At 36.1% G+C, this 72,089-nt stretch overlaps 1 protein-coding gene across 1 annotated transcript; it reads left to right on the top strand.

Moving 5' to 3' along the window:
- The first annotated feature begins 33,872 nt into the window (after positions 1-33,872).
- Positions 33,873-70,330, top strand: SNX16 (sorting nexin 16). Its single transcript, XM_069100196.1, has 8 exons — positions 33,873-34,252; positions 35,754-36,223; positions 40,799-40,885; positions 43,875-44,023; positions 52,001-52,070; positions 60,033-60,169; positions 61,499-61,615; positions 68,852-70,330. The coding sequence occupies exons 2-8, from the start codon at positions 35,849-35,851 to the stop codon at positions 68,952-68,954; spliced, it is 1,038 nt and encodes a 345-aa protein (XP_068956297.1). The 5' UTR covers positions 33,873-34,252; positions 35,754-35,848; the 3' UTR covers positions 68,955-70,330.
- Positions 70,331-72,089: the final 1,759 nt, after the last annotated feature.

The following is a 72,089-nucleotide window of genomic DNA, read 5'->3' as shown; positions in this document are numbered from 1 at the left end:
ATGTCTCATCTAGATTATTGCAATTGATCTCCTTTGCCTCAAATCTCTCCTTTCAGAGACTAGAAAGAACTGAGTTTGAATCCAGATTGAGGCAAACTACCTGATCTTTTTCTTTTTCTTGTTTGGTTTCATTTCCTCTTTACCATTTTTCATTCCATCTGATACAATCCATCTTTATAACATGACTAATGTCTAATGTGAAAGTATTTGCAGATCCTATACTTGATTGTATGCTGCCATGGTGGGGGGGAGGGGAGGGAGAGGGACAAAATTTGAAACTCAAGGAATTGTGTAATTGAATCTTGTAAACTAAAAGTAAACAAACTAATTTAAAAAAAGAAAAAAGAAAAAATCTCTCCTCTCTCAGCTATCCAATCAACTGCCCAAGTAATTTTCTGAAGCAGGGGTCTACCATGTCACTCCCCCTGCTCAATGAACTCTAGTAGGTCCCTATATCCTCTGTCATCAAATATAAATTCACAATTTAGTATTTAAAGATCTTGGCCTATTTCTTGCTTCCTAGGTTTTTTTCACATTACCTCCCCCCTCCACACATTATGCAATACAGCCATATTCACCCATTCATGTTCCTCAAACATTCCATTCTATCTTCCATTTTCCTGATTTTGCCCTGGCTGTTTTCCATGCCCAGAATGCTTTCCCTCTTTTCAAACTCTTAGAAGCACTATATTCCTTCAAGATTCTGCTCAAGGTCCACCTTCTATATGAAACCTTTCCTAATCCACATTACTACTCACAAATACTAATGGCCTTCCCTCAAGTTGCCTTGTATTTATTTTGTATATAGTACAAATATATGTGTATGTGTATATATGGGCATATATGGACATATATGTGTGTGTTATACACATATGTTTATATACATACATTAAACCTAATTAATACCTAAAATTACCATGAGCTTTAGAGCACCCTGTATATTTGCTGAATGCATTTGTGTGTGTGTATACCATATGTATGTACTGTCTTCTCTGATAGGACATAAGTTCCTTTAGGGAAGGGACTGTTTACTTTTGTCTTTGTAACCTGAGTGTCTGGTGCATAGAAGACACTTAGTATTGATTGCTTGATGGATACCATGTGCTATAGCTTTTTTTAATTTATGAGAGGTTTGGACAAGATGATCCATCTCTAAGGATCCTTCCAACTCATAGTTGCTGAGAATAAAATGCCTCTTCCTCATTAAGCATCTTAATGTTCAATTTATTTCAATCAGTAATGAGAAATGATGGGTTCAAGATAAACTCACAAAAATTATCACTATATTTAAGTAACTTTTTAAAAAATCAAAACATTGATATTGAAATGCCACTTAAAATAATTTCAGATACTTTGATATGTCAAAAGATATGATTTTACCAAGGTAAGTATTGGCTTCCAACAATGCAGATTGCAATCTGAATCATATGCCCTCCCACGCTGGTGAAGCTGTGGATTAGAGGGGCATTTGGGGATAGAAAATGGCACTAAACAGTAAAAAGTATATAATGGGCAACTAACTGTCCAATGAGGAATCATTTCTGCTAGAATGTAACATCTCTACTACCTGGTGCCAGTCTATATGGACACTTAAGAATACTGCTTCTAGAAGTACATGATACCATGAAATGAATGGCCTGGCTTTCAACTCAGAGCATGAGCAAGTTTTATGTAATTCTTGTTCACCTATTATGTTATGGTGTGTGTGTGTGTGTGTGTGTGTGTGTGTGTGTGTACCCATGTATCAAAGGTACTTTTCCTGGTGGTGATTAAGGCAAAGACTATTAAGCCTCTGGGTAGGGGGGGAAATAGCCCTATCAACCTATGACAACATGAAGCACTGAATATATGTCACAGCTGTTTTTCTGTTCCTGTTGTCTTTCATTTTGTCCTACTCTTAGGTGACTGAATATTGAAGATGGAAAAATTTAGGCTCCAACCCTGAGAATTTTATTCCAGGAACTAGAGTCCATTCCACAGTTTTCCAGCAGCCAGGTCCAGTGGGAAATAAAACCCTGGGAAGTGATCTTCAACCTTTGAAATCCAGACTAGCAATGAATTACCTGGGAGCTAAGACTTTGTGTCCTACTAGGAAAGGAGGAACTTTTATCAATCATTGATGCCGCATTTGAAAGTGAAGGGGGGGGGGGGGAACTTTGCAGCAACAATTTTGAACTTAAGTGTACACTCCCCAGGGAAAAGTGTGCCCTGATTCTGCGGTATGCTTTTGTATTTTGGTTCTTGAGATTTCTTTTCAGTAATTATTTCTTTGTAAAAGCTGTTAATTTGTTATCAGTAAAGATGGGCAGTTATTAGCTGACACAAATAATATTGAGGTAATCACTGGTGAATGATATTGAGGCTCAGTAGAGGCTCAAGACAACAGCATTAGAAAACTCCTATGACCTCTTTAGGTTAGTCCTAGAACTCTGAGAGGAGACATGTAGCCAATCAAGTTCTAGGCACCCGACCTGTGGTCTGAGGTGGGGTTTTTTTGTTTTATTAAGTACATACTTGTTCAGTCATTTCAGTTGTCTGACTCTTGGCCTCGTTTGGGGTTTTCTTATACTGGAGTAGTTTGCCATTTCATTCTCCAGCTCATTTTACAGATAAGGAAACTGAGGCAAACGGGGTTAAGTGACTTGCCCTAGGTCACATAGCTAGTAAGTGCATGAGACCAGATGCAAACTCAAGTCTTCCAGACTCTAGGCCTAGGGCTCTATCCATTGTACCACCTACCTGCCGTTAAGTAGACAGCCTTATTACAACTACAAAATTCTTCATATTCTTTGACCCAGTGACATACTCCTAGGACTATACCCTAAGAATATTCATTGCATAGGAATGCGTAAAGAAGCTGTGATATATGGATATAAATATTTTGTTCTATAAAAAATGACAAATGTGAAGAACACACAAAAAAACTGGAAAACATTAAATGTTAAGCAAAGAAAATAGAATCAAAACAAAAATATAAAACATTACAAGTATTTAAATTATGATAATAATGGTAACAGCAACAACATCCAGAAAAAAATTAAGGGAGAAAAAATGTCCAGGCAGGAACATGAAAACAAAGTGATTTTTGTTACTTACTACCTTGTTTAATTTAATATACAATAAAACATTTCTAAAGAAACTATAATGAAAATGTATGGTTTCACTTAGTTGGGTTTTTTTTATTTCTTGCTTGTATATATGAATTGGGTTTTTTTTAGTTTCCAGGTTTATAATAAAAATATAAAATTTCAGGAAGTAGGTAGGATTTAAGAGGCGGAAAGGGAGATAAAAAAGATTATAGGCGTGAGAAATCACATGATAAAAAGTATGGAGATAAAAAATATTGTGTCTAGGGAAGAGAATGTAGTATAATTGAGATTATACATTATGTTCAGGAGAGTAGGGAAAGATAAGGCAACAGGGGCAATGGTAATAGTATTATAGACCTTAAAATTAGGGTTTGAAGAAATGATACCATAATCATTATACTGACTGAGTCTAATTGGAAAGTGTTCTTTTTGAATGAACTCAAATCCATTAATTTACCTATATAAATACTTGCTTACAGAATCTGAGCCAAGATGATGGATTAGAATACAACAGAACACCAAACTTCTCACCCAAATTTCTCAAAACAGATCTAGAAAATTCACCAGACCAAATCTTGATAGGGAAATCTGAAACAAAAATCATACTGAGTTATTTGTCCAGCCCTGATCAGTAAAGGAAGTCAGAGAGGTTTGCTGAACCTGCAGAGAAGGGTCAGGGTACAGTGGACAAAACATTCCAGCACCCAGGGAAAGACTATTTATTCACCAGAACATGCAAGTCTCAGACCTTTACCAGCTCATCCCAAGACACATACGGGGAACTCAACAGGGACAGGGTCAAACTTTAAGCTTTATGAATCACTATCCACTACCAGGTCACAAATTCAGAGTATATTAAGGAAGCAACCTGCACCAGCGGTGGTGTTCCTGGGTAGAGAAATCCTGAGCAAATATGCAAAGAAACAGGTTCAGGAGGAAGCAGAAGTAGAGGGGTTCTAAAGCCTGAAGAGAAACAAGCAGGGCAAGAATTCTAGACTAAATGCCAGTCTTCAGTTCTATCACTCTGAACTAGCGGAACTTACCAGATGAATGATAAGGGCTGCCCTCAGCAGCAATCTACTATTTTTTAAAAATATTTTTCCCAGATTGCATGTAAAAACAAATTTTAACATTTTGTGTGGTTTTTTTTAGTTGAGTTCTAAATTCTATCCCTCCCTCTCTCTCCTCTCCCCTCCCTGTGTCAGTAAGCAATCTGTCAGTTATATGTGTGCAATCATGTAAAACATTTTCATATTAGTGATTTTATGCAAGAAATTCAAACAAAAAAAGTGAAAATAGTATGCTTCAGTCTACATTCAGACAGTATCAGTTGTTCCTGTGGGGGTGGATAGCATTTTTCATCATTAATCCTTTGGGATTGTCAATCACTGTATTTCTGAGAATAGCCAAGTTATTCAGTTGATTATCATACAATATTGCTGAAAATGTGTACAATATTTTCCTAGTTCTGTTCACTTAACTTTGTATCAGTTCATGTAAGCCCAGGTTTTTCTGAAATCATCCTGTTTATCATTTCTTATAGCACAATAATATTCCACTACAATTATATTCCACAACGCGTTCAGTCATTCCCCAATTGGTAAGCAATTGGAATTTCTAATTCTTTGCAACCTCCAAAAGTGCTGCTATAGTTTTGTACAGATAGATTCTTTTCCCTTTTTTCTCTCTTTTGGATATAGACCAAGCAGTGGTATTGCTGGATTAAAGGTTATCACAGTTTTATAGACCTTTTGACATAGTTACAAATTGCTTTCTAGAAAGGTGGGATCGATCCATTCACAACTCCACCAACAATGCATTAGTGTCCCAGTTTTCCCACCATCTACAACATCCAACATTTCTCTTTTCTGTCATATTAGCCAATCTGATAGGTGTGAGATGGTACTCAGAGTCATTTCAATTTGCATTTCTCTAGTCATTATTGATTCAGAGCATTTTTATATGACTATAGATAGCTCTGATTTTTTTTTTGTCTGAATACTGCCTCTTCATATCTTTTGGTCATTTATCAATTGGAGAATGACTTGCATTCTTATAAATTTGACTCAGCTGTCTATGTATTTGAGAAATGAGGCCTTTATCAGAAATGTTTGCTATAACAAAATTTCCCCAGTTTTCTGCTTTCCTTCTAATTTTGGTTGCACTGGTTTTGTTTGTGCAAAAACTTTTAATTTTATATAATCCAAATTATCCATTTTATATTTCGTAATGCTCTCTGTATCTTGTTTGATCCTAAATTCTTCCCTTATTCATAGATCTGATAGATAACTATTCCATGCTCTCCTAATTTGCTGATGGTGTAACTGTGTGAAAATCATGTACCCATTTTAACCTTATTCTTGGTATATAGTATGAGATGTTGTTCTATACCTAGTTTCTGCCATGACAGTTACCAGTTTTCCCAGGCCCTTTGGTCAAATAATGAGTTTTTGTCTCAAAAACTTTGAGCTTCAAGTTTATACAAGATTACTGTGGTCATTTACTACAATATATTAATATACTTAATCTATTCCACTGACCCACCACTCTATTTCTTAGCCAGTACCTGATTGTTTTTATAATTACCACTTTATAACATAGTACCAGAAATCTATTATTGCTCAGACCCAAACCACATTAGAAACTTGCAGAACTCATGGGGGCGGGGAGGGAAGAAAGCAAACTTTACACTGGATCAGACCACTTTGGGAGCATTGAAAGGATGTAGGTTGGAGCAACAAGGTGGTGCAGTGGATTGAGCACCAGCTGGAGTCAGGAGGACCTGAGTTCAAATCTGGCCTCAAACACCTGACGCTATCTCTGTGACTTTGGGCAAATCACTTAATCCAACTACCTCACATTAAAAAAAAAAAGGTAGGTCTCTAGCCTGAGATGTCCCTGAGAGCCTGGAAAAACACAACTCTCAATATCTCCCCTAAGCATCAACACCCCCAAACATTCACTCAAAAAGTACACAGAGCCAAGCCCTAACATCAGATCCAAAATCAGAAAGCTGGAAGAATGAGCAAACAAACAAAAAATGATTGTGGTAAAAGGGAATGAATACTCAAGACATGGGCTAGTAGGTAGTATAGCAAATAGATTGCTGGACCTGGAGTCAGGAAGACCTGACTCCAAATCCAGCCTCACATAGTTACTAGCTATGTGACCCTGGGTAAGCCACTTAATCCTCTGTTTAACTGTTTGCCTCAGTTTCTGCATCTGTAAAATGACCTGAGGGAGGCTAGGTGGCACAGTGGATAGAGCACCAGCCCTGGAGTCAGGAGGACCTGAGTCCAAATACGGCCTCAGACACTTGACACTTACTAGCTGTGTGACCTTGGGCAAGTCACTTAACCCCATTGCCCTGCCTCCCCCCCCTCCAAAAAACAAAAAAAAATTTACAAATAAAATGACCTGGAGAAGGAAATAGAAAATTACTCCAGTATCTTTGCCAAGAAAACTCCAAATGGGGTCACAAAGAGTTGGACACAACTAAACCAACTGAATAACTCAAGACACAAGCCCAAAAGAAGAAAATTACTCCAAAACATCTACAAGTTTCAAAGAAGAACACAATGGGGGCACAAATTCTACTAGGAGTCTTGGAAAAGATGAAATGAAAATTTATTTAAAGAGCTAAATATTTCTGGCAATGAAATGAGAGGCATGGAGGGGAGAAAACTGGAAAAGAAATGAGCACTATGGAAGAAAGAATTGGAAATGGAATTAACAGCTTGACACAAGAAATTTAAAACTTTGCCCAAGCAATAAACTACATGAATATTAAAAGGAACCAAATAGAATCCAATGACCTGATGAGACAATTAGAAATATTAAAGGAAAGTAAAAAGACTGAAAAAAAAAAAAAGTTTAACCTAGCAATAATAAAAAAAAAAAAAAAAACTGACTTTGAAAACAAATCAAGATGAAAAAAACTCAAGTTTCATTAGGCTACCTGAAATGCCATGACCAAAACAAGAGCCAAGGCTTCATATTTCAAGAAATCTTACAAAATAACTGCCCAGAACTCTTAGGATCAAGGAGCAAAGTGGAAATAGAAAAAAATCCACTGGTCACTTTTTGAAAGAAACACTAAAATGAAAATGACTAGGAACAATAATAGACAAAATCCAGAGCTTCCAGGTTAAAAAAAAATACTGCAAATTGCTCAGAAAGAAGAATGAATTCAAGTACAAAGGAACCCTAGTCAGGACCATACATAATTTAGCATCCTCAATTATTATTAAGGAATGGAGAGTTTGGAATAAGATATTCCAGAAAACCAAAAGACAGCCAAGAAAATGTACCCATCAAAACTGAATAAAATCATAAAGGGGAGAAAATAGATTTTTAATGAAATGGAAGACTTCCAAGTATTCCTAATGAAAACACCAGAGCTCCATAAAAATTTGAAGTTCAAACATAGGAGCCAAGAGAAACATAAAAATATAGATAAAACACACAAAAAATATGGATAGAGTGTTGGGCCTAGAGTCAAATTCAGTCTCAGATATTTACTGTGTGACTGTGAGCAAGTCACTTTACCTCTGATTGCCTCAGTTTGCCCACCTGCAAAATGGGGACAATAGTACTTACCTCCCAGGGATGTTGTGCAGATCAAATGAGAAAATAATTGTAAACTAGTAGTCCTTTTTAGCACAACATCTGCATAGCATAGCATATGCTATATAAATATTCAGAAGCTGTAACATGCACAGTGGCTATACACCATTAAAACTATCGCAACAGATGGGCTAAACTAGGTTGAAGGTAACCAACAGGTCTCAAACCTGGAAGTGAGTTAGGGAGATATCTAGCCCAAGCATGTGAAGACTTCCCCTGTTGGAATGGGCAGATGAGAACAATTTGTTCCAACAGTCATGAAGGCACTTGAAATAGGTGCTGTGCAGCACTTAGAGCTTGGTCAGACATTGAAGACGCTAAGGTTATCCACTGCATCCTGGGCCATCGCTAGTTGGCTTGACTTTTGTCTTGTCACTAGACTTCAATGATTCTGGAAGAGAAAGTGAAGCTGACAATTTTGTGCAACTCTGCCTCACTTAAATCTAACTCATGTGCAAGTCAAGACTTTACCTTATGATGTCATGGGTCCTCTTGGAAAATTAAGGATGAATAACAATAACATATTAGCTGTTACTATTATTATAAAAAGGTAAAAATGAATGAACAATAATAAAAAAAACTAAACAAGGATAAATATGCTTTCTAATATGAGAAGATGACACCATGTGTCCCCACTGAACTTTATCATCAGGAGTAATAAAGGGTGTCTAATTAGAGAGAAGACTTGGGAGTGGTTCTATTATGTCTTGATCTTGAGAGAAAAATGGAAAGAGAAGGGAAAATCAATATACTGTGGGGGGAAGACAAAGGAAGGTTAAGGGAAATTATTGCACATACCTAGGACACACAAGTAAATATCTATACAAATAAAGATCAGAAGGTTATAAGGGGAATAACTGACATTTAAACCTCAATCTCATCTGAACTGTTCAAAAGAGGTTAGAATACACATATATACACACACACAGAGAATTGAGTACAAAACTATATCTCAATCAATGGGAAAGTAGGAGGGGGGGATTAGAAAAGAGATTAAGGGAGGGAATAGTCCTAAGCAAAATAAACTCTAAGGTTGTGCAAAAATTATTTCTAGCTCTTTTTGAGGGGGCAAAGAATAGTTATCTGAGGGTGTGCCCATAAATTTGGGAATTACTTAACAAATCATTCTGTGTGTGTGTGTATATATATAATATATACATATGTATATATATGCACATATGTATGTGTCTATGTATGTATTTGACATGAAATACTATTGTGTTATAAGAAAATGATGATTTCAGAGAAACTTGGAAAGATTTATGTGATCTGCTGGAGAATGAAAAGAATCAGGAAAACAGTGATTTCCTTACTTTTAAAGTTGTTTGTCTTTGACATAATTGAACTCTGATCAGTATAATCAGTAATCATGATTCAAAAGGACTCATGATACAACATGCTACCAGTCTCCAGATAGTTGACTCAGAATACAGAATGAGATACATTTTTTGACATGGCCACGTGGGTAAGACTTTTGCTGATTTTTTAAAAATAAAACATAGGTTTAAAAAATAAATGCTTATGGTACAAATGGACCTATTATGCCCTTCAAGGCCAACATACCCCATCACTGTACCATAACATTCTATATCTCTATTGTGATTTCAGCTCCTGACCCTACCTGCTTTTTATTATAAATTCAAATAGTTGAAGTTGATATAAGGCAAAAATAGTATTTATGTTCACAAGACTTTCATTTGTTTCTTGGCCATTTCTACCAATAAACTTTATTTTATTTTATTTTATTTTTGCTTTTTGAAGGGCAATTGGGGTTAACTTGCCCAAGGTCACACAGCTAGGTTTTTTTGTGTGTGGGTGTTAAGTGTCTGAGGCTGGATCCAAACTCAGGTCCTCCTGACTCCAGTGCTGGCACTCTACTCACTGCACCACCTAGCCACCCCTTAAACTTATTATTTACATTGGTTCTAACTCCCATAATCCATGGAGGACTGTAGTTATAGCCTTTGTCTGGTCCTTTTACTGGTTCCACTCCCAGGAGTATAGTATTACACTTATAGGCTTTTACTGTAAAGAATGAAAAACTATATGAAAAGAGAAAAAATTCATCAATATACATATTTATTCAAAATTCATTCAATAAGCACTTATTCAATTTAAAAGGACTGTGGTAGGCAGGCACTGCAAATACAGAGACAAAAATTGTTGGGGAGGAAAGAATAATATGAATACATATAAATACAAATATATACAATGTGAATATACATTAATTTCTAGGGGAAGGGCACTAGCCCCCTGGAGATGGGGGATGGGGATCAAGAGAGACTTCTAAAAGGTAATAACTCTTGAGTTAATCTTTGAAGGACACTAGGGATTCTACAAATTGGTGATTAGGAGGAAGTGCGTTCAACACATGCAAGATTGCCTGTACAAAGGCATGGAAAAAAAAAGATGGAATATATGTATTCTAGGCCAGAGCTTATTGAAACCAGTCCAACGACTCAGGCTCAGATTTAAAATGCAAGACATTCATTGACTATAAGGTGCAATGGAAAAAAAACCACTACAATTATTACTATAATTAAAAGAATAGTGACTCAGATAAAAAGCTACTCTGCTCTGCCTCTGCAGTCACCACAGAAATAAACAATACCAGGTCAGAAAGGTATCCCACTCAGCAGGCAAGTATTTACTAAGATATTCAAAGATAATTAAGAAGTACAAAAGGCAGCTAGACAGCACAGAGGATAGAGTGCCAGCCCTGGAATCAGGAGGACTTAAGTTCAAATCCAGCCTTAGACACTTACCACTTACTACATATGTGACCCTGGGCAAGTCACTTAACCCCAATTGCCTTGCAAAAAAAGAATTTGTTCACTACTGAGACTGACAAAGGTGAAGGAGTAGAAGGAATCATTATAGTCCAGTTCCTTTTACGACTATTACAACAAAGACTGAAGGACATAAAAACAAGTAATGATTAGGAACATAATCAGGATGCATATAAAGAAGACTTTATAAACAAGGAGAAAAAGATAAAGGGAATAAAAGCCACTTGAACTTCACTTCTATCAGAACTGGTCTAATGAGGGTAAAATAGACACAAATAGACACTGCATAAAGACTTTAGTATAGAAATACATTAAACTCAAAAGGAAAAGAGAAAATGAGAAAAAGGGAAAATGTGAGGGAGGGTAGATTGAAAGAGTAAAACAAACTAACTTCAGAGACTAGGTTTTGGAGAAGGGTTTTTAAAGAAGAGAAAAATAGGTAACAGCATGTCATTGGGGTCTGGCTGAGGTGAAGAGAAGAGGGGCAAGGAAGTAGAAGCAGATTTCATCAAGCATAGAGCACTGGCACTGACCATACACTCTCCTCTCATTACTCTCTTCACTTTTTTTGTAAAGGAGAGTAGGCAGAAAAGAAAAGGAAAAGTATATTTAATGATCCAACTATAAGTGTGAAAGGGCTAAACTCACCCACAAAATGGAAGAGGATAAGAGGACAAATTAGAAAGTAGAATCCAGTGTTATTTACAAAAAAAAAAAAAGAAAAAAGAAAGAAATTAAAAGAAAAAAATAAGCAAACATTTCAAGGCAACAGCAAAAATAGATTTGATTCAAAGAGATAAAGAGAAACCAGATTTTGCTGAAAGGCACCAAAGACAATAAATAATTTCAATACTTAACACATATGCACCAAATGGTACAGTATCAAAATATTTAAAGAAAACCTAAACTATCTATATGGAAGTCTGTACTTTGGGGGGGGGGGGGGCACCACCAATGTATCTTTTTTCAGACATTGACAAATCTAACCAAAAAATAAAGAAAGAACTATCACATCTAAACAGAATTTTGAAAAGCAAGAAATAATAGATTACTGAAAAGATATAGAAAAGAAAATACTTCATCACAATTACAAAAAACATTTATCATCTACTAGGGCATAAAAACCTCACAAATGAAGAAAAGTAGAAATATTTAATATATATCTTACTTATCACAATGCCAAAAAAAATGTGGGATGGTACAGGTATTGAAGAAAGAATTAAAAATTAATTAGTAATAAATAACTATTCTAAAGAATAGGTCAAAGAACAAATCATACTAACAATAGATAATTTCATCAAAAACAATGACAACAATGAGACAAAATACCAAAATTTGGGAAGGCTAGGCAGAATGATCCTTAGGAAATTTATATTTATAAACACTTTCACCAACAAAACAAAGACAAAGGACAGAGAAAAAAACTGAGCATGTAATTATAAAGCCATAAATGTTTTTAAAAAAATTAAACACCAAAATAGAAATATTACAAGTAAAAGAATAGATTTTAAATAGCAAAAAAAAATTGAATCAATAAAAGACCTGATTTTTTTTAAATAGTGGATAAATCATAACCAATTTTAATTTTTAGAAAGAGATAAACCAAATTGCCAATATCAAATACAAAAAATAATTCACAAATAAAGAAATTAAGAAAATTATTAGAAATTACTTTGCCTAACTACATGTCAGTAAAACTGACAACTTGAATAAAAAGAATATTTTTATAAATACAAAGCAAGACAAAAATAGTTAATTAAAAGCTAATATGAAAAAGATAAGTCAAAGAAATTAAAACATGAATACCTTAAAAACAATTCCCAGGACTAGATTACAAGCAAATTCAATTAAACATTCAAAGAGTGATTAATTCCAGTATTATACAAACTGTTTGAAAAGGGGGCAGGAAAAGGAAAAACAGAGTCTTACAAAATTTATTCTGACACAAATATGGCCTTCTATTCTAAACCAGGGAGAGGACAAAACAGAGAAAGAAAATTATAGGCTGATATCCCTAATGAACAAAAAAGCACTTATTAAATGCTTATCATGTGCATGGCAAAGTGCTAAATTCTGGGAATAGAAAAAGAAAGGGAAATCCCTGCTATCACAAGGAACTCACTAGTGATGGATAAAACCCATGTTTCAAGCTAGAATTCAGATTTAAAAGACTAATGGTACTTAGGGGAAAGTGGCAAAGGAAATGGTAATACATTCTAGTTAATGCCATTTCCACTGATAAATGCATACCAGTTTCTGATACTGAATGACTTGACAGTACTAAAATCTTCAATGGCAAAAACAGATGCTAGAAGCAGAGCTAGTGATTAAGGGTTGCTGCCACAAATAGAGAAAAAGAAAAAGAAATTAATTAGCAAAGAAGCTATTACACATCATAAAATATATTACATACAAAAACCAGACTGAATCTATATCAAGAATGCAAGATTGGGTAAATATTAGGGAAACTATTAATAAAATAGACCATATAGGAATAAGAACAAAAATCTGATTGTAACAATAGATTTAATAAAAATCTTTTGAACAAAACACTCACTTCTGTTAAAAACCCAGGAATGAACAGACCTTTCCTTAATGTGGTGATTTGTTGTTTTTCACTTTTGTTCAACTAATCATGATGCAGTAGATTATAACACACCAACACTATGAGATTTTCTTGGCAAAGATACTGGAATGATTTGCCATTTCCTTCTCCAATGGAGTAAATCAAATAGAGGTTAAGTGACTTGTCCAGGGTCACACAGCTAGTTCAGCATTTGAGGACAAATTTAAACAGATCTTCTTGACTTCAGGTCCAGTGTTCTATCCACTGAGCCATCTAGCTATCTCCAGTATGGTGAATAGAATCTATCTAAAACCAAGGGCCAACATGATATGTAATGAGTATAAATTAGAAGCCCTTCCAATTAGATTAAGAGTAAGGTGTTTCATTACTGCTATTTGATATGTGCTGGAAATGCTAGTTGTAGCAATAATACAAGAAAAAGAAACTGGAATAATCACAGGCAAAGAAGAAACTTTTTTTCATACATGACATGATGATTTGCTTTAAGAAGCATAGAGATTCAACCTAAAAATTAATCAAACCAATTAATCACTTCTATAGAGTTGCAGAATATAAAATGGATCTGTATAAATCATCAGCATTTCTGTATATTACCAACAAATCTTTCAGGATCAAACAGAAAAATAAATTCCATGTAAAATAACTATAGAATGTAGAAAATGCTTAGAGGTCTATCTACAAAACACACAGGAACTATATTGATACAACTACAAAATAACCTTTTTTGGAAATAAAGACAAATCTAAATACAAAGGAAACTAATGTAGCTAAAATTAGGAAACAGTTGACTAAAAAAACTCTCATTTCCAAGATATATAGGGAAGTGATTAAAATTGGCAAGAATAAGAGTTATTTATAAATTGTTGAATGATCAAAATACACAAGCAGGTAGTTTTTAAATGAAGAAATCCAAGCTATCAACAACCACGTGAAAAAAAAAAATGCTCCAAAACACTACAAAGCTAGTGTAAAGTTCCACCACATACTGATCAGACTGGTAGAAATGGAAGAAAAGGAAAATTACAAATTTTGGAGGGGCTTAAAAAATTCAGAATTTTAATGCATTGTTGGTGGAGTTGCGAAAGGGTCTAGTCCAGGGATGGTGAACCTGCAGCCTTGAGGTTACATATGGCCTTCTAGCTCCTCAAGTACAGCCCTTTGACTGAATCCAAACTTCACAGAACAAAGTTTAGACACAGTCAAAGGACTGCACTTGAAGACTTAGAAGAGCACTGTGGTGTTGAGGCTACAGATTCCCAACCCTAGTCTAGTCATTCTGGAAAACAATTTGGAACTATGCCCCAAGGTTACTAAATTGTATTCACCCTTTGACCCAGTGATATCACTATATGATCTTGCCAAAGAGAGAAAGGGACCCATATGACCAAAAATATGTATAGTAAATCTTTTGGTAGCAAAGAAATAGAAATTTGGAGGTACCCTTAATTTGTAGAATGGCTGAATAAATTATGTAATGGAATACCATTTGACTCCAAGAAATGATGAAAGAAATCATTTCAGAGAAACCTTGAAAGAGTTCTATGAAATGAGGTGAAAAAGAAAACAATTTATAACAATTATATATACATAATAATATTTATATGTATGTATAACAATAGCATTTTAAAGATAAACAACATTGAAAATCTTAAAGAACTGATTAATGTAATGACCAACACTAATTTTAGAGAACTGATAAGGAGGCATAGCACCAAAAGAAAAAGATCAAGAATGAACATATACTTTTAGACATAGCCAATAAGGGAATTTGTTTTGCTTGATTATAAATATTTGTAACAAGGATTTATTTCTTCTTTTTTTTAAGTTAAGGGGGGCATGTGAGAGAAAGAGAAAATAAGTGCTTGGTAATTGAAAACAAAATAATAGTAAATTTAAAAAAGAACTCAATACTTCCAGTGATTTTGTGAGTTTATCAACATTGGTTTTCACTCCAGTGGTACAAATTATAGTCCATCTATACCTTCTCATCCTGTGTGATTTTTTTTCTATATGATTTACTATTATCAAAACAATACCAAAAGAAACTTTTGGGTTGTCTCCATTTGAAGATTTAAAGGGGATAAATACAAAACCTCATAGGATGAAAAGGAAGGGGTGGTTGGGTTTTGTTTTACAACATCAGAGAAAATCCACATCACTGATGTAAAAGATCCATGGAAGTGTAAAACTTGTTTGTTTTCTTTAACATTAGCTCATTAGAATTATTGATTATCATAGCTGAAATGTGGACAAAACATCATCAATTCAAGTTCAAAAGTAACAGTTACATTTTTGTATTTTCAACCTTTCTTTAAAAGTAGAGACAGTCGGGGCTGCCAGGTAGTACAGCGAGTAAGAGCACCAGCTCCAGTGTCAGGATGACCTGGAGATCGAATCCCAGGCTCAGACACTTAGCACTCACCCAGAAACACCTGACCGTGTAACCTTGAGCAAGTTACTTAACCCCAATTGCTTAAAATAAAAAAAAAAAAGTAGAGACAAACACTGAGGAGGAATAAGTTTGACAACCAAGGGCAGCTTACATATTCAAATGTGGGGAAAAAATTCATCTTGTATTGAAATTTGATAAAAATTAAGGGAAATCCCATTCCAAATAACTACAAAATGCCTAAAATATCTGGGGATAGATACCAAAGTATTAGAAGGTCTTTCATAGATTCAATTACAAAGTGGTCCTTAAAGAAATAAAGAACTTAAATAGCGGGGCAGTTAGGTGGCACAGTGAAAAGAGCACTGGCCCTGGAGTCAGGAGGACCTGAATTCAAATCCGGCCTCAGACACTCAACACTTACTAGCAGTGTGACCTTGGGCAAGTCACTTAACCCCAATTGCCCTGTCTTCCCTCCTCCAAAAAAGCAAAAAAAAAAAAGTTTCTTAGTTATAAATACAGGACAACTGACAAGGAAATGTCAGTGGAATTCAGTACCTCAGGATGTCTCTGTTTGGGGTAGCACAGTGAATAGAGCACCGGCCCTGGAGTCAGGAGGACCTAAGTTCAAATCCGGCCTTAGACACTTGACACAATTACTAGCCGTGTGACTTTGGGCAAGTCACTTAACCCCAATTGCCCTCCAAAAAGAAAAGAAAACTCCTAGGAATATTATAGCCAGGTTCCAAAATACCCAGATCAAGGAGAGAATATTACAAGCAGCCAGGAAGAAACAATTTGAATATTGTGGAAACACAATCAGGATAACCCAGGATCTGGCAGCTTCAACACTTAGGGACTGAAGGGCTTGGAATATGATATTCCAGAGGTCAAAAGAGCTGGGATTAAAACCAAGAATCACCTACCTAGAAAAACATGTTTCAGGGGAAAATATGGTCATTCAGTGGAATAGAGGACTTTCAAGCATTCTTGATGAAAAAAACAGAGTTGAATAGAAAATTTGACATTCAGATACAAGAAGCAAGAGAAGCATGAGAAGGTAAACAGAGAAAAGAAATCATAAGGAACTTATGAAAATAGTTGAAGGGAAAAGAAATACATACATATATATATATACATATGTATGTCTATATCAGAGGGTATACGGGCATATTAATACATATGTGAATGTGTGTATATATGTTTACAGGTATACATAGATAGAGGAAACAAGACCAATTTAACAGGAAGGGATGATACTTAAAAGGTGAAATTTAGAGGAGAGGAATATAATGAGAGGAGATGGGGAGAGACAGAATGGGGTAAACTATCTCATATAGAAGAGGCAAGGGAAAATGGTTACAATGGAGGGGAAGAATAGGAAGGCAAAAAGGAGTGAGTGGGTCAACCTCATTCTCATGAATTTGGCTTAGGGAGGGAATGACATACACACTAAATAGGGTATCTCACCCTCCAGGAGAGTAGGGGAGAAGGGGATGAGAGGGGGGGATGATGGAAGTGAGTGCAGGCTGGCAGGGGGAGGGAAGTTGGAAGCACCCACTTTTGAAAAGGGACAGGATCAAAGTAGAGAATAGAACCAGTAGGAGGTGTGATAGGAGGGAGGGAAATATAGTCAGTCTTTCACAATATATCCACTATGTAAATGTTTTGCATAGCTACACATGTACAACCTATACTGAACTGCTTATCTTCCCAGTAAGGGTAGGTGACAAGCAAGGAAGAGAATGAATCTGGAATTCAAAGTTTTAAAATCAAATGTTTAAATATATATAATATGCATGTAGATATATACTATAATTAACATTATTTTACATGTAACTGGGAAATAAGATATATAGGCACTGGGACATAGAGATACACCGTGGCCTACTGGAAAGCCAAAGGGAATATGGGAGAAGATATGGGAGAGAGCAGATTGGAGGAGAGGATATCCAGTGGGATTGCTATTTTGGGGTAGTGGGTAGGGGAAAAACAGGGAGAAAATTTGTAGCAAAATCTTGCGGAAATGAATGATGTAAACCAGAGGTTAATAAAGCATTTGATTCAAAAACAAAAAGAATTAGAAACAAAGTAGATGCCCATCAATTGAGGAATGTCTAATCAAATTGTGTTACATGAATGTAATGTAATATTGCTGTGGTGTAAGAAATGATGTGTGTGATGAATTCAGAGAAACAATGGAAAGATCTTTATGACCTAATACAGAATGAAGCAGTCAACAAAACAATATACACAATAATTACAACAATGTAAATGGAAAGAATAACTTACACACAAAAAAAATAAATATAACAATTATAAAAATCAAGCAGGACTCAAATGAAGAGATATAAGATATCCACAACCTATCCCTTCATGGGGGTGTTTTCATTGCATATGTTTTTGGACTTTTCAATTTTTCAATCAGTTGTGCTGATTTTTTCTTTTCTCTAAAAATATACCATTTGTCATATGGGATGCTCTCTAGAAAGGGGAAGGAAGGGATATGGGAGATAATGATGGTGACATAAGAAATAGAAAATATCAACATAGAAAAAGAAAGTTGACAAAAATCACAAAATTATTTCAGTCCATAGTAAATGACAAATGTTCAATATTTTTAATGTATTATTAACCACATCAACTATAAAAACATCAAAAATGCATTTAGTGCAGTTGTTATATAATATGCCATGCAACCAATCCCAATGTCGTTGTTCATTTTCAAAGAGGGCCAATGCCATCATAGGGTGATGTCTTGACTTGCTCATTAATTGGAAATAAGTGAGGCAAAGTTGCACAAAAACATTAGCCTCAGTCTCTCTTTCGGAATCATCAAAGTCCAATGGCAAAAAAAAGGAAAGACAACTGATAATGGCCTGGGATGCAGTAGATGATCTTGGAGTCTTCTATGTCTGACCAAGCTCTAAGTGCTACACAGTACCTGCTTCAGCTGCCTTCATGGCCATTGAAACAAATTATTCTCTACCATCTATTCTGCCAAGGAAGTCTTCACATGCTTGGAGTAGACACCAACCTAAGCCACCCAGGTTTGCTGCCTGCTGATTACCATCAACCTGGTTTAGCCTGTCTGCTGAGATGATTTTACCACGGTGTGGCCTGCCACAGCTTTTTGGAGCCATAGGTGAGAGTTGAGCACCAGTGGGACACCAAAGGTAGATGGGCAGCCCTTAAAAGGGCTTGGGAAGCCCTCACACTAGAGATGCTAATCCTCCCCGAACACTGTAGTCATTCAATAGTATCAAGAAGTATAATATATATATATATATATATTACATATATATACATACACACATACATATATATATATATATATATATATATATATATACACAACCTCCAAAATTTATAATAGCCTTATTAGCTGAAATTCTGAGATTAGTGGATGTCTTGAGTTCAGGAGTTCTGAGCTACATGGGTCAAATTGATCAAGTCTTGGCACTATGTTAAATAGTACTATAGTGAGCATATGGGAAAGGGGAGCAATCAGGATGCCAAAGAATGTGAAAATGAACAGTTTGGAAAATGAATGGAGCAGGTCAAAGCTCCCACGGTGATGAGAGTGTTCATACCTATGAATAGCTCATGTACTTCCAGCCTGAACAAAATAGGGAGACCTAGTCCTTAAAAATAAAAATAAAATGGAAATGATGATAATACCTCACAACATTGTTTTAAGGATGAAATGAATGAATGAAAATGTATTCGTTAATCGCATACTATATGCCAAGGATTGTGCTAAGCATTGAGGATACAAGTAAAAAAACAATACAGTCTGTACTCTCAAGGACATTATCTTCTAATTGTAGGACTTGACAAATTAAAGTTCAGCTACAAGGCTGATGGAAAAGTCTTTAAGTCCTGAGAATATTGTGGTGGGGCAGATGGTGAGGCCCAGAAGTTCTTCTCTAGGGAGATGAGAGTGCTGGAGGACCTGTAAGGCACAGAGGCAAGATAGATAATAAGGTCAGGAAGATCTTAGCAGGCAATAGCAGGAAGATGGTTATCTCAATGAGCCTGATCCTCTAAGTCACCAGATGAGAGTCATTGATTGCCATCTTAGCCCCATGAGCAGTCAAGCAACCAAGGTAAAGAGGGAAGGCAAAGAAAGAAGGCACTTACAGTAAAGTGCTTTTTCAATTTTAAAGTACTACATAAGTGTTAGTTGTTATTAAAATTATTCCATTCAAGGTTTACCAATGACCTCTTAATTGAAAAATCCGATATCCATTCTTTTTACTTCTCATTCTCCTTGACCTTTCTACATCCTTTGATTTTACTGACCTTAAAGCCTCCTTCCTAGGTGCTCTAATCTCCCTTGACTTCTGTAACATTGCTCTCTCTTGTTTCTCTTCCTATGTGACAGCTCCTTTTATTAATCTCTTCTCACTCACCAAATGTCCTCCAAAACTTCCAATTTCTCATTCAATCCTAATTCTTCATCACATTTACACAGATAATCCCCAAATCTCTCTTCTGAACTGCCCCCATCCTTAGTTCCCTGCTAGACATCTCCACTTGAATATACTATTGGAGTGTCAAACAATATATCCAAAACAGAACGATTATTTCCCCACCCCAAAAAAAAACTGATGTCCCTCCTCCCAACTTCACTATTTCAACTAATACTACAATATCACAGTATCTCAGTTTTGGAAGAGAAGCCACGTATTTGGAAAATCACCATAATAATAACATATTGCATTGTATCCAATAGGATAAAATACAAATTAATTAGTTTGCATAAGAGAGGGCATTTCCCCCAACCCACCTCAACTAATGTAGATACAAGAGGCCCAGAATATAATCACCCAGTAACCAACAAGTAGAAAGAAAAGTATAAAAGAATTTTTCTACCACCTTTATATCAATGTATGAAGAAGTTTTTAATCAGTTTAATAGGATGATCAAACTAATACTCATAGGACAGGATGTGATAGGATAATCAAATTGATATTATTTGGCCATTAGATGGAGGCAACATAGCAAATATCTAGCAATTGCCTTTGAGAATCAGTCACACACTATGGGCTTATATAGAAAGAAAAACAAAGAAGTCATCCAGTAATTATAGCTGACAATTAAAGGCATTTGTGGTGGAGATCCTTGTGTCTATACCAGAATGCAAAGAGGATAATGAGGGGTTCTTTCCTCCCTACTCCATTAGCCATGTCATCAGAACTACTGGACTAGTAAGAGATATTATATCCAGTACGGAGCACAGATACATACTCTAGAAAAACAGAAACTCAAAAATATAGTCTCTTTTGTAAAAAAGAGGCAGCTTCAGAGAGAGTGATCCCCTAGTGGAATAAAGACTTGGATCATGGAAAAAAGTACAGGCATACTTCATTTTATTGTACTTTGCTTTATTACACTTTGAAGATACATCACTTTTTTTTTTTTACAAATTGAAGGTTTGTAATAACCTTGGGTTAAGCAAGTCCATTGGCATTTTTACAACAGTATGTGCTCACATCATGTCTGTAACACTTTGGTAATTTCCACAATATTTCAAACTTTTTTATTATTATTATATCTGTTATGGTGATCTGTGCTCAGTAATCTTTGATGTTACTATTTTAATTGTTTCAGGGCACCACAAACCACGCTCATATATGACATCAAACTTAATAAATGTGTGTGTATGTGTGTTCTGACTGCTCCCCTTACCAACCATTCTCCCTCTCCAGGCCTCCCTATTCCCTGATACACAACAATGTTGAAGAACATTACATAAACTTAGTTGATAAAGCAGCAGCAGGTTTTGTCAAACAGCATCACATGCTACAGAGAAATCTTCTGTGAAAAAGTCAATTTCATTGATATCTTATTTTAAGAAATTGCCACAGCCACCTCAACCTTCAGCAACCACCACCCTGATCAGTCAGTAGCCATCGACATTAAGGCAAGAGCTGCCACCAGCAAAAAGATAACAATTTGTTGAAGGCTCAGATGATGGTTAGAATTTTTAGCAATAAAATAATTTTAATTAAGGTATGCAAATTTTTTAGACATTATACTATTGCACACTTAATAGACTACAATATAGTGTAAACATAATTTTTACTGAGAAACCAAAAAATTCATGTGACTAGCTCTATTGTGATAGTCTAGAACTAAATTCAAAATATCTGAGGTATGTCTGCGGATACCAGGAGCCTAGCTGGCCAACCCAGCTAGCAAAGATGCTGCATAAAAGTAGATAAATGAAAACTCTATAAAGAAAAAAATATTTCCGAAGTCTGAAGTACCAGGAGCTGTACTTTTGCCACACAGGTGTCCTGCACGTGTGCCTTGCTACTCACGTATGCTGTATTTGTGGAAAGGTTTATGGATGAAATGTTTTGTAACTTACTATACTATTTTCATATCTCTGCTAAGAGTTAATCATGTCTACTGACTAATGGGAAGAACATCAGTCTTTGATTGCAAGCAATAATAAGTCAATTTTAGTCAATAAGTAGGATTACCCCTACAACCTGAGGATAGTAACCCATCTGGGGACCCAGGCTGCCAGTTCTAGAGACCGTTAGAGGAGTAGCCCAGAGAGGAATTGGAATTTAAGAACTTCTACAATCAGATCTTCGTCTGCTTTTTCAGCCTTATTTTGTTCTATCACCTACATGTATTCTATGTTTCAGCCAAACTACACTACTAGCACTTATCCAGTCTCATCCTGCCCTTTCCCATCATTATAGATTCTTACATATTGTCTCCCATATCTGGAGAGCCCTCCCTCATCCCTGTCGAAATCCTTCTCATCCTTCAATACAGTGTTTAGATGTCATCTCTTCCCTATAACCCCCCCTTAGCCTCCAACCTGAAAGTGAAATTTCCCTCTTCAGATTTTCCTAAAACACTTCTCTTATGTACCTTATCACAAGCTACCATATTTTATACTTATTTGTCTGTCATATTCCCTTGTAATAAATGATAAATTCTTTGAAGATATATATGCCTTGTTTTAGTATATAAGAGTGCTGGACTTGGGGTGAGGAAGAACCAGTTTCAAATCCTACCTTTGACAATAGCTATGTGACCATGGAAAAGTAACTAATCTCTCTGACCCCCACTTTCTTCATCTGTAAAATAGAGATAATACAATATCAGCCTCACCAGGGTGTTGTGAAGTTCAAATGAGATAACATATAAAAAATTATTTCAAAACTCTAAATTACCATGTGTCAGTTATTATCTTTATTTTCATTATTGATAGATTTAGACCTAGAAGCAACTTCAGAGATCAGCTAGTCCAAACCTTATTTTTAACAGATGAATAGTCACAAAGATGTTAGATAGAAGAACTAGGATTTGAACCCAAACCCTTGATTCCAAAACCAGCACTCTGTTATATCCCAAGCATCTAGCAGAGCACAGTTAGTGCTTAATAAATATTTCCTTAATTAAAAGAAATTGAATCTGTTAACATAACAACAATCTTATCAATAAGTCTTCAGCACTTCAAGGGGAAAAGGATAATCATGTAATTATCTATCAACTGGAAGGCCATCAAATTTTAAAACTTTTACATAAGTCCAATGTTTTCATGAAAATATCTTACTAAAAAACAACTTTTTGTAGCTAATTGAATTTGTCACAATAGTGACACATGAAGTTTTGCCCAAATCCCTTGTGGAATATTTTTAAGTTTCTGGAGCAAAAACATTTGCTTCACAGTTGCTTTACACTTCATTCATGCTGATGAAAATTTAGATTTAATCAATGTATCAGTTAGCTGAGGGTTATAATTTAAAGGCTCAGGGCCAGCTAGGTGGTGCAGTGAATAGAGCACCAGCCCTGGAGTCAGGAGGACCTGAGTTCAAATGTGACCTCAGACACTTAACATTTACTAGCTGTGTGACCTTGGGCAAGTCACTTAACCCCAATTTCCCTTCCGCCTCAAAAAAACAAAAATAAAAAAATCTAAAAATATATGATTTAAAGGTTCACAACTGTGAAAATGTTTTGAGTTGATGGGGATATCAGTTGTTAGCAACAGTTGTATTGTTAGATGATGGGGGTAGCAATGTTAGCAATAATTGTGTTGCTAGCAACAACTGTGTCAGCAACAGTTGCTAGACAATGAGGAACCCCTCCTGCACAAGATAAATATGTTTTAGCCAACAAATGCATTATTCAGACAGGATGTTGGCCACTAAATCATAGAAGAAACTTCCCCTAAGTAGATATCTGCACAGTAATAGCAAAAATTGTCTGTTAGGTGAACTTAAAATTTAAAAAAATAGGCTTATTATAATATGATCATACATTAATAACCCACAGTTTGCTTTTCTGTACCCACTATGGATAGCCACATGTGCAGTTTGACTTTAACTTTGTGTATGTTTTTGTAACCAGGGGTTGTGGCTTGAACCAAATCCAGGATATATGGATCAGAACCAGGATATTTGGTGATACTTTCTGTCTATAAAAATCTGTCTTGCTTTGCTGAGCTGCTAGTTCCTCTAAGAAACCTCGCCCATTTGTTGAAAGTGTAATCTTCAGTAAATGCCTTTGCTTAGGTTGGAGATAGTCTGAGTCTGTGAATTCTTTCAAGATGACCCCGTAGCACACCTTGAACCTCAACACTGACACATACTAAGTATCATATAAATGTTAACCCTATTATTATTACATTGTGCTACCAGAGTTACAGATATGCATATTGTTACATGGTGTTACCTAAGTGGATGATAGTACAGACCTGTCAGATTGACTGGAGTGATAATCAATGGATTGACAAAAACCTAAATGTTTATGTTGTAATGTTATACAGTCCTACACTTGTCCTTGCTTTGCTCGATATTTTTAGCCATGACTTAAATGGCATCTTATGAAATATATGGACAAGATAAAGTTGTGAGAGATAATCAATACAGAAATTGGATCTAAAAGGATCTCAACATTCTAGAACAGTGAACTAAAACTAACCAGATGAAATATGACAGGGATAAATCTATAGTCTTGCACTTTCACTTAAAAAAAATCAATTGTACAAAAAGAAGGATGAGAGAAACATTGTTAGAGGACAGTTCAAGTGAACTATATTTACAGAATCAAAGAATCTTCAAATTGAAAGGGATCCCAGAGATCATCTAGTCCAACTATTTCTGAGAAAGTACCACCCTCTAAATATGCCTAATTAGTGATCTTTCATCATTGATATGAAGATCTTTAGTGAGAGAAAACCTACTTCCTCTTCAGGAAGTCCATTTCACTTTTGTATAATTCTAATTTTTAGGGATTTTTTTTAAGATCAATCTGAAATCTGCTTCTATGTAACATTCACCCAGTACTCCTAAGTTTGTTCTGTAGAATCAAACAGCAAAGTTTGATCCTGTTGAATCAATAATTTGTCTTCCACATGACAGTCCTTCAAATAATTGAAGACAGCTAGAATGTCCTCCTTAAGACTTCTCTATTCCAGTCTATAACTCAGTTACTTTAACTGATTCTTATGCAACATGGATGCTGAATGCTATATGTTGAGAGACATGACTCCTGATTGGCATAGAATCTTCTAAACCCAGGATGCTGTATATAGCATATCAGAGAGATGAGTCTGAGTAGAAAGAAGTAACAAACGAAGGAAGGAAACAAGCAACTGGCAACGTTAGAGACCTCCCTGGAGCCAGTCACAGGTATATGGAACCAGCTGTCTCCTCAACATGTTCCATATTTCTCCAAAGCTGGAAATCACAGCATCGTCAGGGATCAGTGGGTTAATCCCACCCAATCAATTATTCTCTCTATTCCACTTCTATGGCATTGATGTCATCATCTTGGTTGCCCCGCTTTGCAGCTTACTGATGTCTTTCATAATATATGATGGCCAGTACTGAACATAATATTCGAGATATGGTCCACCAGGACAGAGTACAACCGAACTATCACTTCCTGGACTCTATACCTCAATGCATCCTAAGCTAGTTGTTTTTGGATTCGAGGTTTTTTGTGAGGCTTTGGACTCACTTTACACCAATAACCATAATGACCTTGCAGTTCCTCAAAGCCCCCAAATCTTGATCAGTTGAACTGTGTCTAGCCATGCCTTCTCCATCTTATATTTGTGAAACTGACTTTTGAAATCCAAATGTGTGACTACCTATACTCCTAACGAATCTCAGTACATCTGGAGCCACATTTGGTTTGCCCACATATTTCATATCACTTCTTTTGAACACTCTGTTCCATACAAACTTGTCTGAAATCTTTCACCCGGACAGTACATTCCATTTCCTGCTTCTGGACTTTTAGCACAGGGAACTTTTTGTGACATTACCCCCTCCTCTGCCTCTTATAATCCCTAACTTCCTTCAAAATCCAGCAAAGATGCTTCCTTCTCAGTTAGGCCTTTCCTTTTCCCTAGTGCTCTCTCCTTATTACTTTGTGCATACTTTGTACTTACTAAGCTTATTTGTACCATCCCAGAACAATGTAAGTTCCTTTGAAGGTAGGGGTTATCTTATTATTGGTTTTCTATCTCTTGTACTAATGTTGCAGAATAGTTGAGATACGCACATTGAGATTTACTCATCAGGAATCCACTACACCATTGTAATTACAGGTTAGGACAAAAAAATAAAATAAAAATCCCAGTATATAATACAGTTCCTTACACATAGTAGGCACTTAATGTTTATTGAATTTATTTGAATGTGGATCATGCCTTGGTCATTTAGTGTTTTCACTATCCCTACCAGCTTTGAGTCAGCCACAAATCTAATACTTATACTATGTCTTTTTCCTGATTATTGATTTTTAAAAAATATCTAATAGAACAAGACCAATTACATATCCCTGGGATACTTCACTAGAAACTTCCTACCAAACTCATAAAAATCTGATTTCTCACCTTCCCACCTTATCTCCCTCCAAATGAGAAATAAAGAAAAATAATACCCTATTACAAACATGTAAGGTCAAGGAAAACATTTCAGCACTGGTAATGACAGAATTATTAATAATTATTCTTTGAATCTGGCCATTCAACCAGTTTCAAACTAACCTATTTTAACTGTTATCTAGTCTCCTCTTTTCATCTTTTCCATAAAGATAGGCTTATACATTTTCTAAAATCCCAATAAACTTTTATCTATAGCATTCCCCTAATTTACCAGTGTGGTAATCTTGTTTAAAAATAGAAGCACTGAGGTTCTGGCACAATCTGTTTTTCATGAAGTCATTCTGGATCTTCGTGATCACTACTGCCTGTTCCCTATATTGACTAATCATCTCTTAAAAGATTTTCTTTAATTTTACTGGAAATTGAAGTCAAGCTTCTTGACTAGAGGCAGTTAGATGATACAGGAATAAAGTGCTGAGCCTAGAGTCAAGAAGACTAAGTTGAAATATGGCCTCAGACACTTACTGGCTGTGTGACCCTAGGTAAGTTACCTAACCTCTGTCTGCCTCAGTTTTCTCAACTGTAAAATGAGGACAATAATAGCACTTACTTCACAGGATTGTTGTGAGGATCAAATGAGACAATACCTGCAAAGCATTTAGCACAGTGCCTGGCACACCAGAGGTATTTAATAAATACTTATTCCTCTCTCTTATTTGGCCTTTAGGTTGTATCTCAATTTTTTGACAATTGAGGTATTTGATTTTCTTCAAATCCTTCTGTATCTTTCTATTTTATTAGCTTTCATGGACAACTAAAAATAGTTCAAGAATACTATATGCCACTTCTTTTAGTATCCAAGGATTTTTTACTTGACATCAGAACAGTTAGGTGCTCTCTTATTGTGTTCTTATTTTTCTTAAGTATCAACTCCCTTTTAGGCACTTTCTTTGGGCTTTCCAGTCCAAACAAGAATTGAGCAATTTGGTCTCTCTGTGGTAATTTATCTTTATTTCATGTGACCAGAGCAGTAGTATTATATCTTTGATTCTACCCCTTTTCTACAATTTGTTGTTCAGTTATTCAGCCTTAACTGACACTTCATGACCCCACGGACCATAATAGGCCAGGCCCATCTATATACTCCGCTATCTCCCGAAGTCTGTCCAAGCTCATGTCTTCCATGACACTATCTATCCATCTCCTCCCCTTCTCCTTTTGCTTTCAATCTTTCCCAACATCAGGGTTTTTTTCCCCAATAAGTCCTGTCTTCTCATTATGTTGCCAAAGTATGCTTCAGCCTTTGTATTTGTCTTTCCAATGAATGGTCTAAAATTTATTTTAAGTATTGACTAATCTCCTTGCTGTCCAAAAGACTCTCAAAAGTCTTCTTCAGCACAATTCAAAAGCATGGATTCTACAATGCTTAAGCTTTCCTTGTAGTCCAACTCTCATAGCCACACATTGCTACTGGAAAAACCATTGCTTGACTTTATGGACTTTTGTTTGCAGGGTGATATCTCTGCTTTTTAAGTATGCAGTCCACATTTGCCATAGCTTTCTTCTAAGGAGCAAGTGTCTTTTAATTTCATGTTTGCTGTCACTGTCTACAGTGGTCTTTGAGCCCAGTAATATAAAATCTGATACTGCTTTCATTTCTTCTCCCTCTATTTGCCAGGGCCAGTTGCCATGACTTTTGGATTTTTTTTTTTTAATCTTGAGCTTCAAGCCAAGTTTTACATTCTCCTTTTTCACTCTCATCAAGAAGCTTCTCAATTCTTCTTTACTTTCTATAATCAGAGTAGTATCATCTGCATATCTGAGATAATTGATATTTCTCCTGGCAATCTTATGTACTCTGCATATAAACTAAATAAGATGACAATATAGAGCGTTCTCATATTCCTTTCCCAATATTAAACTAATCAGTTGTTCCATGTTCAGCTCTGTTGCTTTTTGACCTACATACAGGTTCCTTAGGAGACAAATAAGATGATCAGGTATTCCCATCTCTTTGAGGACTTGCCACCTTTTGCTATGATCCACACAGTCAAAGGCTTTAATGTAGTCAATGAAGCAGATATGTGTGTTGTGGTTTTGTTTTTGTTTTTTGGAACTTTCTTGCTTTCTCCATAATACAGCTAGTGTTAGCAATTTGGTCTCTAGTTCTTCTGCCTCTTTGAAAACCAGACTGCACTTCTGAGAATCCTTGGCTCACATATTGCTGAAGTCTAGCTTGTAAAATCTTAAGCATAACCTCGCTGATGTGTGACATGAATATTAATTGTTTGGTAATTTGAACATTCTTTGGCATTGCCCTTCTTTCAGATCAGGATATAAATAGATCTTTTCCAATACAGTGGCCAATATTGAGTTTTCCAAATTTGCTGACATACTATACAATACTATTACAACATCAACTTTTAGGACTTTAAATAGCTCAATTGGAATTCCATCATTTCTGCTAGCTTTATTGTTTTCACAATATAAATATGCTTAAAAAATAACCACTTTTTGTTTTGAGCTTTCCTTGATAGTTTTATCTCATCCTGAGCTTTAACACTTTTGATACCATTGTTACAGGATTATGTCATACTTTTGTATTTATCTTCCACAACTTGCTCTTCTATCTTCTGTAAATGCCTTTAGAAAAACTAAATTGATTTATAAGTTTCTGTGTATTCACTTCATTCTCTTTTAACAGTTGCCCCTTTTCTTTATCAGAATTATTTCTCTAGCATTGGTGTGAGATAGTGTTGTTGAGACAGACTATCAATTCCCCTCTTCTGGCTTCTACTCTCCTATGACCATCTATACTCTTTCCCCTTTCCAGTTCATTCTCTGTGTGGTAGCTTTCTCTCAAAGATAAATTCTTTGTCTCAATACCTTAGGCAAAACATAATTTCTCTTTCAAGTAGATAAAAAAACAACAGTAGGAAAGTAAGTGATTGAGTTTCAGTCTTTCATGGCTGTCCCAACTAGCTCACAGCTCCCCCCACCCAAAAAAACCAAAAAACTGCTGACTCATCCCCTAACATATCCAGGTCCATTTTTTCCCTTATTCTGGGAAATTATGAAATATGAATAATTTCCCTTAGTTCAGTCCAAGCTCCCCACCTGGATTTTCTCTGGCAAAAGTTATGAATCTATTTCTCTTTCTCCTTCCCTCCAGTTCTGTTTCTCCCCAGTGCCTGTCTCTCACCAACCTCCTTTTTTGGGGATCCCTCTCTTATTGCCATGCTCTCTATGATTTGAGTAATAAAATATAGATCAGCAATGCAATGGTTAACTATATTTATCTTTAAAAACTGATTTTTAAAACAAAAGTCCAGCAGAAAGAAAACTCTGACAAAGAATGGGAAGCAAGTAAACCTCTACCCCTAGAAGGAACATTGGGAAGGAGAAAGGACAGAGAAGTGAGAGATCACTAGGTTTATTCTCAGCGGTCTAAAAGTTTCCAGAAATCAGTATCTGTTCCACTTGGCTCCTGAGTAGCCAAATCATCTAGTACATATCTTGGTGTCCCAGCATTTATTCTTCAGGGCTCTCATTCTCTGGAATGTTCATGTCCCAACAACTCCTAAATAGGCACCCTTACTCATAATACACCAGTAATAGTAGCCTTATTAATCTGCTCTAGGCACTTGTTCTTGCTTCCTGACCAGCTCACTTACATTACAAAGTTGTTTCTCCATTTTTTCTAACCTTTAGGGTTAAAGGATAATTTGTCAATAAAAAACAGATGTATAAGTCTAGGGGCAGAGATGCTGAATGACATAGAAGGGGAATGTTGGGAGATTTCCATTCCAACTAGAAGGTGTCCATATCCAGCATTCATGTCTCCTTGGGAAAATGTCATTCTTTATAGTTTCTTCTCCCCACTGGGATGATTCCCCCTATATCACACATATCCATGCCAGCCAACATATATTTTCTCTAAACCCTTCGAAATCTATATTCTCCCAAAATCTAGGAGGGATGTAAGACAATGCCCAGTTTTTCTCTTTTTCTACCATACATTTTAATAGAGGGGTAGCTCAGTCTGAAAAAGTTTGAGCCAGATCGCATATAAACATAAAGGGCAAGAACAGGGCAAGAACAATGCACTCAAAGCTTTTCATTTCTTTTCATCCTGGTCCCATTCATCTGCTTGGAAGACCAAACACATTTTGTAGTAGGGTAATGGATGAAGGTTGGTGTTCAAACCCTACAGCCTTTGGTGGTTTATTGGAAGGGAAGACTCTAAAATGATGTTGAATAGGTGCAACTAGACACCCTAATCCCAAGTCAGATAAAGGGTATAGTCATAGACATAGCCCTCCATCAGCAGAAACTTGGGCATTGTTTATTTGGCAGGCTGTCCCTATGTGCCAAAGAGCTTGATGTCTGGGGCAAAGAATCTCCTTTCAGGGAATAAATAGCTATTATAGCCAAGTTCTAAGACTGACAAATCCTTCTTAGTAGACAGAAAAGTTACTATCTTTGTTTTCCCCTACTTAATCCTGTGTCTGAGAATTCAGCCTTTCAAAAAAAAAAGCTGTAATGTAAGCCTCTGGCTTTATGCTGAAAGGGATGCAAGAGCCCACTCATTGTCTTAGAGAGGAGATTGAATCTTAGCTAACGATTCCAATGGAAACTAGAAGGTAGAAATAAAATCAATTTTGTGTCCCGCAAAATCACACTTGGAAATAGTGGTCAATAACCACTAGACCAACAAAGCACAGTCCAACAGCTATCCTGGGCGTCTATTAGGGAGTAACATCTGGCAGAGACTACATGCATGGCAGAGACTGCACCAGGGAGAGAAGGATCAGAAGGAGCAGAATGACATCATCAGAAGATATCAGCATCCCTATTACATTGTAAGTGTAAGTGGGCCCTCCATGGTTACCCTGGCCAAATGTTTTCCATAGGTGCACCCCTCCACATATGTGACCCTTCACCTATGTTCCTCAGGCAGGTCCACTCATCTTATTGTTGTATAAATTTGTGGGAGAGTTATGCCCCAAGTTTATGGTAGGGATACATTTATCACTCTTCTTATTATGCTATTTCATTAAGTGAATTAATGGGAAAAGCATTTATTAAGTGCTTACTATGTGCCAGGCAGTATGCTACATGCTGGAAATATATAAATACCAAGGCAAAGATAAGTCTTTATCTCAAGGAGCTTAGATTCTAATTGGGGTATATACAACGTCTGTTGATGACTATGGAAGGACACTGGTCCAGAAAGTTATTGGGATAGCAAGTGTGAAGCTGTAGGGGAGGAAATAAACAAGTCCCTTCTAGGAGTAATGGCAGGGATTTGTTTTCATTTTTGTTTTTATATATATGTCATGGCTCTGGAAAAATAGAAGGGGTGGGGATGGAGGAGAGGTGAGGGGGAGATAGTATGAGGTGACAAAGCACCTATCAAAAAGATTGGGAGGGTGTGTAAAAAGAAATATGAATGGTCCTTGACTGGAATGGAGCCAGCCAAGAAAGACACCCATCAATTAGGACAACAGAGCCCCAGGCTAGAAGTTATGGGGCAGAATTCTAAGGCATGGTCTCTGGTTTGGGTGGCAAATGAAGGCAGTAATTCAGAAAACAAGTGCCTCAACTAATTGTGCCCTCTGGATGACTAGCAAAAGTAAACACATTGTTTTGTTTTGTTTTTAAGCAATTGGGGTTAACTTGCTCAAGGGTTAGGCCAGTTATTTCTGGGTGTGGTGCTGAGTATCTGAGCCCTGGATTCAATCTCCTGGTCATCCTGACACTGGAGCCAGTGCTCTTACTCACTGTGCCACTTGGCCGCCCCAAGTAAACACATTATTGGGGACTCATAAGCTATGCTTTTGAGTAGGTACAGACTCACAGAGGACCTTGAATCTGGCTTAACCCATGTACAATTTTGGGTTAGTCCTACATGCAATATTGGACTCACATGCAAGTTGCAGGGAGTTTCACCAGGTACTATATGAGACCTATATGAAAAGTGTGAGGGAAGGAGGTTCCCCCAGTACTACACTAAGATTTCTGCCCCAGCAATAAGTTCCTCCTTGTTGGTGAGGATCAGATCCAGAATAGAAATTCCCCTAATTGACCTCCCCACATTTTGAAGGATGAAATTATCATTAAGGCAAGTTAAAAAAAAAATATTACTCTGCTTTGGGCAGAGTTCTTATTGACATCAATATAAAGTGCCTAATCACTATATCATCTTTCTGCATCATATATGTGAGCTGGTTTTTTTTTTTAATTCATCTATTTCCTGTTCCTGTTCAGGTGATCTGTAGCATATTGCAGTGCTTCTTATACTTTTCCCTCTGTTGATCTTCACATGTTCATCACCGTGCTTCCTACCTCACTCAACCCCTTTTCTGAATTTTCTTCTTTACATTGCAACTCTGCCCACCCCACTTTGTCCAATCTTTTCCTTTTGACCCTTCCAGAGCTATCCAGTCTTCTCATGTACCTCTTTACACCAAGTCTCAGTAATATCTATGGGGTTAAATTTGTGTCTTCAAATGCAAGTTCACTTTGTCTCTTGGTTATATTTTGTGAATGTGTGGATTTTATGAATGGCTTCTTTCTTGGATTTTGTCTCCTTTGTGAGCATTTATACTGCTATTTCTCTCTACACTGTAATGACTCTCTATGCCATCTAGCTTGGTAGTTATCAGTAGGCAATTTTCTCCATACTCCCTTCTCAGTAAAAAAAAAAAAAAAACCCTTTGTGAATAGATTTGCAAGATCACGAGGAAATACATTCTTATCAGCACTTTTAAGTGGTTCTGCATTTCTAGCCAGGAACCTGTCATTCCTGTCAATTCAGCCTTAATCCAGAAATCCACATTCTTAGACACCACCTTCTTAAATAGCTACCTCCTATTTAAGGTTTGCACACTTTACACACATTGATCCATTGATGCTACAGATAGAATTACTCCAGTTTTACAGATGAGGAAATAGGCTCAGAGATGTTTAGTGACTTGCATATGGCTAATAAATGGTGACAATGGGATTCTTAGCTTGAAGTATTGCTAGATCTACAGATTTCAAAAAATTTCAAACTTGATGTGAAACAGCAGTGATGTGCCTATGTGTGTGTGTGAGAGAGAGAGCGCTAATGTTTTGAAAATGAATATAGGTATCTCCATCAGGATATCTCACGTTACGTCAAATTCAAACCATCCAAAACAGACCTATTAAATTTCCCCTAATCTGCTCCTTTTGACTTATTTTTTGATGGCACTACCACAGTCACCCATGTGAAAAGCTTTGGTGCTATCTTAGAGTCTTCTCTTCTGCCTCACTCCTTATACCTGATCGATCACCAAGACTTATTGATTCTCCACATTTCTCACGTCTCTCCCCCGCACCACCTCCCCCGTCTCGATTTTCACCCTAAGACGTTTCTGGCTGAGCCCGGTCCAAAGTCATTTAAGTCACAGTTCACCCATTCCCCCTCCCAAAAAAGTCATTGAAGCCGCCTAGGTCAGGCACAAATACGGGTCCCGCGATGCCACGTGGCATCTTGGGAACTGTAGTCTTCCGGTCGCCTACAACGGCGATTTGGGAGTTGCAGTTTTTTCCTCCTTGAGGCTCTTGGTCATAAAAACAAACGAGGGGTCGAGAGACTTTAGGCGCCTCCTAGGAGAGACCGAGCTCCAACTGTTTTCCTTCTCGGGCCACGACCCGCCCCTCGAACGTAGCGTCACCGCAGCGAGTGGCGGCCGAGCTCTAGGGGACTCCCTCTGGCGTCCTAGCCCAACCGGCCTGGGGTTGCGGCGGCCCGAGTGAGAGGGGGCCGGGCTGAGGGTCACGTGAGGCCACTCAACCAGAGCTCTGGCCCTGCTGCCGCCGTCCGGGAGGCCGTTTAACGGTGGTGGGGAAGGAGCGACGCGGCTCTCTGAGGTAGGCGCTGGGGAGGGGAGGAGCGGGCTCGGGAGCGCGGCACCTGTCTCCCCCACCCTCCCCCCAGCCGTTGGCCGCGGCTCAGGCCGTTGCTGCGTGAGCCCCCAGCCGTGCTCGGCACCACGTGCGGGAGCGGGGAAACCGCGGGGAAGGGGCGGACTGGGCTCGCGCCTGCGTGGCCTCGGCCGGGGCGGGTCGTTCTGCCCCCTCGGAGCTTGGGCACCCCCAGGTCTAGCCCCCTTTCCCCCACCTGCCTCCGCCCCTCGGAGCGCGCAGCCCGGGTTCACCTGGCCCGAGGTGCGGTCGGGAGCAGAGCCCGGGGTTTGCTGTTTGGTGGCCTGGCATTTGACCGCTTCACCCCGCTCCGGGCCGCTTCCACTCCCCGACCCGCCTGCCTTAGTTTACTGAGGCGGGGAAATGATGGTTTGACCCCCTGCCACGGTGTGTTTGAGGGTTGAGTTTTCAGTTTGCTTTTGGCTTGTGAGACCTTGGCTGCTTAAGGTGATTCAGCAACTCCAGGGGCTGCTCTCGGAGTATTGGGAAGGGGGGGGGGGGGGGGGGGGGTTGGTTCTAGTTTTCCTTGAGGGAGAGTTGGGGATCAAATAAATTAACATACGTAAAGGGTTCTGCAAACAACTACGACTGTGCAGCTGACACCTATTGTTATGACCCCTCCACCACCCCACCACCCCTTAAGCTGTAAGGTACTTGAGCGGGCAGGAACTGTATTTTGTCTTTCTTTCCCCAGCCCTTAGCCAGGTACGTGGCCGCTGTAGGACTTTAATAAATGCTTGTTGAACTGACCTGCAAGTTTAGAGGTTCTTGGCCTTTCTTACTTGAGACAACCACTTTGCCTCAGTGTAGTAGTTTTAAGGTGTGTTACCTATCCCATGGTATATATCATTATTCACGTGATTACTTCATTACTTTATTATTGCATAAATTGAAAGATTAACATTTGGATTTCACTTTGTCCCCATTTGAGGGTCTGCAAGTAACCTAAAAACAGCAAGAAAGGAAGAAGGGCCATAGTATAATTCACAAACATGTATTAAGTCCCGGCAGTTTGGTACAAAGCAGTCAATGGGAGAAATTAAAACCTCAATAAAAAGAATTTAACATATTTCGTATAAAGGAATGTATATATTGCTTTATTTCTGTGTTGTTTTTATGTAATTTAAATCAAGTGAAAAATATCAATAGCTTAGAATGAGCAGTGAAGTCCCAAAAGGATATCATGCAACCCACAGGGGAGTGGAAAAGGGGAAAATTATTTTTACTTGCGTTGACATATGAAATAATTGTGACTTTACGTGTATGAATAATATCTGCACTATGAACCTCAAATCTTTGGGAGAAGCAGGGAGGAGCTTTAGAAGGTATAATCGCCTAATCAAACAATTTACTAATAATCCATGTGTTATTTTTCTGAAAATAACAGACCTTTCCAAATTAGTGTTTACCTATTCATCTTACCGTATGCATTTTCTGTCATTTCTAGACTGAATTCTTTAGAAGAAAACAATGGCATCTATATTACTTTCTGTCTAACTGGATGCAAAAGTTGATAGATTTGGTGCAGTATTCCTGAAGAGGATGGCAACTCCATATGTCCCTGTGCCCATTCCTGTAGGAAATTCTTCTGCAAATTGTACCACAAACAGAAGCCAAAGAAGTTCTTCTTTTGGGAGTATTTCAACAAGTTCAAATTCTTCCAAAGGCCAACCAGAGGACTCTAATGTGGATAATTACAAAAAGACGACAATGCCAGATCAAGTGGACAGCAATTCATCTATCTGTAGTAGCCCCCTTATTAGAACTAAGTTTACAGGAATAGAATCTTCCATTGAATATTCTACTAGACCAATAGAAAATGAAGAACAAAATACAGAATCTGTGAATTGGGAAGAAAGACCCTCTACACCTACTATACTGGGTTATGAGGTGATGGAAGAAAGGGCTAAATTTACTGTAAGTATCTAGAATACTTGAGAGAAAAAGGGCAAAATGTATTGAGGCCCCCATATCCCAAAAATATTTTCATCTGACTCCCCATTTTATTTCCAGTATTATAAAGTTATTTACAGGTATGGATTCAAGATGATAATTATTCCAGTACTTTAAATGAGTTATAAAATGGTGCTATAATCAAATCAGCTGTCTGTGCTTTTAGAAATTAAATATTTATTGGATTTCCCATAAGTATACTGTGTATTTTTCTACATGGGCATATGAACTGATATTGTTGATTTTCTTTTGTTTATCCTTGATTTCATTGAATGCACTAAATCCATCATTTTACCAGTGTGGGTTGTTTCTTTGGTCCAGATCACAACCTCTCCTTGCTTTCTAAAGTTCGTCTTTCCATAAATCCTTTACAGAGTATGCACCCACTAGAAGCTCTCTTCTGGTTTTTGTAATGTTTCATGATTACCAGGGCTGCTCTCAAACTGTCCATCTGTTATCCCTTACTTTTACTATGTAATCAACACACTTCTTTCTTGTCATGTGTGAGAATAATTTTGATATCCCTACTCAATTTGATAAATACCTATTTGGTTCATTGTCGTTTAATGGGTATCAGTGATTTTATTAGTGAATGAAGTAGAATAGAATTAAGTTTGAGTAAGTTCTGGTAGTAATACTGTTAGGAGATAACAATTAAGATTAACTCACTATATACTGATGATAATAACTGATAGCTTTATGTTATATAGATTTAGAGTTTAATATTTAGGCCTGTATTAATCTGTATTAGGGATGCTATATGCATGTCAAAAATGACATTGCTGCAGTATCTAGTTGCTATTCATGAAATCTTCCTCTCTGTTGATCTTAATCCTGCTTTGCTATGAAAAAATACTTTTTTTTTCCAAGTCACATACCCCTTTGGCAGTCTGGTGAAGCCTGTTGACCCCTTCTCAGAATAGAGTCTATTGTTTACTTTAATTCATAATTGAAGGAAATGTTAAATTTCAACTAGAAGTTAATGAAAATTGAGTTGAATTTTTTTTGCCTATTCAAATTCATGGACCCCAGGAGTTTAACTCCAGATTAAGAATTCCTGGTCTAGAGGAAAGCAGTTTTCAAAAGTCTTTTAATTCTCAAATACAATCATATTCAGAAACATTAAGGTTAATAGTCTAAAAAAGTGTTATTGTTACCTCTAATACCACTCAGCTACTGTCAGTATCTGAACTAAAGAGAGCTCCTTAGATAGAACCTAGGGTCCTCTCTATACTATTAGGTGATTTCTGATGAGAGCTTTTGTTAATTTATAGTTATATAAAAATGAAATCATTCCATAAACTATAGGCAAAAGTGAAATGAAAGGATGAGATAAGGAAATAAAATGATTAGTAAAATAATATCCCAATATTTTTACTTAAGATTGTGATTAGGAAAATATATGAGCTTCATTGCTTCACCTCTTTTTCCCTTGATGTTTCCAGAATGAGATTCTCTCCAGTACTTCAGTTTCTGAGTTTGACTCTCCCTTGTGCCAGTAGGCATTGGACATCTGTCCCAGATCTCACCTTACTGGTGGCATCATCCAACTTAGTTTTTTACCTGAGGTCTATGAACTTGGTTTTTTAATATTTTGCTAACTGCATTTTGAAATGATTTCCTTTGTATTGTGCATTTTATTTATGCAATTGAAAATATTCTGAAAGAGATTAATAGACTTCACACTACTAAAGGTGTCCACAACACAATAAAAGGTTAAGAACTTCTGATCTAACTCACTATGTTAAGTTTGCTAAATGTAGCTCTTACAGCCTTTTACCTCAAGTCTACACTTGTAGTACTTGACAAGAATCCCGGCTTTTCAGTAAACAAAAAGAAAAACCATTTTAAAGAGATAATACAAATAAACAGAACATTTCCCACCACTCATTCTTAAGGGCAGAGTAGAGCCTGATACTACAATAAAGCCCTGGTGTTAGATAAGAGAATAAGTAATTGAAAAGGACATTGTCAAAGAAGAGAAAAAAAGGGGGAAAACTAAATATAAAAATGTTTTGACACCTATTGCTACAAAGAACTAATTTTAAACTGTAGTAACTGATTTAAAAGCTTGAAATAGATTTGAAAAACAAATAATATTTACTTAGGAATAAAAGTTCAACTATTGACCCTTGCTGCTCAAAAATATTTTGAGTGCTTGAAATCTGAAGATCCCATTGTAGTAGTGCTACACTAGAAGGTGCAAAAGAAATGAAAATACATAAATCACTACAGGCAAACTCTTGCCTTCTTTTTAAGAAATGCTTTCAATTGGGATTTTAATTCTTTAGTGAATATATTTTGAACATCCATAACATTACTCTGCTGTGGTATTAGCCCTAGGAGTTGAAAAGTTTTAATACCTGGTTCCTGTCCCGAAGGAGTTCATAGTTTAATTGACAGGACAGTCACAGATTTAGAGAGGCAGTGTGGTATATGTAGCAGAAAGAGCCGTAGAGAGAAATCTGAATTCCAGTCCCACCTCTGACTCTGTGTGACCATATGCAAGTCATATACACTCTGTCTATAAAGGGTATCAGGATCTAGCACCCTCATTGCCTGGCTCCCATTTTAACTACAGTTCAGTGTTGTTAGAGTTCCAAAATCCAAATATTTTAGTCTGTGTTGCTTAAGTAGATGAACTGACTTGGTGTTCCCACTTTTCTTCCTCTGTCTACCTTGTGGTAGAGAAGTTGAGTTGCCCAGAAGAAAGGCTTCCATAGCAAAATATGGGGAATGGTCAGTGTTGGAAGGGTTGTGGTAAGACAGGCATACTGATGCATTGTTAGTGGAACTGATTTATCACAGCCATTCTGGAAAGCAATTTGGAATTACACAAAGTGACCAAACTACTAGTGATGTAAAAAAAAAAGTGTAAGCCACTAATCTATACATAAGGATACCTGCAGGCCACATATTGAAATGTCATGTTATCTATGTTTTATTGTATTTTTGTTTGTTTTGTTGCTTATTTCTCAATTACATTTTAATCTGGTTTGGACAGTACCTAGAAGTGTTGCTGGCCCTTTGATCCAGGAATTCTACTAGTAGGCATATGCCTCAAGGAAACAATCGTTAAAAGGCTCCATATTAAAAATCCAAAATATTTGTAGCAGCATTTTTTGTGGTAGCAAATAAATGAAAATAAAATAGATTATCATTGATTGGAGAATGGCTAAGAAAAATATGATGAAAACAGAAGCATAAAAAGACCCAGTCGAACTAATGCAAAGTGAAGTAGAACCAAGAAAATAATATATGGGGACAGCCAGGTAGCACAGTGAGTAAGAGCGCCGGCCCCAGTGTCGGGATGACCTGGGGGATCGAATCCAGGCTCAGATACTTAGCACCACACCCAGAAATAACTGGCTGTGTAGCCTTGAGCAAATTACTTAACCCCAATTGCTTTAAAAAAAAAAAAAGAAAAGAATATATGCAAAACAATATACTTTCCATTTACATTAATAGAAATAATGTGAACAGACAATCAGAGTAATCAAAATGAATGTTCAAAATTACAAGAGTCAGGTATGACTCCAAAGAAGAGAGATGTAAAAAGACACCTCTTTCCACTTCTTTGCAGAGATAGGAGGTCCATAGGTGTTGAATGTTGCTTATGATGTCAATATTTTTTTTTAATGTATTGATTAGTTTTGCTCATTTTCTTCTCTTAATTTTTCTTTAAAAAATATTAGGAGAAAGGATACAGGTTATAGTTTATAGGAAAAGGATACAGGGGAAAATCTAGGTGATGTAAAACTAAAAATACCAATAAAAGTATATTTTAAAAGAAAAAAGGAGACTCCACGATAGAAAGGAAGAGGAAAAGGGCTAACCTCTTATGTTATTGTAAGATGCCTCTGTATTACTAGCTATAAGCAAAGTATTCTGTGTTTGACAACAGATTTAGGGGACAGAATTTTCAAAAATACTGTACTTATTTTTTAAAAACCATCTACTTATTTTGTTAAAAAAAAAAAAGTTTTATCTTAAATAAAAATAGTTCCTGAAATTGAAATTTTAAAAAAAAAAACACTTGTGTTTGGAAGGTTTTGAAATCATATTGTTTCTATCATGGCTACTCTAAGCAATCCTAGTATTTTTTTATCATTAATTATAAATGATGTTGACCTAAAATGATACTCATATAGCTAAAAATTTCGTTATTATTAGAAATTTTGGGCTAAATTGATCTTGGATTTTCCTTTTTTTTTTTTTTGCCTCTTTATAGGCAGCATTGAAGCAGTTAATTAATGGCTGATATATAAATAATTCATTCATAGTGTCAAACAATTTTAGAAGTAGTAGACTATTTCTTCCAGTACTTTATATAATTATGAAAACTAGTGATTTTTCTTGAAGATACATAGTTTCAGACCTGAGACCAGTACTCACATTTCCTTCTTAGTGTTGTATTCCAAAATTTTATATTAATTTTGACAACTAAACCTTAGCATTAAATTTTATATCTTTGAAATATATCCTTTCACTAAATTTGCACTTGGAAATTTAATATTTTTCATACTATTTTATATACAGGTATATAAAGTGCTAATCAGAAGAAGCCCAGAAGAAAGCTGGGTAGTTTTCAGAAGGTATACAGATTTCTCTAGGCTGAATGACAAAGTAAGTAATTTGATTTGCTGTATCTCTTGAAACTAACTTTTAATGTGAATAGTCTTGCAGTCTATTCTTTAGTTTACTTTTACATTTCTTTTTAATAAATCCAAGTAAGCTCTTTGTATGGAAAACAAATGTTGGCTGCACTCAAATTATGCAGAAGCTCCTTCTTTATAATAAAATATATAGTATCTTTATTTCTCATTGTGTTCCCACTGTTTGTTAGTTTAGCACCACTTCATTTTCACTAAAATTTCATGACTGGAGGCATGCTGGAATTGTCCAAAATAACACTAAAACAAGATAAGACTAATCTTAATAACTGCTGGCTCTTTGTTTTATTCAAACAGTGTGCAAGTTAGTGCTGAGCACTAATGGAGACTGTAATCCTGAAAAATTTTCTCACCAATTGGAGTCTTGTAGAGCCTCAACAGCTGAGAACTGCCTTTAATGCTTTAGTTAATATACACTAACATATGTTTGGTCAGAAACATTTTTTTCCCAATCCAGTTCTCTTCGTTCACTCCCTGATACACTTAAAATTACTTGGAAGTTGTCTTTTAAGGTAGAAGAAAAATACCTATCAACCAAGCTTCTGGGTCACTTAAAACAACTGGCAGTTGTGTTTTAGCTACAAGGAAAAATCTTTATCATTTATCATTGACTATTTCTTATTAAAGATGAATACTTCTATCTCCTTCAATATGTAAGAGAAGAGATAGAATTTTGAATACCAGATTACTTTAGAACACCTGAAGCACTCTGACTTAGATGAAGTCTTTTCTTAACGTTCCTTTCTGGAAGTATTTTAACATTGGCTAAGATGTGTCCTAAAGGATGTTTAGTATTTCTGTAACAATATCTGTGAAATTTCATTACATTTCTGAGTTTCATTAGCATTTAAAACACTGCTAAGTTATGGAGCTAGAATTTTGTTCTTTTGTGTCATTACTAGAAATCTAATATGGAATTCAAGTTTTAATCCTGAGCTTTCTTATGTAGTTATAATGATTTTATTGAGTCATAACTTGATAAAACAGGCCCAGTTGAAAGCTATTTAATCTTTTCATATTTATTGTCCATTTCCCTTCCATGGCTTATCAGTATTACATGTTTAGCCATTTATCTCTATCCAACTAAGTTAATCTTCACTGTCAGAGGACCTTTAATCCTAAGCAAATTCAGGTTTTAAAAGAATTTTAAAGCTACTTGAAGAAACATATTAGTATAACTTAAAACAGTAAAAACCACTTGTTTCCCTACCATAGACACAACATTCATGTTACCACTAGATAAAATAATAAGGAATTTTTCACTTGGGACTTTAAATAGTTCCATATAACTCATAAAGAGATAAGGGAATACCATCTTGGTTCTGATGGCGACAGGTCAAACAGTCAAGAACCTTTTTTTGTTCTTCTGTTTAAAAAATTAATCAACAAGTTTTTCTTAGTTCACATGCCCAACAATATGCTAGCCCCTTTGAAAGATAAAAAACATATGCAAGATATGGCTCATGTGGGGTAGCTAGGTGGCGCAGTGAGCAAAGCACCAGCCCAGGGTTCAGGAGGACCTGAGTTTGGTTCCGGGCCTTAGACACTTAACACCCACACAAAAAAAAACTAGCTGTGTAACCTTGGGCAAGTTACTTAACCCCAATTGCCCTCCAAAAAGCAAAAAAAAAAAAAGATGGCTCATGCCAGGAAACTTACTTTAACAATACATTAACATAATAAGAGACAACAAATGAAATTTAAAAAACAAAACACTGTAGGGTAAAGTGACACAGACTTAAAAGTACAGAGGACCACGAGGTCAGAATAGAGAAGTTAGAGGAGAGAAAGTTATGAATTCTGTGCTTAATCTAAAATATCGGCATATTTAAATTTTTTAGCACTGAGGTAAATGAAACTTGTGACTATAGTTTTATAATTTATTATGGAAGCTTATATGAATTTGTGCATTCCTTACACATTTGTTCAGCATATGTGACCAAAACAGAAGTCTGTTTAGAAAGAAAATTTGGGAATATGCTGAGTATCAAGAGTATTGACAGAAAATGACGTAAGTTATATATATGTAATATAAAAAATTCAGCCTTTTTCAAGAGTCCCTAGATTTAAAACTGGAAGGGACCATAGAGGCTACCTACCGTGTTTCCCTGATAATAAGACACTGTCTTATTATTTTTTTTTTTTGAAAGAAAAACACCAGAGGGCTTATTTTCAGGGGAGGGCTTATGTTGTCCTGCCTCAGCTCTCCTCTGCGGCACTGCTCTCAATGGCGCCAGCAAGCAAATCACTGGGGAAGAACAGGATGATGCGTTCACTGCTGCAGCTCTGATTGGATGCAGCTCGGAGCACAGCGTGCGTTTCACTGGGGGGGGGGAGACAGTGCATACAGAGGGTACCGTAATGTAGCGTGTAGCGCAGGGGATCACCTTCACTACAGTAGCAATCTCAATAGGGCTTATTTTCGGGGGAGGGCTTATTTTAGAGGAATCTTACACAGTAAGGGGAGAGCTTATTTTCAGGATAGGTCTTATTATCGGGGAAACACGGTAGTCCATCCTCTCATTTTACAGATGAGGACGTCAAGGCCTGGCAAGCTTAAATGACTTTTCCGATTTCATACATCGTCATGGGTGAGATGTGAATTCCCGTGTTCTCTGACTCTAGAGCCAGGACTCTTTCCACTATAGCATCCTGCTTATAAAAATGTCTTACATTATATATTCAGATCTTTGTGTCCTATCACTTTTTTCATTTTGCTTCCAAGAAATTTTTTTACTATGAAGTTCTTACTAGCTTAAACCATTAATTACATTGTGACTATTTTATTATTTAAAAATAACAAAGGACTTTGTAATTGTTAATTTTGTAATTGAGTATGTTTTGTTATCTATCATGGATTTGTCTACATTTATTGCTGACTTTAAAGTCATATTCAATCTTTTCTTAATTCTTTTTTGCTGGATTGTAATCTTTCTTTCCAGTTAAAAGAAATGTTTCCAGGCTTTCGACTGGCTCTTCCACCAAAACGCTGGTTCAAGGATAACTACAATGCCGATTTCTTAGAAGATAGACAATTGGGACTTCAGGCATTCCTACAGAATTTAGTAGCTCACAAAGACATTGCTAACTGGTATGTAACTTCTTAAAGATATAACATTTATTGGAAGTATTCTAATATCCAGAAATACCTCAAAGGCTTAAATCAAGGAATTTTCAGAGATTTAAAAAATAGTGTAGAATTCCAGTAGTCAGGTTTAATCACTGTTTGTGTCAGTGATAAGGAATTGCTTCCTTCTTTCAGGGAATGAATTTGTTTCGTGTTTTCCTTGTGAATACTAGAAAATAGGAAAACAAAAATACAGTGTTCTAGTTAGTTGGTTAAACTGCATAACATATTTTGTACATGTGAATTCTGAATGAAAACTTGAAGAATAATTGTCATCCGTAGAGACTTTGCCTTCAGTATTTTAATAAAAATTCCAAATGAAAGGAACTTAGTTGAAAGTAAAATAGATAATACAAATTGTAAAAGTAAGGCACGTACCAAGAACATTATTAGGTTTTTTTGTTTCCTAAACAAAAAAACTCCCTTTTCTGGGAGTTTGGTGAAGTTAATCATTCTTAATGTTGCTGCAAGCCCAACACTATAAAGTCTTGAGGTAGAATTAGTAATTATAAAAATGGGAAATAGCAGTGCAGTAGTAAGGGTTTAGAATTAAAGAGATTTATATATGATTTCTTAGATTCTGATCAATGTTAAAATGTATTAAGTATTTACAATGTACCAGGCACTATGATAACTTCTGAGGATACAAAGAAAAATGTGAAAATAGTCCTAGTCCTCAAGGGGCTTATAATCTAACGTGAAAGACAACATTTTTGTATGTAAGTATGGACAAGAAAAATACAAAAGAAACTCAAGATAGCCTTAGAGAACAAAGTCGTACCATCTGTGGGGACCAAGAACAGCTTCATGCAGGTAGTGCTTGAGCCAAGTCTTGAAGACAGCCAGAAATTCCAAGAGGTGAAAGTGAGGAGGAAGACCATTTGAGGCATAGAAACAAAGATGGAATGCTAGCATAGCTTCACAGGAGGCCTTTATAGAGGAATTCTCTATATTAATAAAATCATTGGTCCAAGCCCTCCTACTTCCCAAAAAATCCAGTCGTGGGAGCTTGGCTAGATTGGTAATAGAATGTCAGGGAGAGAAATGTCAAAGAAAGAAATGGAAAGAATTTGGTTATTTGATACAGGAACTAAAGGAAAACAGGTATTAGTCCTGAGAATAGTGGTAGTACCCTGAAAGAATTGGGGAAAATATCTATGGTAGATATAAAATGTTACTTCTGACCACAATTGTCACTTGAGGCTACAGAAGCAACTATGAGCTTAGAACAATGTTACACAATAGAATTATTTTGCTCATTGATTTGGTAACAAGCAACAGACCTTATTTGCCCCCATTAGTTAGAGCTCAGGTTACACCACAGTTGGGAGTGGATCTCAATCTTTAAATAGAGGGAACACTATTAAGCTGGGGAAATGAAACCCTCTTTCTCTAATAGTTCTCCAGAGGAGAGCCAGAAAGTACTTAAATTACCAAATAACATCAGCAATTCCTGATTCCCCCATTTGGGGCATTATTATGATGCAAGTAGATTATGAACCTCAGCGTTAATCTTCTTACCTACAGGAAGTTGAGAGCTCTTCTTTTTAACTAGGAAAACAATTTAAAAATAAAAACAAATCTTAAAGGCTTTCAGGAATCAGTGAAAAAAGAGATGAGCCACACTAATAGGTTTTCTATGGTCATATATAAGGAAGAGATCTTCTTGTCTTATGTCTTAATTGTTTACCCTGTTATCTTGACATGCATTGTATTTCATTTGGATGCTAGGCCAAGTTGTCAGTCTTACAGCAAAAAGTATATTTGGGTCAGTTCCAGTGCAAGGATGTTTTCAATACTTTTTAGAACCTGCTTATCTCTAGAGGCTACGTATCTCCCTTAAGAAATACATCTTTAGCTTGACTTCCACTACACATACATTTCCCCCCTCTTTTTTCTCCTTTCCTTTACAGTCCTCCCCTGGGCATCATGCCATCCCGTCTTGGCCTTGTTGTCTCATCTTTTGTCCATTCTTGTACTGCTGACTCTTGATAGCTCTATCCTGACAAGACACTGGATGACTCCAGAGAACTTTACGCCATTTTGTACTGGCATGCTTCTCTCTTTTGTTTTTCCCTTAGTTGGCCTGAAACTAGTTCACTGGCTGGCTTTTCTTACCATTCTAGGGTAGCGTTAGGACCCAATTTTCCTAGAATGTCCTATGGTCTGGATAGCAAGCACCTTTATTCCTTGACCTTACATCATTTCTTAAAGTTGTCTTACTGTGTATGAATGGCCTTCTCTTGACTTTTTCAAAACCTAGGTTCCACAATGGAACCTGTCATTCTCAATTAAGTTCTTGTTTCCAGTCTGAAGGATGCCTCAGTCATGTCAACTTTGCACATGTTCTGAGAACTAAGCAATTTTGAACCCAGTGAATAGTCGATTCTTTCCTGGGTAAAGTTATTAGTTCTTCCCATTTCACCCAGTTTTCTTCACCTGTGGTGGGAATGGTTTTTGAGAATCCTAGAATCGTTATTTTATGCCACTGAAATAATACATCTTGTCTAAAAATTAAAATCAAAAGCACATACGTGTGTGTGTATGTACATCTATATGTATGCATGTAGAGATAGTAATATATAATGATAAGAGAATTTGAAGATCTTCCCTGCCCCTTAATGAGCCTCAAGTGAAACCCAACAGGAGGGCCTTGATTGGGGGAGGCTTATTTTTCAGGAAGGCTCACACCTTTTGTTACTTTGTAATTAGGCAGTGGATCATGAAGGTTGTGACCCTGAAGAAGGGTATATGCTCTGAGGTGAGGTTTTGCTTTGGGGCTCACTTATGGGAAGAGCTGTGTGATTTGGCCAGATGAGACTCTGGGTAGCCATTGAGCCCCTGGCTTTGAAAACCCAGATGTTGGTGCTTCTGTCTCTGGTAACTAACTGTATCTATATAAAGGTCAGACAACTAGAAGCCCTGTTTATTGGTCTGTTGAATTGTGTTATTTTTCTCTTGTCAGTATTTTTTGTCTGCTTGTAATTTCTGTTTGTATTTTCTGAAGTTCAGGGTGCTAACTTTTCCCCCTGAACTGAGGGAATTATATACATATATGTATATAGATATAGATAGATATGTTTAATTAAAAATTGTTGACCCCTTTAAAATTGCTTTCTTTTAGTAAAACAGATCAAAGAACCTGTGCTAGCAGCCATCCTGGATATGCTAGGGTGCTTGCTCTTACATAATAATCACAGCAGATTTCTACTAAAAACAAAACAGTATGCCAGTACATATTTTGTTATCTAAATGGAGCTCGGTAGATATTGGTTGAATTAAAATAAGGTTGATTCTTTTCATATTGCCTTATTTTCAAGAATAGAGATTAATGTTAGAAAAGAGAATGAAGATTGATTATTAAAATGGCAGTAATTAATGTGGAAAAAACTTGAGGATGTGGACCATATAGAGTTTTCTAAGTATCAGCATAAAAATAGATTATGGCTCTTCCTCATTTTTGGAGTTTACAGAATTTTATAATTACAAGTAATCTCTGCAGCTGTGCAGTCTTAACCTGTACCTGAAAAAGAATTCCCCTCTTAATGGTTGCCAAACTTTTTTGTTTCTTACCTCCTCAACATCTCTTGTATCTATTACCTCTTCACTTACATTTTACTCGCCTGTAACACCAAGCACAAGCAGCTTCCAAGGGTTCTGATTACAAGCATTGTAATTACATTTATTTAGTAACAAATTAAGGCAAAACATTCGCAGAAAATCAAAATATAGTATTCACCATGTGTAACTCAATCATTTAGTAAGTCCTCATTTCAATCACAAAGTACAAAGGTTAAAGTTCTCTTTTAAACAAGGTGCATTCATTTAGTCAGTCACAAAGTCTTCTCTCTTCTCAATTGGAGATTAGTTTCCAATCATAAACAAAAGTACATTTATTTGGTCAGTCACAAAATACAAAGGTCAAAAGTTTTCCACCCCTGAATCACAACTGAATTACAATATCATCAGTCACCACCAACCACCTTCTCAAAGGGTAGTGGACAGCCCAAAGGCCATCCACTCCTAGGTTACAACTAGGTTACAATGTCATCATTCGGTATTCAGTACTCAAGGTGTGAGGTCTTTTGTTCATCTTGACCCGAGGTAAGTTCTCAGCAGTTTCTGTTCCTGGGAATATAAGACTTAACAAAGCTACAATAACATCAATGCACATTGCTGGTGTCTTCATCAATTTGCACTCTGCCTGTGAAATCAACCTAGACCCAACAACAAGGTCTGAGGCCTCCATCAACAAATGAATCTGACATAGTAACATCAAAACAGACAGATAAAGTGCTGGCACTACAGTCATGCCTCCTCAGTCCTTGGCCACTCCAGGTGGCCCTCAGAAGTCCTGGGCAGCTCTGGCTGGCAGCTCTCTCTCTCTTTCTCTCTCCCAGCAACTCTAGCCCCTGGCAGCTCTCTCCCTCTCTCTCTGCCTCCACAATGCTACTCCCAAAAGTTCTTCTGCCCTCTCTCTGCTTGAGCTTCTCTCTATACACAGCACCAACTCCTCCCTGTTTAGTCCCCTCTCTTCACATCAGCAAGGCCATCCCACTGTGGGATTTTCACAAGCTCTGGTTCTTAACACTTAATCTGAAACCAAGCACTAAGTAGCTGTTAGCTTACCAATACAAGGGGATCTTAAAATTCCATTACCATTACAACACCTCATAGGGTTCAGTACTCTATGTCTTCCTGAGCTATTGCTGTAGACTTCTTATTGTTTTTCATATATCTAGTCTCTCTCCCTCCTTAAAGCCACCCTCTACATAGCTGCTCAATGATTATGTCACTCCCCAGCTCAAGAAATTTCATTGGCTCCCCACTGCCTCTAGGATGAAGTAAAATTCTTGTTTTTGCCATCTAAAGTCTTTTATAATCTGATTTCATCCTGTCTTCCAGAGTGACTACACTTTGCTTGCCCTCACACACACTACACGCTACTCAAACTGGCCTACTTGCTGTTCTTGCAAGGAACTCCCTTTGCACAGATTGTTCACTGTACATTAAATGCTTTTCCTTTTACCTTTGCCTCTTGAAACCCTAGTTCCCTTCAAGTTCCAACTTAAGTGCCACCTCTTTGAAATCTTAATTTATTTTCACAGTTGTTAGTTCTTTCTACCCCTCCCCTGAAAAAAAAAATTGCCTTGTTATTTTTTGTATAGATCATGTGACATTTCTCTGAACATGTTCTATTACTCCAATAAAATGTTTATTTCTTGAGGGCAGGGCAATTCTCACTTTTCTGTTTATATCCTTAGTGCCAACATAGTTCACACAAGAGGTCCTTAGTAATGCTTGTTGAGTAATTGATACCCAAAAAGGGGTCAGCTTCTGCTAGAAGACCTCCATTGAATGGAAATCCACTGTTTTCCAAGTTATCCCATTCTAGTTTGGAATAGCACTATTAAACTCAGCAGAGAAGAAAAAAATAAAACAACCAAGGTTTCCTAGGTTTTCCTTTGCTGAGGGAGAAAAACCAAAGTTTTTCTCTGAGGCCATTGTTTTTTTTTTTTTTCTCAACCTCAGTGCCTCTCTGCTCAACAAATGACCGAATTATGCCTTTACAGACCTTTAAAGTGCTATATAAACTGCTAGCAGTTGTCATATTTTCATTGCTGCTACTTCTATTACATCATTAATTAATAAAAATGATAGACCTAAAGAGAGGGCTTCAGCATATTGAGTAAATCTTTTGTTGAGTATCTATGTAAGAACACGGACAGGAGTCTCACAGTCTGTCAATAAATAGCTGCTCTTTGCCAGGCACTGGGATTGCAAAAAAAGTGAAACAGTCCTTGCCTTCAAAGACCACAGGTGTGGTATTATCTTCACTAATGCAGAGAAGTACCTACATCAGTAAGGTGGTAGATCTGTTTAAGTTTTAAAGTCGTAATATTTGTTGGCATCTTTATAGCCTACTATCTTGTAGGAAAACATATATTACCATTACATATATGACCATTAGAGCCTCAACAAGTATGTGAGGTAGCCACTACAAATATTTCCATCTTACAAATGAGGAAATAAGGCAAATGATAATGTGATTTGCCAAAGGTAGCTCCTACATATTAACAAAGTATCGATTGCAGTACTCCTTTTATAATAGCAGTGTAATGGATATATAATGGATTTAATAATGGATATAAATAATGAATTTAAACTTCATTAAAATATATCATTAACTTCTTCTTGAGTCTTAGAACAAAAACTTACTGATGAACAGTTAAGACCCATTTTCTATTTGACTGTTAATCAAAAATGAAAATAAGACAATTCTAAATAACGTAATAAAAAAGGAAGTATTTGATTTCACATAATTCTTTAGGACCCTATTTGAACCTTTTTAAAAACTGGAACTGTTTCATTGATGCAGGAAACTTTCTTGCCAGTGATGATCAACTTTTCTGCAGCTTAGGATGTTTGACAGTTGTGTAGGGCAGTGGTCACCAAATATTTTTTATCACAGTCCCCTGTGAGTAAAAAAAAAATTAAGCCTGTATTCCCACTAAATATATATTTATTTATTAATTATATAAATGTACTTTGTGCTAATAATTATAAAACATACACTAAAATAAAAAGGTAAAAATGGAGTAATATTTTAATCCTAGAGTCAGTAAGAATAGCTGGGGTTTATTGAATAGGTGAATAATACAGTCTCAGATCTATGTGGAATAGATTGGAATGAAGAGATAATTGAGGCATGAAGATCAATTAGAAGACTATTATAGTTGTTCAGACAAGAACTAACTAGGTCCTAAACTTGGTGACTGACTATATGAGTAAAGAGAAAGAGATGGGTAGAGAATGAATTACAGGATTTCACAACTACTGTGATTAGATAAGTGAAATGAGCAAGAGAGCTATCCAGGCTTACACTCAGATAGGGAACCTGAGGCATTATCTTGCCATCATCGGAAGTATCGATGTTGAGAATAGAAATGGGTTTAGGGAGAAAGGTAATGTTAGTAAGCCCTGCCATGCATATTGCAATCTATCCATGTCCGCTGCTGTCCAACTCACTCTTATCCCACCCTAAATTTAAAAAGGGGAACTTCCCAGGAGCCAAAGCTGCCTTCTAAAAGAAATCTACCATAGGCAGAGGTATTCTGAGAGATGAGGGTGAGAAATTCTCCAATAGCACTTATATAGGTGCTGTTGTGGAGGCCTCAGTAACATTTAGGTTATAACTGGGCAATACCTGTGGCAAAAGTGGAGAGATCAGGAAGTTGGAGAAAGGAGGTATGGGGCATGTGGAGGACTGTGGAGTGATAATGGATAGAGTCAACCTCAGAATCAGTATAACTGGGTTCAAATATAGCTTCTGACACATACTGGCAGTGTTTTCCTGGGCAAGTCATTTAATCTCTCTGTTTTAGACTATAAACTGCAGGACAGTTGCTGATCTGTACTCATTGAGGGTGTTTCTTTATCAAGAGCTCTCTATTCCAGTAAAACCACAGGTCTAGACCAATCTTTTGTATAGCCCTTAACTCAGCAAGCATCTCTGTACAGATTATTGTGCTAGACACTAGGAAAGATACAAAGTTTACATGAAGATGATGGTCCTTGGAGATGTGGAGTTTATAGGAGGATAAGACACAAAGACAGGTGTCTCTCAAATATATTTACCAGATAATGTGTATTGTGGTTAAGATGTTCTGTGTGTGGTTTAAAGTAGAAGGTTTTCACATTTCTGTTAAATGTGGTTATATGAGAACATTTAAGTTAGACCATGTGTGAGGCTGCTTGCTTTTTTAAGGGGTATATAAGTATAGACTTCATGATCTGGAATAAATAAACAAATGACATTATGTCACAATACATAGTGTGCACATCCACATTTATAAATATGTTTGCTACAAAGTCAATTTTTCTGTCTTGTATGAATTTTGGTATACTCCATCTGATATGTTTTCCTTTTTCTTTGAAAAGCCTCGCAGTGAGAGAATTTCTTTGTCTGGATGATCCACCAGGTCCATTTGATAGCCTAGAAGAAAGCAGGGTAAGTGCTGTATTATGTCATGTTGGAAAAAAAAAATAGGTACAATAACCATATTGTTCCTAGACTAGCCATAAAGGTTTGTGCCAAAAATTTTTATTGTGGTAATTTTCCACAGAAAATATTGTTCAAGTTATAGGACTATTTCTTTGAAAGAGCATTCATTTTGATAATATGGATCTATACGAGTATGTTAAAGCGTGTACTTCAGTTCAAAAAATCAACTATATAAATATAAGGTAAGGGGAGACATGGCTAAACTGAATTTTATGTGAAAAATTATGTAGGGGTCTAACAGCCTGCAAGTTTAATGAATCACCTGTATAAATACAAAGTGTCATTTGTTCTCCGAAGGGTAAACTGGATATTAAACTGTGGTAATAGAAGTTGAGCTTCAGGAGCACAGGAAAGTTGTCTTTCTATCCTGATCACTTGTTGATACTGCATCCAGTTTAATATACCCAGTTATTTCCCTATCACTGAATGTTTTCATGGAGAGACTGGATGACCATATGTTGGGGATACTATGTATAGAATTCTTATTTGAGTTGGGCAGGTTAGATTCCTTATATCTCTTAAAATTATATGATTCTAAGCAGAAAATGGATATTGTAATTGATCAGATTTTTTTTTAAAAGCACATACAGTGTGCCAAACACTTTGCTAGGCTTTGGGGATAGAAACCCCAAGAATGAAACAATTCCCTACCCTCACGGAGCTTACATTTTAACAGGCAAGACAAGTACAACTATACGTATATACAACATAAGTACAAAATGGATAAATATAAAAAGTTAAATACAAGATAATTTGGAATAGGGGCACTAGCAATTGCGATGGGTAGAAGAATCAGGAAAAGCTTCATGCAGAATGTGGTGCTTGATCTACTTAAAGGAAAAGAGACATTCTTTGAGGTGGAGGTAAGGACAGAGAACATTTCAAATATGGGAAGATATGGCTAGCACAAAAGTGTGAAGGCTTATAGGTGAACAATAGAAAAGGCCTGTTTATTTGAATCACAGAGTACAAGACTGGGAGTCATATACAGTGAGGCTGGCAAGATAGGTTAAGTCCAGGTTGTAAAAGGCTTTAAAAGCCAAACAAAGGAGCTTATATTTTATTTGAGAAATAGTAGAGTGTCACTACAGTTGATTGTGTAGGAGAGTCATATGGTCAGATTTGCACTAAAGGAAAATTACTTTTGCAGCAGTATGTAGGATAGATTGGAATTGTGAAAGGCAGGGAGATCATTTAGGGGCTGTTGAAATAATCTAATGGATCCATGATGAGGGCCTAAACCAAGATGATTTAGTGGGGAGAAGTTAGATATGAGACATATTGTGGAGATGGATGCATTAAGATTTGGCAGCTGATTTAATTTGAAACTAAGGGGTAGTGAGAAGTCCAGGAGAACAAGGTTACAAACCTTGGAGAATAGAAAGATGATAGTGCCTTTGACAGAAATAGGGAAGCTTTGAAGAGGCAAGGGTTTTAGCAAAGGAGAAAGATAATGGGTTTAATTTTGTATCCATTGAGTTTAAGAACTCTTCCAGGACATTAAAGTTTGAAATGTTCAGTAAACAGTTGGTGACATGAGATTGAAGCTCAAAAGTATTTAGTTCAGTATACTGACTGTATTGGGGAAAAAAGTAGAGGGCATAGGACAGCACCTTGGAGAACCATCCACACTTAGTGGGTGTGACTTGGATGATGAACCAGCAAAAGGAGACTGAGGAGAGGTTAGGCAAGTAGTAAGAAAACCAGAAGAAAGTAGTGTGGTCAAGTGTCAGGTGCAACAGAAAGGTCAAGGATAAGGACTGAGAAAAGAACATCAGATTTAGTAGCTTAGGGGAGAGAGTAGTTTCAATAGAATGATGAGGTCAGAAACTAGGGTTGAAAAATTAATGAAGGAGAAGTGAAAGCAGTGACTATAGATAGCTTTCTCTAGGATTTTGGTTTAAAAGGGAAGGGAGAATATATGATTGTTGGTGGGGGTGGGGAGGGATGAGTCCACTGAAAGTTTGAGAGGGTTTTTTGGTTTATTTCTAAGATGAAGGGAGACCTGGACATATCATATTTAATATGATAGGGAGAAGTTGTAGACTTTGAGCAAGGAGGATGATTATTGAGAATGTAATCTACTGGAGAAGATGAAAAGGCGTGGAGTCCAGTTGCACATGTAGAGGGGGTTGATCTTGCCATGAAGATTGTCAGAGATTAAGGGAAAGAAAGGAAGAGTGGGAATGATGTCAAAAGCTACTGAGATAAATGGCCTTCATTTTTTCAGTAAGGTAGGAGGCAAGGTCCTCAAGCTGAGGTGTGAGTGAACAGGGAAATATTGGAGATTTAAAGAGGGAAGAGAACGTTTGGAATAGCTTTTGTGGGGAGTGAGATAGGGTACCAGTTAGGGATTAGGTACTGATGAAAAGACTGCCATTAAGGTAGAGTTGAAGTTAGATAACATAATTTTGTAAAGAACATAATCAGCACAGTTGTGAGACTTCCTCCAGATGTGTTCAGGTTGTGCTTAGAAATGGAGGAATAAAAAAAATTTTTTTTTAAACACAAAAAAAGAAAAAGAAAGGGAGGAATAGAAGAATCAGGTAATTGGTAATGGTGAAATCAAGTGTTTGACCATATTTGTGTAATTCAAGTGGAATGGTATATAGGTAATTGGATTTAAGGAGGCTGAGGAATTGGGAGTTTGAAGGAGTATCCATGGATATTAGTCTCCTATAAGTTGAGAAGTTTGGAGAAGAGGAAGATAGGGTGAGCAAGGTGCTGGACTCCTTGAGAAAAATAAGGGAGACTACCCTGGGGGTTATATACTCTACGCACCATAATTGAGATTGGCTCTTACAAAAGGAGAAAATGAATACCACATAAAAAGTATCAGAATTGTACTTAAATCTTTTATATGCTGAATTTTCTTCACCTTTATAGTCAAAATAATTAACATTGGTCACAACAATAAGCCCTAATTTTAGGGAAGTTAATGGTGGTATATCTCATTATAAATTCAACTTATCCCTAGTGTGACTCAAGTTACTTATAACTGACATCTGTCTCAGCAACACAACACATATCTTTAAACAATAGCTAGATTCTTGGAGCACATCTAGCAATAATAAAGTATCTGAATAAGTGGCACATCTAAATGGTCACTCACCTAATTGTAAATGCAGCTGTTTTCTCAGTGTTTTACATATTTGAAATGGACTATGCTTAATTGGTAGAAGTCCCAGGTTACTATACCAGTCAGGTACAATGGATCATTTGGAGCCTTGGGGTCTAACAAACAGTCCTTTTACTAAAACCTGCCAAATGGGTTTATGAGGTCCATGATACAGAAGTTAAAAACTATTCTACTCTAGAGGACAACTAGTCCATGCTCCTACTCTCCCTATATATCAACTTTAAGGTGGGGGAGAGGCGGGGGGGATGGAGAAACTTATTTAAGTACTTTTAAGATGTCACGCTGGAGGGAGAAGCATACTATTTTAAAAAATCAATTTACCATTCAAAAGGATTTGAGTGACCACCATACTTGTCATCGTATTACTATGTATTTATACCAGCATATATTATATTTTCCAAATCCCTAAAGCACATTTAAATTTTTCTATTTTAAATTTTTAGAGATGTTTCTTATGGCCCATGTTGTACTAGATTTCAGATCCTCCTCTCATCCCTTTTATCATCTGTTAGCCAAAAAGGAAAACTAAAGCTAGAGACATAGAGGTGTGAATTGTCATTCAGACCCTCAATTTAAGTGTTGATTAATTGATTCTCTAGTGCATTCCCCATAGTGGCAGCTTAGAATTTCTCTCCCCAACGTTCCCACACCACTCCCTTACCCCTGTTCTCTCAGTTGAGGATCTTGTCTCATACTTAAAAAATTGTGATCATTGGCCATAAGATCCGTCTTTCCCCCTTCTCTACATTTCAGAACTCCTTGAACATATTTCCTTTTATCTCTCCTTTTACTCCAGTGTCTCTGAAAAAAAAAAAAGGGGGGGGAATCTTCTCAAGACCAACACCACTTGTTAAAATTTCCTTTTTCATCTCACATCACTGAGCTGTGTGTCCCCATTGTCTCCTTTTTTACCCATCTCACACATAGCAATAGTCATTTCCTTTGCCAAGGCAAACCCCCTCAGCATGCCCCTTTAACCCATTCTCTTCCATCTTCTCCAGCAAATTGCTCTTGTAATCATCCTATTCTCTCCCCAGATCTTCAATGTCCTCTTTGTCTACTGGCCACTTCCCTGCTATACAAATACACTAGTGTTTCTTCCATCCTTTAAAAATCTTTATTTGATCCAACAATCCCTACTAGCTATGGCCCTGTATATTTTTGCAATCAAGTTATCAAGATATTTGTTAAAAAGCATTAAGATCTTTGAATGTCATCTATTTTTGAGAAAAATATCCCAAATATCATTTCTATATGTCAGTCATATATAACTTTTTTAAAATCCCAAAATTGAGTTAAACTTAACTCTTAAGATTATTGAAACCAATACTAATTGAAACTAACTTTTGATAAATTCCAAGTAGCTTTCTTCTTATTCCTGTGTGCATGAATAAAATTAGTCCTTTATAATGAATAATAACTTTATATAGAAATAATATATTAAAGGCTTCTGTTTCTTCTGAAGTTGTTTAGTGAGCTTATTTATAATAGCTAGTAGCTATTATAGAAAATACAGAGGTTAACTTTAGCCCAGAGCAGATCAGATTTATCTCAAATTTCAAATTAGTAGAATACAAATTAATGAAATGTTATTGTACTAGTTTATTTAATTTTGTGGAAAGACATTAAAAAACTGGATTTTTGCAAGGTCAATAAATATGGTATATAAGCAGTGGAATCATTTTCTCTGCAAATGTGTAAATAGCTTATTTTTGGAGCACTGTAAAGTTTGAGACAAAAGTGAGAAAAGTGTATTATTACTTATATATACTCTCCAAAATAATTTTAAAAATACCATCCTAGGACATGTGTATGTACTAGGTAGCATTTATATAGTGTTGCACATTTTATCTCATTTGAGCACTCATTTGAGGTAAATGCTGTTATCCCTATTTTACATATGAAGAAATTGAGGCACAGAGAGATTGTGACTACAGTATCTGACAGGATTTGAACTCATGTCTTTGTTATTGTTAAGTCCTTATCTACTATGCCACCTACCTCCCGTGTGTGTGTGTGTGTGTGTGTGTGTGTGTGTGTGTGTGTGTGTGTGTGTGTGGGTATGCGCGCATGTGTGCACACACAAGTCACTGTCTTAGTTCAGCATCTTCATTTAACCTAGTCCTGTATCAAAATGCAAAATAAATTGTCAGAGACCAAAGGGTGATAACATCAGAGTCAAGAGTAAATTTCTTCTCTTTCAGGTGACCACTCTTATCATTTAAATTACATTTCCTTTTTTTCTCTATATTCAGTTAAATATCAATCACCAACTGTCTATCTATAATACCTAATTGGGTATCAGCCATGTCTAGGATTATTAGATATAATTACTTATATTTTCCATTATGGTTACTTCTACTTCTGTTCTTGGTTAATACTTTCTTTGAAGGAGAAGCTTTGAAGGAACTGTGTTTTATTTTTTCACATTGCAAAATATTCAGTAGTTTCAGGATTGTTCTAGCTTCTAAAACCAATGGTTCACTTCCATGGGTACCTATATGAGAAGCAGTGAAGCTGGATTCCTAGAGCAGTCTAAATTGTAGAAGTAGGGAAGTCCAAATAAAAAGTAATGAGCATGAGGTTTTATATCAATTTGAATCCCTCTGTAAATGGAGCAGTGTCCTATACTCATTTGGAGGAAAGTTATGTATACACATATCTAGTTTCTCTTCATTAGGATAGTCAAGTATATGATAAATCTTATTTGTATACACAGATCATTTCCATATAACTAAATTCATTAGGACAGAATCCCTTGAAAGGAAATTTGCCTGGGGTACATATTTTTCCATTTCCACAGGTTCCGTGAAGATTCTCTTACCTCTAAACCCCCCATAATGAAACTGCTATTTTTCAGAGTTTTACCACATCATAGTAATATTTTTTGCCTCTGGAAATCAATAAGCATTTATCAAACAACTATTGTATGCCAGACCCTATGTTAGTTGCTAGGGATACAAATACATATAGTCCCTGCCTTCAAGAAACTGTAGTCTTAGGAGAAAGGGTCGGGGGGAGGGGGCAGGAGATATAATAAATGCAAAGTAATGGGGAGATATTAGCAGCTGGAAGGATCAAGACCCCCTGTGGAAGGCAGCCCTTGAGGTGAGCTTTGGAAGAAACTCAGGATTCTGAGAAATACAAGTTGGGTGGGGAAGAGGAAGGAGAGGGCAGCCTGCACAGACATAAATAGTAGATTAAATTACATATATAAAGGATAGTGAGAGGGACAATTTAGATTATAGAATGTGTGAAAAAATATAACCAAACTGTAGGGTAGGTAAGTTGGAGCTCAGTTATGAAAGCTTTGACTGCCAAACAGAAGAATTTGTTTAAGGTAACCTGAAGCTACTGGAGTTTGGGAAGTGACATAGATCAGTGATTTAAGAAAATCTGTTTGACAACAGGATGGAGAATGGATTGGAGAAGGGAAAATTTTATCAGGGAAATAAAAATAGGAAGCTATTACAAGATGATAAAGCCTAGACTGTGATAGTAAATATGAGGAGAGACAGATTTAATAATCCACTATGACTTTAAAACTTCAAACTTGGGTGACTAAAGGAATGGTGGCAACCTTAAGAGAAATAAGGAGGTTTGGAAGAGGGATGGATTTTTCTGGAAAGATAACAAAACAAACCCAATAATATATATCAAGTCAGTTTTATTCCCAGCATTAAATAATACATGAGCATAAACAATTTCTGTTGTCCTTGTTACTTTCTACAAAACCAAACCCTCTGCTTTGGTGAACTTGAGGAGAGATTTTATATTGCCAAGGAATCCTGATTTTTAGGATCCCACACTATGTAAAACAGGATGTGTACAGTGTAAGTTTAAAGAGCAAGGGATGACTTTTGTCTTGGGTTTATACCATCGTCTAATATTTTACATATATAACAATTATTTAAAAGTTTGTTGAATTGGATCAGTAGCAGTTTAAAAGAAAATCTTAATCTGGTGAAAGATTTGTGAATTTTACTCAGGTTGTTTTAACAGAACTCTTTTATTGGACCTTTTTAATATTCAAAACAAACTAACAATTAACAGTAAGGAAGATTGAAATAAAAGGAAATAGGGGCAGCCAGGTAGCACAGCGAGTAAGAGCACCAGCTCCAGTGTCAGACTGACCTGGGGATCGAATCCGGCCTCAGACACTTAGCACCCACCCAGAAACACCTGGCCATGTAACCTTGAGCAAGTTACTTAACCCTGATTGCTTAAAAAAATAAAATAAAAGGAAATAATCTTCATGTGTTCTGCCTCAGTATGATTTTATGTAAAATGATACATTTTTAGAAATATTTTAGAAATATAGGTATTATTTGAAAGATTAAAGAATGATATTTGGGTAAAATCTGTAGTGGGCTGTGTTCCTAGTTAAAAACTAAGTTACTCACAAGATTACTTTACAAATTACATATAACATAGGAAAAACATATTGCTCTTTCTTTTTTCAAGGAAAGAAATCTTATTTTGGAGATACTATAAACTCTGGTGTTTCATATATAGCTAGTATCTAGAATATAGCATATAATGTGTATACTTATACCAGATCCCAGTTAGCATGAAAGAGAGGAGACTTTGTTGATCCCCCCTGTATATGTCCCTTTTTTTTTTTTTGTTCAGGCTAAGAACTGAATGAGTCTGGATTGTCTATTGTTTTTAAATTATCCACAATACTGGTAGTTCTCATTTTTATATCTGATTGGAGAAGTATTTAATAAAAAAAAATTTCTCTCCCTCCCCAACCTTTTTTGTACAAGGCTTTCTGTGAAACTCTAGAAGAAACAAACTATCGATTACAAAAAGAACTACTTGAAAGACAAAAAGAGGTGGAATCACTGAAGAAATTGTTAAATGAGAAACAACTTCATATAGACACTATAGAGAACAGAATTAGGTATGTTATATAATATCGTGCATTGTTGAATTGCATTTGTGTTCTTAATAAATTTCTCTCCTTGTAATGATAATTATTTGCATGTAATCTTTTTTTAAAAAGACTTAAAAATATCTCCAATTCTGAAAGTCATAGTTGGAATAAATTTGCCTTTGTATCCCCATTATTTCTTATTTAGTAGAACATGCTATTGAGTTTTTAAAATGTTAAATTTTCTTTAAATATTAAAAGGGTTCTTAGGATGTGTTTTGGAAGAAGGAGTTGATTTTAGGGGAACAGTGGAATTTTGAGTGCAGTTTCACCTATCCCTAGATCCACATTAATTTAGATTACTCTTTTTCAAAATTTTCCTTTTATTATAAACTTGGCAAAAATCAAGAAACTTTGATATTATATGAAACTGAGCTTTTGTTATGTTCATTTTGGTTTTAAGTGTGTTAAATTCAACAAGCTACCTAGTTTGCCATTCGTTTCCTTCTACTTTCTACTGTGTATTTTGTGAAATATCATTGACATGCTTTTCTTTCTTTTTTTGGCATCGTTGTTGCTACCTACTTTTTTCTTCTTATTTTTCAAAGCCCTCAGGAAAAGGGAAAAAAATCCTCAGGTTTTTATAGTGTTTTTTGATTCGCTAATCATGGTTTAATAAGTTGTAAATTTCTGTAATCATGTAATATCACACCTACACCTATTCAAAATAAAGGGACAGATGTGAATGATTCTCCCTACACATCTCCCTTAATTTTAAAACCAAAATAAAACAGTTAAATAAGAAACCTTTCCCCAGGTTAATTGCCACAGTTTAATTTCTAGGAACCCTAGAAAAATATAATTATCACACACACACACAAACTGTTTTAAATTACCATTTAGTTTTATGTGACTGTACCCCATGATAGTGGTAAAACTGAAGTCCTTCATTCTAAAGTTCTGGGGAAAATACATGTTGTTTATGGAAGCCCTAAGAGGAAAAGATATTGGTCATTTACCAATATTGTGCTACTCTCTTTTGAAAAATTGTCATTTTAAAAAATGAGTAAATGGCATAATTTATTTTCAGAGGTTTCGATTCCAAATTAAGTTTTTCAAATGTATACACTTGGGAAATGACTTATTTTTAACAGAGAAAAAAAAGCTTGAGTGTGGAAAATATGAAATGTCATTTTAAACATAAAAGGGGCTTCTTTCATAGAGTAATGTTCCTCTTTGGTAAACCTTTAGACGCCTATTGAGGAAGTCTATTATTTTGTGTTTTGCAATTGAAACTATAAATTCATTTTAAATATTGATAGAAATAAACTGGGTTTTATTGCCAACTTATTTCATTAGGCTATTATCTTTAGAACATGAAGAAACACTTAGAATTTCAGGAGAAGGTGAACATAGCAGAAAGATAGAATCTTCTGCAATTGAAGCAGATCAAGATACCTTGGGTGAAAAAAACAGGTATGTTCTACTTCATATAACTTGACTTTACTAATTTGACATTATCAAAGGAAGGCAATTCCAAGCTGAATTTGTTAGAAGAATTCTCCATTTTGTAGGAGTTTTCCAAACAAGAATAGCAAAATGACTGAGGCTCTATGGCAGACAGGCATTGAAATGATCTGCATAGTGTGTATGATGTATACCCTTATGCCATGGCCACATACCTGCTATACACAGAGTGCAAGTTGGTCTCTCTCGTAGTAGAAAAGGTAAAGAGGCTCTCCCCAGATTGACAAGAAAAATGAATTGTTCCCTTTTAAAAAGAAAAAGGGCTTTGAGGGGAAGGGGGTAGTCAGTCAGTTAGTAAGCATTTATTAATCATCTACTGTGTGCCAGGCACTGTGCTGAGCACTGGGGATACAAAAAAAGAGGCAAAAGACAGTTCTTGCCCTCAAGGAACTCATAATATAATACAACCAAATATATACAAACAAGCCCTATATAGGATAAATAGAAAAGAATTTTAAGAAAGGGAAAATTGGAATTAAGACGGTTTGGGAAATGCTCCTATAAAAGGTAATATTTTATTTGGGTCTTAAAGGAAGTCAGGAAAGTCAGTAGGCAGAAATGAAAAGGGAGAGTAGTAGTCCAGGTATGAGGGGACAGCCAGAGCTAAGAAATGAAGTGACTTGTTCATGGAACAACTCTTTGTTACTGGATCGAAGAGTGCAGTGAGGAATAAGTTGTAAGAAGACTGGAAGAGTAGAAGGGGCTAGGTTATGAAGGGCATTACTTGCCAAATAGAAGATTTTGTATTTGATCCTGGAGGTGCTAGGGAACTACTTGAGTTTATTGAGTTAGGGGGAGGTAATATGATTAGAACTACACTTCAGGAAAATCACTTTGGTAGATGAATGAAGGATGGATTGGAGTGAATATAGATTGAAGTAGGAAGACTTACCAGAAGGTTATTGCTACAGTCCAAGTGTGAGGTGATGAAGGCCTGAATGAGGGTGGTGATAGTGATAGTGCTGGTGTCATAAGAAAGAAGAGTGCATGTTCAACAAATGTTGCAAAGGCAAAATCAGTAGGCCTTGGCAACACATTGTACGTGGATAGTGAGGAGTCTAGGATGACATCCTGGTTGTGATCCTGGGGGACTGGGACGAGGGAGTTGTCCTCAGCAGTAAGAAGTTTAGAGAGAAAGATGAGGACATGTTGAGTTCAAGTTCATTTTTGGACATGTTGAGTTTAAGCTGTCTGCTGAGCATCCAGTTCAAGATGTCTGAAAGGCAGTTGGAAATTTGAGGCTGGAGAACAGAGAGATAGGGACAGAATGGGGAGATTTGAGAATCATCGACATAGAGATGATCATTAAATCCATGGGAGATGATGAGCTCACCAAGTAAAGTAATGTAGAGAAGAAAAGAAGAGGGCCTAGGACAGAACACTGTGGGATGCCTACAGTTAGAGGATATGACTTGAATGAAGAAGCAACAAAGGAGCGGCCTGATAGGAGAAGAACCAGTGGAGAAATGATGGCCTAAAAACCTAGAAAGAAGAGAATATCAGGGAGAACAGAATCAACAGAGAGGTCAAGAATGAGGATTGAAGGGGAGGCTAGGAGGTGCAATGAATAGAGCACCGGCCCTGGAGTAGGGAGGACCTGAGTTCAAATTCGGCCTCAGACACTTAACACTTACTAGCCATGTGACCTTAATTTAACCCCAACTTCCCTGCCTTCCCCCTCCAAAAAGCAAAAAAAAAAAAAAGAAGAAGGAGGATTGAGAAAAGATCATTGGATTTGGAGGTTGAGATCATTAGTAACTTTTAAATAGAGTAGTTTCAGTGCATTGATGAAATCAGAAGTTAGATTGTAAGAGGTAAAGCAAAATGAGAGAGAAAACATAGAGGCACCTATTGTAAACACCTTTTCAAGAATTTAGCCTCAAAAGGCAAAAGTGATAAATCAATAGTTAACACTGATGGGTGAGAGTGTTTTGAGAATGAGGTGGGGAAGGCATGGGCATGTTTGTAAGTAGTAGAGAAGGAGTTGGTAGGAAGAGATTGAAGTGATAAAATAGTGAGGACAGAGGACAGTCTATAGGAGGAAATGGGATATGGAATGGGAACGCTTCTGCAGGTAAAAGGAGTAAGGCCACCTATTTATGTGAAACAGGGATGAAGAAAGAGATAGTGACAGAAGACACCTGAGTGAAAAGAAATGAAAAGGGGAGAAGGGAAACTCATGGTGAATGGTCTCAGTTTTTTTTATAAAATATGAGACCAGGTTCTCAGCTGAGAGAGTTGGGAGAGAGGGAGCCATAGGAGATTTGAAGAGGAATGAAAAGGTTTGGAAGAACTGCTGTGGAGAGTGGGATAATGAGTTGATGAGGGAGATCTAGAAGCAGCCCTTAGGAGCAGTGAGAGAATAGTTGGAGGTATATTAAAATTTGTAGTGAACCCAATCTGCACATGTTGTGTTCAGCAGCACATTTGTAGGAGCAAAGGGAACAGATCACATAGGAGTAATCCAAGACTGAAACTTGGCCAGATACAAATCAGTGATGCGATAAGAGGGCCAAAGACTCAAAAGAAGAGGACAATACAGAGTTGAACTGGTTCACCAGGGGGTCACTGTGGAAAAAAGAAGAGCATTAGTAGTGTAGGAACAATGGCCTGATAAATATCTCTGGGGTCAAGGGATTAGAAGTATGAGTAAAGTTTAGACTTTGGTAAGGAAATACAGGAGAGGTGGAAAGCTACTAAATTATGGTCAGGTAAGGGGACTTGATAATTCTTAAACAGGGAAGATGGAGTATTTTGGGTGATGGCAATATCAAATATATGATCATCTTTGTGGGGATGGGGGGGAAGGGGAGCAGTGCTGAGTTGGGGTAAAGGAGTAGGTCATGGGAGTGAATGGATTGAGGAACTGAGTAGTAATGGTGTTTGAGGGTGAGTTAATGTGTATGTTGAAGTTCTCTACTATGAGAGCAGGAGTTGAGGAGAGAAAAATTATGAGCCATGAACTGAGCTCATTGAAGTAGGAAGGGGAGTGACTTAGAGGTTTGTAGACAACTACCAAAATTTTGACTGGGTAATAGATGTGGATTGTATGCATCTCAAAGAAGAAATTACTAAATGATAGAGATAGAAGGAGAACTTGGAAGGGATAATGACAAGCAAGGAGTGTTCCCCAAAAGGACCTGAAGAGGCAGAGAGGTATCTTGATCTATATCAGATTGTAAGGTACAAGTATATCATAGAGAAGAAACATTTGGAATTAAGTTACAAAAATAGATCTCTTCCCCAAAAAAATAGGGAGCTGGACCTGCATAAGTAGCAGTTAGTTGTTTGACCTCCAGGGAATGATCACTTATATCTTACAGGTGGCTATTAGATGAGAGATCCATCTAGTAAGGGTCAGAAGAAGAGATAAAAGTAGTGGTAGTTACTGATACTCTGCTGAGGGGCATGCTGGGTTAGATATTCATTGACCTGATGATAACCAGATAGTTGCTATGTTCCTGAAGCATGAATATAAAACTTAACTGAGAATCTGCCAAGACTTATCAAGCCAGATGACTACTACTTATACCCTAGTGGTTGTTACAGACATAAATAATGCCATTGCCAAATGAAACCTAGAAAAGTTAGTAAAAATTGTAAAGTTTTGGGAAAGAAACTTCTATTAATAAATAGAAAGCAAATGTCTCTGTAAAAAGGAATGTATATTCAGGAACAGTAATAACTGACATTAATAAAATACTTTAATATTTACTGAGCATTTTATACACATCTCATTTGATCTTCCTAGCTGCACTAGAGTAGTAAGTCTGAGGTCTGACGATCCCTCTGGGTGACTGAGGCAGATTGGAAATATAGATCATGGGAATTGAGTTTGCTCAATTGGGAAACCATTGTGTTCAAAGGGATATTAATGTTAATATTAGAACATGAAGAAACACTTGAAATTTCAGTAGAAATTCCCTAAGTATGAAGGCAATATTTAGGATGGAAAGGAAAACTCACATATTGATCTCCTTGAAAAGAGAGAGATGAGAGCCAACAATTGGTAGCAACAAGGATTTGGACAGTGATATAGATTGATGGAGTGGACCTCAAAGGCAAGATTTCTGAGTCATGACAGTGGAAGTCTGTGAAAAGTTATCTTTGGGGTGTGAGGAATAAGCCAGTTACTTGTCTCCTAGTCCAGTGTGTCAGGGATATAAAGAAGAAGCAATTAGCACCAGATTGAGATGCCACGAATGCAATTTCATCTAGAAAAAGTCATGTTTCTCTGCCTACAAGATTATGGAAAGAGTATAAAAGGAAGGAGATACATCATGCAAGGGGAGGGGTATTATGTCTTATCAGTAGAGTGAAAGTTCTAGAGGGCAAAACAAAAAAGAGGAAGGGATTGAGAACTGGTGTGGCTGACCTGGATAAGAATGATGAGAGTACAGGGACAGGAGACAGGAAAGGTTTTTGCTTCACTTTCTGGCAACTTTGAATCAAGTTTTCCAGAGGAACAGGAAGCGGAAGTTTGCTAGCCCTAAGATAGGAGAAAATCAGTTGATAGCAAGGGACAGGAGAATAAATGTATAATGGCATTAGGGTGGTTGTATGGAAGAAATCATTAATCTGAAACATTATGCAACTGGGCTAGCCAATTCCCTTTTCTGTTTCTTCTCACTGGTTATATGATTGTAGGTAAGTCACCTTCCTTGAAGTTTTTTTTAAAATGAGGGGAGTGGGCTGGATTTCTACTATTTCTTCCAGCTCTATATCCAGTATTTAATGGATAGACTTGTTTTCTTCTCTTAAGTAACTTTAAAAGTACAATGAAATTTCATGAATTTTGAATTTGTGGATAATTTGAATATGAGCAATGTGGAAGTTTGACTTTAGGTACCTATTTTTTAAATGGTTTATAGAGCAAATTAATTGAGGATGAGGGGAATTGTGTAAGTTAAACTTTTTTTGTTTAATTGTGTAAGTGAAAACTCTAGCAATACTTTAAAAAATCATTTACAAATAGCTAACCATACATTTATATACAAACTGCTTTCAGATTGTAATTATTCATTTGAAAAATGAGTAACTTATATTTTAATAGTTTAAACTACACTAAGACTTTTTGAACAGTTTATATCTGAAGAGCTCTACTTCAACAGCAGTCTTGGAAATAGTTTTATGATTTTTTTAAAGTTTGGAGAGACATAGTTTCTGGGTAATTTAATCATTTATTAATATAAAAGCATGGCCATTTGTCCATCTCTCTTAAATGAAACACCTGTCATGGGAAGTTCTCAGTTTATATACTCTTGGAAGAGTAGATGTTCCTGAGGATGCCAGTCAAATCTGGTTAACAATTAATGAGAAAATGAATATTACAATGAGAGGCTGGGCTATATTACCATGAGGGTCTTGGGGTATGTAACTTGAGTCACCCAAATCTTGGTCAAAGAGACTTGGCAGTTTTCGTATCACCTGTCTGACAAAAGGGAGAATCAGCATTTTCCCAGATCTGTCTGAATAAAATACACTGAACAGGAATCCATCCATTAACCTAAACTTAGAATTTCTTTTACTGTGATCAGATCTTAGCCTACGATTTCTGGATGAGGAATTTAAATAAGGGGAAAACCTTAGTTCTGATTCAATAATTAGTTATTAATAGAAGAGAGAAATAATAATTTCTTACAGTTTATATACTTATTAAATTGAATTATTGACCGATTTTTCTTTCCATTCAGTCCAGTAAAAGTTTTTCTGCACTAAGAACAAACTTTTTTTTTTTTGCTTTTTGGAGGGCAGTTGGGGTTAAGTGACTTGCCCAAGGTAACACGGCTAGTGTGTGTGTGTGTGTGTGTGTGTGTGTGTGTGTGTGTGTTAAGTGTTTGAGACCGGATCCGAACCCAGGTCCTCCTGACTTCAGGGCCGGTGCTCTGTTCACTGCGCCACCTACCCACCCGAAGAAACACACTTTCTTTAAAACTTTGTATGCAAGTTGTTGAGCAAATATTTTTTTTAAAAATAAGACAAATACCAACTCACTCCCTTCAGACTGTCATAAATTTTGCATTGAAGGTATCCAAACAAACATGATTTTACTGTATTTTTTTTTTTAGCTGTAAAGAGCATGGACTATTACAATATTAATGTTTTTAATGTTAATATCCATTTTTTTATTCTTGGGAAAAAAAAGCTTATGTAAGATAATTGAATAAAGTTCAGGTATCAGAAATAGAGGTTTGACCGATATTTTAGTGAGGTGTGTTTTTTTAATAGTTGTAAACACTGGAGGTAATGCAGCTAGGTGACACAGTGAATAGAGTGCCAAACCTAGAGTCAGGAAAACTCATCTTCCTGAATTCAAATCTGGTCTCAGACACTAGCTGGGTAACCCTGGCTAAGTCATTTAACCCTATGTGCCTCAGTTTCTTTATCTGTAAAATGAGCTGGAAAAGGAAATGTCAAACTACTCTAGTATCTGATATTACCCAGAACACTCCAAATGGAGTCCTGAAGTGTCAGACACAACTGAACCAATGAACAAATGCTAGAGGAAGTTGTAAGCAAAAGAAGAAGGGTAGATTAGGTAATCCTAATAGTCTTCTGTTTTAATTAATTGATCCATTGTCTGGAAAAAAAAGTGAGGAACATTAATGAAATTGAACGGAAAGAACTACAGATATTTGTCACACCAGATCCAGTCCACAAGCCATAGGCTTCCTATCATTAATGTCACACATGTATAACCCTGAATTAGAGTTTAAGAGTTGGGTTTTTATTCTGACTCTGACTTTTGTTAATTTGTAAATCTAGACAACTCACGTGTGCCATGTTTGAGTTTTATAATAGCAGTTGGCCAGCCTGCTCCAAAAGAATTCTTGGGGAGATTAAAATGAAGTAATGTATGTGGGATATACATTGAGGTATTATAGCAGCCAAGGTAATATCATTTATATTTTGGTGGCAATGATTTAAAAAATCACCCTAAGAAAATGCTATGTGCTAACTCAGGTATGACTAGTTTTACTGTTACATGAGTTATTTTTACAGGTTCTTTATAAAATGGTTAGTATATTCACAAAATTTCTTTCACAGCAATGAATATATAATGTAGTTTTGTACTATCTCTTAAATGTGGTAGATATATTTCATTTGACAGTTTCAATAAGACTTTTAAAGGTGATAACATACATTATGAGTTCATTCATTAGTTAAGTTTTGCTGTTGTTCTAGGTCTGATAAGATTCCCAAGGTTGATTGGAGTAATTGTGAACCTGAAAATTCAGTACCTGAAGTGGAGGTAGCTGAAGTGGCCTATGCTGCTGAAGAAGAGTAAGAGATCAGCATCAGCTGCCATAGTCTTTGGGGATTTAGCAATTTGGACTGGATTATGTTTTAGTAAAAACTGGTTTGTTTGTTTGTTTTTAATAGAACAGTAGCTGTAAAGCATTTATTAAAAAGGATGCACGTGTGAAATGTTTACACAAACAAAATCATAACTTATTGGCATAGGAAATATATTCAGTGCTGCTTTTGATTTGCTTTTTATCTAGCCTTTGTATTTAATATATTTAAAAGGTCTAGTTAGGATTATATTAACCTAGACCTATATTCTTAAATACTGTACATAAATGATTATGATATTTTACCAATATGCTTTAAGATATATATATTACATATATAGAAAATCACTAGTAATATTATTCAAGTGGAAATTTATTACATGTATGAAACAGACTTATTTCTGTCTTATACATATTTTTAATTGGTTAAAATATGTTCATGGAATTTATTGTAAAAATATAAGAACAATTTAAATTAAAATATTGATTTTTAAGTACCTTAAATTTCTAAAATTCATTTTAGTGCATTAAAAAAAAGAAAAACTTGTTAATAACAAATGAAACGTACCGGAAATAGTTATGATTAGCTTTCCCTTTAGGGTTCTTAGAAGGAAAGTAGTAAACTAGTCATTGATAAAATAATTAATTGGTATCCAGATATTGTATTATTTACATCCCTTATTATTATAATTCTGTATTACATGTTTATTTTTCACTCAACACTTTATCTCTCATTCTTGAACTGTAGAGTCTGCCCTTTTCCCCAAATACTACCTCTTCTTGATAATTAAGGTATGCTCTTTTGAAAATGTGTTCTAGATTATCTTAAAGATAACTGATTTATGACCAAAAGAGAAAGCCATACTTTCTGCCATGTTAATAACTAAGTTGTTCCTGATTGCAATGCATTTTTGTTTCAGTGCATTATAGCCTATTTTTTCCAAAATGTATTTATTTAGCTGAGTGATGCACTTTACAATAATTAAAACTCCTTTGTGCCAAGTTTAATTGATTGACTTCATTAGAGAGAGGAGTTAGGGAAAAAAAGATTATGTAGTGCCTTTAATATTTAACTATTACAAAAGACTTAGAATTCTATGGATCAACTTTGTGAAAGTTCTTTAGTGTTTGTTTTGGTCCTGCCATTAGTTATTGGAAGTGCCTTTGTTTTTTTCCCTTCAGTGAGAACTTGTTACATGTTTTTTGTCCATACTGTTTTGCTTAGTGCTATTAATGCTAGCATGACTATATTGCATAATTTGAAAGCTAAGTTAATGTTTTGGGCTGTGTATATATGTGTGTACATATGTATTGTATGTATATTTTTTCTAGAAATGGAAAGAAAGTAATGAATAAAGTTGTGACTGTCCATTTTTTGTAACCTTTGATCTATTTTCTCTCTGTCCCATTACCAACAATAGATGCCTATTAAAAAATCTAATAACATAGACACTTTCAAAGAATAAAATGTTGTTCACCTTTGATTCTAAATTAGAAAATGCTTTTTGAAAGTACCAAAAATCTAATTTGGGTTTCTGTGGAAAAGAACTCAACAAGCATTTTTTAAGCAACTATTATTATGTTCAAGGCATAACAAAAAATGAACAATAGTCTCTTCACTCAAGGAGTTTACATTCCTATTATTGGGACAAAAACAAATGTATCTTTTTTTTTTTAAAGCAATAGGGGTTAAGTAACTTGCTCAAGGTTACACGGCCAGTTATTTCTGGTAGTGGTGCCAAGTATCTGAGCCCAGATTTGATCCCCAAACAAATGTATCTTGATATTTCAGAGATTTATGACTTCATATGGGTATGTTTCTCTGATGAAAACTCTCCACATCTTAGTGGACATTCTTCATGAATTATTGTAGTTAAAAAAAATTCATTATCTAGCGACCAACCTACTGCTTCTGCTGAGCCTCTCTGAATTTAATTGTCCTTTGTTGATATTCAGTTCATCACATATAAAAGCCTTCCAGTCTTGGAAAGATCTGCCAGAGTGCATACTAGACTTGCATAGTTTTTGAGAACCCATGTTCACCTCCATGCAGTGAAGAGCTACCTGAATAGGATTTTATTTCTCTGGAAATATTTCATAAATCACTAGGGAATTTTTTTCAACTGTACTTAGAAAAGGAATGAAAAAAATTTCTTCAACTTATTTTTTTAATATTCTAGATTTTCTGTTAGGATTAGAAAATATTTAATCTAAAAACTAAAAATGTCTTCACTGTATTGATCTTTGCCAAATTACTGAAATTATGTAATTTACTTTTTTCAAAATGAGCCAGAATTGTAATCCCCAAAATGTTTATCTTTAAGTATTTTAGAAATATTATAATATATCATCTATTATTTCTAACAATATTTTTAGAAAATATGAGTTTTGTGTGAACATGAATTTTTTTGCTAGAGGAGCTAGTTTTATTTTTAGAATTTTTGTTTTACTTTGTAATTTTTTTCTGGGTATCACATATATTTGCTAAATTTTCTTCTCTCCAGTGGAAAGCTTTGTAATTTGAATGACATACCTTATTTCTGCTTAGTTTGTGTGTTTCCCTTTCTCGTCCCATACTTAATATAAATTTGAATGAAATTTAAATGCCCAACTTAGCAGATGGAGAATTTTTTTTCCCTTAAGTTTGCACTGCATGTTCTTGATAATTTTGAGTCTTCATGTATAGGTGTAGATCTCAAATGTAACAACCAATATTAATAAAATTGAATGTAATTAATGTGGAAATAGCAGCTTTGTAGCTAGTTTGTTGTTAGCACAACTTAATGAGTTCAATAGGTAGTGTACCATGAAACTAACTTCTTATTTTTTAATTAGAAATTTTACTATGGGGGTGGATAGGTGGCACAGTGAATAAAGGTCCAGCCCTGGAGTGAGGAGGACCTGAGTTCAAATAAAGAAATTTTGCTATGAACTCAAAGCAGTAAAAAATATTTATTCTCATGGGGAGAGGGAAAGTGTGGCTCATGAAATATCACAAAAGTCTGCCCTTTAAAATTATAGGCAAGGGTATCAAAAAAGTTAAAATGGATAATTTTGATTACTAAATTTAAAAAGCTTTTACAATCAGTTAAGATGCAGAAATTCAGACCTAAAGAAAATTGTTCATG

Source organism: Petaurus breviceps, unplaced genomic scaffold (genome assembly GCF_028583685.1).
Source record: "Petaurus breviceps papuanus isolate PSGF00001 unplaced genomic scaffold, PetGlider_PUasm1.0 38, whole genome shotgun sequence".
In the NCBI taxonomy this organism is placed as follows: domain Eukaryota; kingdom Metazoa; phylum Chordata; class Mammalia; order Diprotodontia; family Petauridae; genus Petaurus; species Petaurus breviceps.
Note: the sequence above shows the minus strand (reverse complement) of the source record. Positions and strands in the feature narration are given on the sequence as shown.

What these genes read in the sequence shown, in the direction of transcription:
- SNX16 (XM_069100196.1), top strand. Translation starts at nt 35,849, where the DNA reads ATGGCAACTCCATATGTCCCTGTGCCCATTCCTGTAGGAAATTCTTCT. An exon ending in TCTCTAGGCTGAATGACAAA is followed by an intron (nt 40,886 to 43,874) that starts GTAAGTAATTTG and finishes CTTTCTTTCCAG; the next exon opens with TTAAAAGAAATGTTTCCAGG. An exon ending in CACAAAGACATTGCTAACTG is followed by an intron (nt 44,024 to 52,000) that starts GTATGTAACTTC and finishes TTCTTTGAAAAG; the next exon opens with CCTCGCAGTGAGAGAATTTC.